Source organism: Clarias gariepinus, chromosome 11, assembly GCF_024256425.1.
Source record: "Clarias gariepinus isolate MV-2021 ecotype Netherlands chromosome 11, CGAR_prim_01v2, whole genome shotgun sequence".
Lineage (NCBI taxonomy): Eukaryota > Metazoa > Chordata > Actinopteri > Siluriformes > Clariidae > Clarias > Clarias gariepinus.
This window is the reverse complement of record NC_071110.1, coordinates 27,639,310-27,702,500: the sequence shown is the minus strand read 5'-3', so window position 1 is coordinate 27,702,500 and position 63,191 is coordinate 27,639,310. Positions and strand designations below refer to the sequence as shown.

The following is a 63,191-nucleotide window of genomic DNA, read 5'->3' as shown; positions in this document are numbered from 1 at the left end:
ACCGTTATAGTCACTAGTTATAAATTAAATAAAATTTTGTTGCATAGCAGGAAATATGCAGCATGAAGGTGCACCTAAAAAATTTTTTGGGATGCAATCGGGTCAGCATAGAATTTTAAATTAATAGGAGCAAAGGGAGGCCCTTCCCACTATGAGATATGGGCATAGATATGAGTGTATCATAGTATAATAAAGTGTTCAATAAATCCAAAGTAAATACCATGCATATTTGTGCTTTCGTGTGTGTCACATGAAGTACAGTATCATTTACTTGTTTATAAAATGCATGTTTTTTTTTATAATCCATGCTCTCCTTTACAACCTTTAATTTGTAATTAATAATATTTTTTTTCTTTCTGAATGGTACAGTACTGTCCTTCTACACTGAGTTGCTGGTTTATTAATTACTAGATTAGTATGTCTAGTAAACTAGCAACATTGTGTATTCTTTATATGTATCGGCCAAAACATGGTGTTGGTAATGAAAAAATCTCGTCTAGGTGTAGTGTTTTTAATAAAAAAAAAATATATGTTATTCAAATCTTTTAATGACCTTAATTGTGATTCGAATGAAACTTGGCGAATTTAGATTTCACATGAAAAGACATAAACCTGAAAAAGTTTATTAATCTAAAATACTAAATTGTTAAGATATATTGCGACATAAATTAGAAAAGGGTACGAACACTACAGATTTTTTTTTTTTTTTTTTTTTTTTTGGGGGGGGTCTCCTAATTTTACCTGGAACACTTTAATTTAAACAACAACTTTTTACAGACCATACACTTTTGGAATCAATTTTAGTATCTTGTTTAAAGCAAGACAGTATAACGCTAAAAAATAGCCATTTTTGGGGCACATATAAATTTATCTCTCCAAAACGGCAACAAAAACTTGAAAATCTTTTTAGAGAAGCAAGATTGGTCAATTTCATGTTGCATAAACTTCAGAAGTGGCTTTTTTGGCAGAAACATTTTCTGTATTATACAGTATGTATTACATACAAAAATAAATTCAGCACCAATACTGAGTTTTTTTTTTGCCAGTTTGCCAGTTTATGTAGTAAAGTCTTAAAAGACAATTGTCTTTTAATGGTCTTTGGATGAATAAGGTCTCTTAGCTTCCTAAATAAGTTTCAATTCTACAAATAACCTTTATGAGGTACTAAAGAGGAACAAACTAAAAAAAATCTTTTATAGTTCTAGATTTCATTTCTTTCTCTCTCTCTTCTATCTCTTTTACACTTAGCTCCTGCTAAGATTCTATCTTTTGGAGGTACAGTTACCACTCCGTGGATGAAGGAGGTACGGCTGCCATGTAGTTCAGTTGGAGAGCCAACTCCTACAATTAAATGGACCAAGGACAGGTCAGTTACAGTTAGTTCTAGTGTTTTCATTAGCAATATGGTTTTTTTTTTTTTATACATAGTAATGGTGTGCCTATAATAATGGTATTTATATAAATATATACATATATTGTATATGTTTATGAATTTATTCTAATTTCGACTTTGACCCCCACAGCGAGAACACTGCTATTCCTGTATCTCAGGATGGCCAGCGGAACATTTTGGCAAATGGGACGCTGGTGTTGCGCTCAGTGAAAGCAGAGGATTCTGGGTACTACACCTGCACAGCCACCAATACACTAGGATTTGATACCATAATCGTGAATCTACTTGTGCAAGGTAAGGTGCTCTCTCTCTCTCTCTCTATATATATATATATATATATATATATATATAGCATAAACAGAAGGTGAAAGATTATTAAAGATTATAATATTTGACTATTATGTGTGGGTGTGTCAGTCCCTCCAGATCAGCCGCGTTTAACAGTCTCCACCACCTCAACCTCCTCTATTACTCTAGCCTGGATCCCTGGAGATAACGGAGGAAGCTCCATCAGAGGTACAACTCCTTTTTTTAGTTGTTTTCTCAATCCAGTGATTTTTTTTCTTTTTCTTCTTCTTTCTTGATCACTGCTCTCTCACACACCCCTTTCCCTTATCTCTCTCTCTTTTTTTTTTGTCTATTCCCTTAGTGTTCCATATTTGGTCCACTTGGCTTGCTTTGTCCAGCTGTCACTGCTCACTGAGTCTATTTACATGTTTATATACTGCCTTCCCCACTTTCTTTTGTCTAAGCAAGTGAGCATGTGAGTGTACATGCCCCACCTTTTTCTACTCATCCTGTCGGGGGTTTTGTAGCTTATGCTTTTATGTTCTCGTGTTCACTTAATAAGGGGCTTTCTTTCTGATTAACCATGCTTTACACTAAATAAGGCATATACAAGGCCCCTTGTATATGCATTTCTCTGAAGGACTTAATTAATCTTTGTTCTGGTTTGTCTGTCTACAGTCATGTCGCTAATAGAAATAGTGCTGTTGATGTGTCATTTAAAAAGGTGTTTAATTAGATGCTTTGTCGTCTGTGTGTGTGTGTGTGCATGTTGTGTGAGATTGAAATTTTCGATATCTAAGATAGAAATATAGATAGATAGATAGATAGATAGATAGATAGATAGATAGATAGATAGATGCATACATACATCCATACATCCATACAAATTGTCAACCAAAACTGTGTCTCTATGCATGAAAGTGTCCTGAGAGCAGCAGTTTTCCTCCTCCTCCTGTTTTTCGAATAGAAAACTATGATTTTTGAATTATCTGCACCCTCTTGTGGTGAGAAGGGATCTCTACCACAACTACTAGGCTTTATACAAAGCTACTGTATGACTGGGGAAATCCTCCCAGGGTGCAAAATGCTGGCTAATACCCATTTTTCTTGATTTAAGTATTTTAATTTTAGGACAATTCTAGAACAATACTGGAAATTTTTCAAACTATGAAATAACTCATGTGGCATTAGGTAATTAAACAACAACAACAACAACAACAACAACAGTCAGTTGTTATTTAAATTCAAATAATGTTTTTTTATTAAAATAAAAATTTTATTTGTCGCATACACAGTAATACACAGTATGATATGCAGTAAAATGCTTATACGACCTTATACGAAATTATGGAATAAAATAAGAATTAATTATATAGAAAACTTTAGCTGCAGAAAATATAGCTATAGAAAATTAAAGTAAAATGTATAAGATATATAAAAAAAGACATGAAGGTCAGATGTTCTGAAAAAGTCTCAAAAATAACCAATTAACAAAGAACACCTCAAATTAGAGCCATTATAAAGGCTTTACAGAGCAGAAGTAGCAAACACGTCTCAATACAGTGGTACCTCCGCATAGAAACGCCCCACCTCACCATTTTTTGCCTTAAGAACTGATCTTTTTAAAGAAATTTGAACCGAATGCCGGCTAAGTCGCGTGGAGTTGTTCAAAACTTGTTTGCAACAGTGGAAAGCCAAGAAAAATCAGTTTACATATTTTTTTGTTTACATATCACTTTGTGCAAGATTTTGTAAAAACATAGCATAACCTTGCTAAGGGTGGTAGCAAGAAGATAAGAGAGCTGCTTTCAGTTTTGTTTTTAAAGCAGCCAGTGCCAAGAGGAGTTGGAAATTGGTGATATTGGTAATATTTTGGGGGGGCAGAACGGATTATCTGCATTTCCATTATTTCCTCTGGGAAAATGCGTTTCACAATACGGAATTCCGCCTTAAGAACTTGCCTCCAGAATCATTTGAATGTCTTGAGCATTGTTTTACAATGTAAAAAGAAATTTAAAAAATCAGCAAAGGTCATGGAGTTACAAGGTTTGTCCAAACTTGTAACTGATAGTATCTATAAAGGTTGTGTGAGTAAGTAACCTTTTGAGGGACTTTATAAACTCCCTTAAACCTGTATGTGTTTGTGTGTTTGTAGGCTTCGTGCTGCAGTACTCTGTGGATAATACAGAAGAGTGGAGAGATGTGTTCATTACTTCCACTGAACGCTCTTTCAAGCTGGATAACCTACGGTGTGGCACGTGGTATAAGGTCAAACTAGCTGCCAAGAACAGTGTGGGAGCTGGGCGGATAAGTGAAATTATTGAGGCAAAGACTCATGGCAGAGGTAAGAATGCACAATTGTATATATATGTTTTGATATATTATCTAGAAACGTATGTGATGTCTAGACTGTATAGAGCACCTAGCGAAGAGGTTTCTTCTTATGCAGATGTTTCCACATAATAGGGAGGACTTATTAAGTAGCATTTTCCTCTGTCCCCCCACAGAACCGCAGTTCAACAAGGACCAGCCCCTTCTCACCCACATCAACTCCACTCATGCTCGGCTCAATCTGCAGGGATGGAGCAGTGGTGGCTGCCCCATCAATGCTGTGCTGCTTGACTTCCGCCCCAAAGGCACTTATGCCTGGCAAAGTGTACGGACCAATGGCACGACCGATGTTTTCCTGGCAGAGTTGCGTGAAGCCACCTGGTACGAGCTGAAGATGAAGGCCTGCAACAGTGCTGGCTGTGGGAACCAGACCTCACAGTTTGCCACACTAGACTACGATGGCAGTGAGTTGGCCTACCACGTCTCATTACAATTGCACTATATTGCCAAAAGTATTTGCTCGCCTGCCTTCACATGCATATGAACTGGGCCCACCCTTTGCAGCTATAAAAGCTTCAACTTTTCTGGGCAGTTCTTTTACAACAAACTCGCTCATTTATATCTTTATGGACCTTGCTTTGGGCACTGGTGTGCTGTGATGTTGGAACTGGTGTTGCCAACAACATGCGTACCAGTGCACAAAGCAAGGTCCATAAACATTTACATTTACGCATTTGGCAGACACTCTTATTCAGAGCGACTTACATCTTATTACACATCTGAGCAGTTGAGGGTTAAGGGCCTTGCTCAAGGGCCCAACAGTGGCAACTTGGTGGTTGTGGGGTTTGAACCTGGGATCTTCTGAACCGTAGTCCAATGCCTTAACCACTGAGCTACCCCTGGCCCCATAAAGACATGGATGAGCGAGTTTGGTGTGGAAGAACTTGACTGGCCTGCATAGAGTCCTGACCTCAACCTGATAGAACACCTTAGAGCGGAGACTGAAAGCCAGGCCCTCTAATCCAACATCAGTGTCTGATCTTACAAATGCGCTTTTGAAAGAATGGTCAAAAATTCTCATGAACACACTCCTAAACCTTGTGGAAAGCCTTCCCAGAAGAGTTGAAGCTGTTATAGCTGCAAAGGGGGTGGGGCAAACATCATATTAAACCCTATAAATTAAGAATTCGATGTTACTCAAGTTCATGTGCATATGAAGGCAGGCGAGTGGATACTTTTAGCAAGATAGTGTATGTGGAAAAATGTTGCATGGGTGTCAGAGGGCATAGTGGCTCAGCATTTAGCACTGTTGCTTGGCATGTCCAGGGTTGGGGGGTTGAATTTTGCCTCTGGATTTTGTGTATAGAGTTTGTGTTCTTGCTGTGCTTTATGGGGTCCCTCAAGGCACTCTAGTTCCCCTTACAGTCCTAAGACTTGCATGGCCTAGTGTGCACTTTGGTAAGTGAGGGCCTGTGCCCTGTGATGGGATGCTACCATTCCCCAATGGTACCATTGTACAGTATATTCCCAATTCGCCAAGCTTCCTTTTAACACCATTGAAAGAATTTATGAGAAAATAATGCTGGCATAGAATCTGATTCTAATTTTCTCTTATAAAGAATCAGAACTAATTTCATTTTTGTGCTGTTCGTAAAAAGGTACCATTCCCCCGATCAAGTCTGCACGTGGGGAAGGTGATGATGTGAAGAAGCTGTTCTCCATTGGCTCCCCTGTCATTTTAGTTACTTTGGGCATGGCCCTTCTCTTCATCATTCGAAAGAAACGCAAAGAGAAGAGGCTGAAAAGACTTCGAGGTAAGAAAGAGGTTGATAAAAATCTTTGTATAGCCATATGGACGTAAATGAGAGCAGCACATAAAGCACCATTTGGGATTAAATAGAAAAGGGGTTTGATATCCAGAATGAAAAAGTTCTAAAATATGTATTTTTTTTTTTTTTCTACTGTACTTCTTTAGATGCTAAGAGTTTGGCGGAAATGTTAATCAGGTAAGAACACAGTGCTTCGGTATAATCACAATCTGGCCTGGCCATATTTATTTATTTATTTTTATTTATTTATTTGTGTGTGTGTGTGTGTGTGTGTGTGTGTGTGTGTGTGTGTGTGTGTGTTTGCGTGCACGTTTAATACCTGGAGCAGTAAGAACAATCGCAGTTTTGACACCCCAGTGAAGGGCCCACCCCAGGGGCCACGGCTGCACATAGATATACCACGTGTACAACTGCTTATTGAAGATAAGGAAGGCATCAAGCAGATCGGTCTGTTATTTCACCCTTTAATGTATGTGTGTATATTATCTCAAATGTGTGTAATAATCTCTTAACTAAAGTTTTATCATCATGTATATTTAGGTGAAGACAAAGCCACCATTCCTGTTACGGACACAGAGTTCAGCCAGTCAGTAAACCCCCAGAGCTTCTGCACAGGCGTGTCTGTGCATCATCCTGCACTTATTCAGAACACCGGCCCCTTAATTGACATGTCTGATATTAGACCAGGAACCAGTAAGTTTCTTGTATTGCTTAATATATTGTTGAAAGCGATTTAAATTGGCCTTATTATGATTGCACGAAATATTACACACATTAGAATTTTGCCACTTTTCCATATTATTGTTTTATTCCCAGATCCAGTGTCAAGGAAGAGTGTTAAGTCAGCTCACAGTACAAGAAATCGTTACTCAAGCCAGTGGACCCTGACAAAGTGCCAGGCATCCACGCCTGCCCGCACTCTAACCTCTGACTGGCGTACCGTCGGCTCGCAGCATGGTATCACTGTAACAGAGAGTGACAGTTATAGTGCCAGTCTGTCCCAGGACACAGGTAAACAAACGTTTATACACTGTGCATCTAGGCAATGAGGAATGATTCTAACAACTCAGCCTTATTCTGTTTTCATGAAAATTGTCTGTCAAAATCTTTATAAACTTCTCTCAATTCTTTGATACAGTCAGTAGTAATATTTCAATAATAATTATAATAATAATAATAATAATAATATGCTCATTTTTAAAGGTTCTTCTTATTTGTAATGTTCAATGTACCATATTCCGGTAGTGGTAACATTTACATATTATTAAAAGTAATGATAACTTTTATTCTACCTCACATATCCGAAAACACAGTTTGAAGTCTATTATCTATTTTTTATGTTACATTTTTTAATCATTATTGACCTAACTCTGCTGTGTTGCTTGACGTTTAAGGATTAAAACTTCGCTTCATGAGTGTCTGCTCTTACACTTATGAGCCAGTTGCTCGGGTCAGTCTGGATTCATCAGACATTACACTTTTTAGTTGCTCCAAAGTCCAATCTTTATACCTTTACTGTATATCTTATATTTTAGGAAATTATCGGCTTTTTCTGGTTAACCATACAACAAGTGGTTTTGTTATGGCCACACATTTTTTTTTTTAATGATTTAAATTTCCAGAGGGTCTATGTGATCTCAATGCATGACATCTTTCCACATTTTTCCCACAAATTTGATGGTTCAGTAATATTGTTCTCGGTTTTGTTAATGTGTCGGAGCTTTCTTAACCCAATTACAGTAATAAAAAAAATTCTTAGTTATTTGTTTTGCTTGACAAAGGCCAATAATTTAATCTTCTTTTTTTTCGGCCAGGCAGTGTGCAATGGTACCTCTGCATAGGAATTCAATTTGTTCTTAGGATGAAACTTTGTATTGCGGAACACATTTTCTCATGGAAAATAATGTAAATGCAGATAATCCGTTCCAGCCAACCAAAAATATTACCAGTATTACCAATTTCCAACATTATAATCATATATTTACATATAAAAACAATCAAAACGTTTAGAAAAGTAAATGTAAATGAAGTAAAATATAAAATAAATAGACAATAAACCTATGATTCCTCTTGGCACCGGCTGCTTTAAAAACAAAACAGATTTTTTTTCTTCTTGCTACTGTGCTTGCTAATATTCTATGTCTTTACTTTATATATGTTATTATACTTTTTAATATACCTAGGAAGTAAAATTGGTCCAGCCCTAGGGCTGGGAGGGATAGCATACGCTGACCTGTCAATCACTCTCCAGACATACTGTACTGTAGGTGTCTCTGAGCTCATGTATGTGGATGATGAGCTCATTTCCCATGTGTTACACTGACACAGTGTTAAGCAGCAGTTTATATGGACGTGGCTCACTGGACCTCACATGTATCAGATGAAGCATGTGTTAGCCGTCATCCGTCATGTTTGATGGTTGTTGTATAAAATAAGTGTGTGTGTGTGTGCGTTTGTGTGTACTACTGTATATGTGTGAGAAAGTGTTTTTTGTGGTAGTTAGATGCTTAAAAACAAAAAACATGATGCATAGTATTTTGTTGAATAGAACTACATTTTAAAGGTATTTAAAATGCATTTACATTTATTTTAAAAAAGCAGATTAGCTAAAAAAAAATAAGGTTTTGAGGGTAGGGTCTGAAATTAATATGCAGTTTTCTTCATGTTAATTGGTAAGTTATAGGCTTCATTGATAGTTTTATTAGCAAACCTGAAGAACCTAAATTTCGACAATAAAATAGCATAAAGACTAACCATTTAAAATATTTGTGGATATTTAACATTTTAAGCTTTATGGCAGACTCGAATTGGGCTCCATCTCTTTACCTCCAGCATCTTTAAACCGTCCAATAATTATTTTGTTTTCCCTTTTCGAACCCGGCCTAATGTCTCAGACAAGGGCCGTAACAGCATGGTTTCGACGGAGAGTGCTTCTTCTACATATGAGGAACTGGCTCGTGCTTACGAGCATGCCAAACTGGAGGAGCATCTACAGCATGCTAAGTTCGAGATCACGGAGTGCTTCATTTCCGACAGTTCTTCAGACCAGATGACCACAGGTACCAATGAAAATGCCGACAGCATGACATCAATGAGCACACCGTCCGAGCCGGGCATCTGCCGCTTCACGGCATCTCCACCAAAACCACAGGACTATGACCGTGGCAAGAATGTAGCAGTGCCAATACCACACCGTGCCAACAAGAGTGAGTTCCTACCAACGTTTTTTTTGCATTTTCTATGTAAGCATGGATAAAACCCAATGGGGTCATAAATGAAAGGTTGGTTAATAAATATATTGTACACGGAAACCTGACTGTGTTTTCTCTCTCTGCCCAGGTGAGTACTGTAATCTCCCCCTTTATATGAAGACAGAGCCATTCTTCCGCAAACAAGCAGAGCTGCATGATCCATGCCCAGTGGTGCCGCCACGTGAAGCTTCCATTCGAAGTTTAGCGGCTCGTGCTTACCACACGCAGGGCCGCCACATGACATTAGACCCATCCAAGCAACAGGCCCTGACACTCAGCCATGGTGGGTTAAGTAGTCTAACCAGCTCAGGAGCATCAGGACCAGCCTCCAGCACCACTACAGGTGGCTCCAGCATTAGCTCGGGCACATCCACATTGCCCCAGAGGACTCTTACTATGCCCAGCTCCTCCTCCACCTCTTCAGCCGGCCAAAGCACTGGAGCCGCTGGAGCTGCAGCTGGCGCCGTGGCCAGTTCTTGCTCCACGGGAGGAGGTGGTGTGAGCAGCAGCTCTAAGGTTGGTGGTTCAAGAGACTCTCTGCTGGAGAGCAGCTCATCCGGATTGGGCAGACTGCAGAAGCAGAGTGCTGGGGCATATTCAAAGTCCTACACACTGGTGTAGGTACAGGTCTCCCTCCTCGACACACATAAAAACATATATAATTGGATACGTTGAGATACATTTAATGTTTGCCTGGCACAAGGTGGTGAATGAATTGTGCAATGACTGGACTTAGCAACCACAGGGGTCTCTATCGTACTGTCCCTTTCGTACTGTCCTTTCTTTCTTTCTTTCTTTCTCACCTTTGCTCCCATTTTCACCCTAACCTATACTTTCTCTACTTGCATCCCCGTCCCCCCCGTCCCCTCCGCCCCTTGCCTTTTTTTCTTTAAAAATATATATATAGTTCTTCTTTGGCCATCTGTCTTCAATTTTACTATGCCAAACATTTTTTTGTTTGTTTTACTTTTCTTCTTTTTGTTGATTTCTTTTTCCACTGAAGACACCTTGGACCTTATGCACAAATTACATTTGATGTGCACTTGTTAATTTGACTACCTGAGAGTAGGAAAATTCAACAGTTTAAAAATATATATTGTTTCACACTAATATGTCTAGATGTTTTTAAGGAGATAAATATGTTTTGGGGTTTTTTTTATGTCTCTTGCAAAAGAATAAGCAGATTGTGAAGCATTGCCTCGGAGAGTGCTTTTGCATAAAAGAAAAGCAGGCTTGGTGTATTTTTTCCCCTTCCTAGTCAGGATGGTCTGGACAAGTCTGTGATTGTGGCGTATACTTATAAAGTTAAGTATTTGGATTTATTTTTCCTTTTTTTTTTTTCTTCCAAACAACTGACAGACACAGTACCAAGTTTTAATGACTATTAAAAAAAAAAAAAAAAAAACGAAACTGGAAAAGAAAAACTTCAGCCATTTTGACGGAGAATGGATTTTCCCCATTATTTATGTATGTATTTATTTATTTATTTATTTTTTAAACTTCTAAACTTTTCTCAGGCCTTCGCATGTGGGTCTGTCTGAGTGTGCATGTGTGTTTATATATGTAAGTATATATGTACACATGTTATAGGCACACATCATCAGAAGGCCCAGACATTCGGGTTGGATCTTTGGGGACAGAAGAAAAAAACAAACAGGGGTGTAAAGCTTTTCCCTGCATTTTACTTTGCTCCAATAATAAAAAAAAAAAGTTATAGCATTTACTGTCAGGCGATTTAAAAAAAAAATGGAAAACTAATAAAATAAAAAGTTCATGAGGTGGACAGACCTACCATACGGCAAAATTAACACTTTCAGTGCTCTTTTGTGTCCAGAGTTAATACAATTATAATTCCCACTTGTCCCCCAACCCGCTATCTCCCTTAACGATGAATATGTCAGGATGGCTTCTTTTTTTTTTTTTTTCTTTTTTTTTATGTGTGTGTGTGTGTGTGTGTGTGCACAAACTGTCATTATTTTTGTGCTCAACCTTCATCACCCTCACCACCTTCTTTCTCATGTAAACATTTCACAGCATTTATGGATGACCAGAGTATATGTGTGTAAAGAATTGAAGAATGAGGGATCGATAATATATAAAAGGAAAATATATAGAGAAGTGCATGTTATGGTAAGATACCCGCTGATGCCGGATAGCTTTTCTGCAGTCAGTGCTTGTCGGTGGCTCCACCAGAGGGCTGCAGTGATTTCGACATTCGCGTTTGTTAGTGTAGGGATAAAGGCAGTGAAGGGTGGATGCAGACTGCGAGGAAAGAAGCGATAATGCTCTCATGTCCTTTACAAAACTGTCAACCCATGTGCAAGACAGGTTTTACACTGCATAAAATCAAATGAACCAAAAAATTTAAATTTTAAAGAGGTGAAAAAAAAAAATCATCAGCATGGAGAGCTTGAAATTTACTGGTAAAATCCTTTCATCCACTGGTTTGCCACGTGCATGTACGAAGCATATAAGTCACCTGAGAATGGAAAACGTGATGCGGGTGCTGAATAAATGATTAGATAATTATATAAATAACTTGTTCTAAAACATTTTGTGTATCCATTATTATCATTTCTAAAAACATTGGATAAATATCCAGAACTTACTTTTTTTTTCTTCTCTTTTTTGCAGCTCTACAGCGCTGCCCTATTGCAGAGTTTGCACCTCGCAGCTCAGTTAGCAGCTCAGATCCACACAAACAATTATAAAATTTTAAATGTTGCTCGCAACCCAAAATACTGAGCATGCTCAGTTCTCTTCCTGCAGTTGGGTTGGTTCAGGTTCAGACTGAAATTCGACTGTGAGCACCCCTCACAGAAATGCCCTGACTTGGTCCAGTTGTGACTGCTGTGTTCATTTCGAATGGGCTAAACACTCTATATGTGAAATTAATCATCTGGTCTCCCTCCGCTTTACCTACATGAGTCCCAAAGCCAAGCCCAACTCAATGTTAAAAAAAATTCTGTTCTAAAAATCATTCAAAACGGTACACCAGGGCTCCTGCAATACACAAAAGAAAAAGAGAAAATATATTATGTTTCTTCACAAAATATCTATATATATATAGACATATATATAGATATAGATATATATTTCTATTTAAAGTTAAAATGAATATATAATTGATTAGAACAGAAAAATGTCATATCTAATTGAATAAAAATTAATAAATTAATAAATAAATAGGTAGATAGATAGATAAATACCTAAAGGATGTGTGTGTGTGTGTATATACTGTATGAAGATTTGAAGACAATCGCTCAGTGGGAGGAGCAGCAGAACAAAAGGAAAGGTCAATCATAATAAGGGGAGATAAATGGGTGACAAACGTTACCCCAAACGGAAATACGTGTGTGTGGTGTGTAACGAATGGTGGAATTTGGACTCACTTGTGATTAGAAGCTCCACTGCTGCTCAGAGAGTTTGATAGGAATTCAGGAATCGGAATGAAAGGAGACGGTATTTATCGAGAATGATTTATCATCGAAATCAAATCTACAGTCCAAACCTTTATCAGGTGCATTGATCACATCGACCATGTGTCATTTATTATCACGGTGGTGTCTCAAATGCCAGTGATAGTATTACAAATAGACATGATTGCACACAGTTGAAATACTTACGGAATGACCACCACTTAAACCAGTTTGGTGAGTACTTCTATATTATAGCCACAGGATGAAAAACATCTTTAACTCGCTGCCTTTCAACACTTGTTTAATGTGTAGCTTATTAGAAATAAGTGATCTATTAGATTATGGACTAATAAAATTCACCCTGTTACTGTCATGGCACAGAGCCTTTTTTGATAGCCACAAAAACTTTAAATAGTTTTCATTATTCAAAGTGTAATTCAGATCTGATATATGATGTAATGTTTTACACGATTAAGTCATCATTAGTTTCAATTAAGTCATCAACACTGGTAAACTTATACCAAACCTCAACAGACAATGCATGCAAGGCCCTAACTTCTGTAAACACACACACACACACACACACACACACACACACACACACACAGGCTAATAAAATAAGGCAAAATATTAGGCTAATAGAATTCATTTTAATCAAAAGAAATTAGAAATAATCTACTATTATACTACTATTAATATAGTACACAGAATAAAAGGTTAGCAGGCTGAGAAAACCTAACATTTAAAAAATTAAAATTGTGTTTTCTGCCAGTACCTTTGACATATTACCTTTAATAGGATATTAATATAGTTTATAAAAATAAATAATAAAAAAAACATTTTCTCTCCCAGATCCAGTTAAACAAACACAGTAGAAAAAACAACCTTGCTATAGTAGTTAAACACGGTTAACTGTCACACAACGACTCTCACACTTCGATCAATGTAGTGGATATTTACCATTTGCTTCATAGCAAAAATGGCCATTATAGTAACTAAATAGGTTATATTTCTAATAAGATACTGTCAAATTGTCTTGCACTTGCACCTACGCATCATTAGCAAAACAGAGAAGTGTGCTCACACACTATGTACGAATGCCAAAGGACAAAGTTTAAAAATGTTTAAATGAACAAATAAAAATCTATTAGTAAAAAAGAAAATTTGACAACGTATAAGAAGTGTTTGAATTCATCAGTGCTTTAGTGTGACCAGAGATCAGTTGCGTGAAGTGATGGCAATGAGGCTTGTTTTTAATTGCAGTGAGTGGACCCCAGGTGATAAGATGGAGGATGCTGGAACATATGTGAATTTCATAGTAGTATTTCACATTTCGTAGGTAACTTATGATTTATTTATTTTTTTACTTTTTTTTTTTAGATTTTTTTTTTTTTTTGGATGTAGATAAGGTTATAAATGTAGAGGTCAGGCATCATTCACTGGAATGTGGAATTATATCCTTAAATACAATCCCCACCCCACCCCACCCCCTCCTGTTTTGTTTTTGTTACTTTTGAGAATAACCAGACATAAAATGCTAGAACTTCATTTGTGGTTGAGATTTGTTCAATGCCATGCACATTTAAATTTAGGTAAGCCTTTTCACATGTCTATATATCTATATATCTGTGTGTGTGTGTGTGTGTGTGTGTGTGTGTGTGTGTGTGTGTGTGTGTGTGTGTGTTGAGAGAGAGAGTTGTGAAAAGTAAGTGTGTAAAATATTTTAATTAAAAAAGTTCAACTCATATTCTAGATTCATTACCTGTAAAGTGAAATATTTCAAGCCTTTTTGTTTTTTGATGATACTGTTTGTGCTTATAGCTCATAAACATCAAAAACCCATTATGTCAAAATAGTTGAATATTTTCTGGAATTCTTTTTTTTCAATGATTACAATATAGAAATTCAGAAAAAAATGTTAATTTATTCATTTAGTACTTGGTCAGGGCTAATTTAGCACAATTTTCTGCATGGCATGGAGACGACCAGCCTGCGGCGCTGCTGCTGCATTATTATTAAAGACCAGGATGCTTTGATAGCAGCCTCATCTGTATTGTTGGGCCAGGTGTTTCTCATCTTCCTCTTGACAACTTGACAATAGCCAATGGATTTTCTAAGGGGTTCAGGTCAGGCGAGTTGGCTGGCCAGTTAAGCACAGTGACGTCATGGTCAGCAAACTAGTTAGTGGTAGTGGAAGCATGAAACCAGCAGATGACATGGTACTGCAAATCATCACCAACCGTACTGGACTTGAATTGAAGCATCACTCTACTTTGTGAAGTTCTTGAATCAGCATGGCTTGACAATCTTTGTAAGGCTTTTGCTTGTGCACCTTGTCCTACCACACTTTTCTCTCTTTCCATGAATGCTTCGATACAGCACTCTGCAAGGAGCCTTTACAGTGACGTTTAGCCCACTGTGGCCTAATTTCCTTCTGGAGGGTGTTGATCGCCTTCGTCCATGAATGGCTTGAAATGTTTTACTTTCTGTTTGATCAATCTACAATATAAGTTTCACTTTTTAAATTAAATAATTAAAAAAGGCAAAATATTCAATATTAAATTTTTTAAGATGCACTATATGTCAAAATTTGACGATTAGAAGGTTTTTTTTTCCAGGCTGCCACAAAATTAATAAAATACTGCTCAAAGTTTTTCTCCCATTGTTTCCCATTAAACTGCAAAGGTATTTCATATGAAGGTCTCATTAAGACTGTACCCATCTTCCTGTGGACATACAGTATTCATACTTGTTCAGACATTCCATGCACTTTAAAAATAAAAATAAAAAATAACTCTAACAGCTTTGGTAATACTCAAATTTAACTGATATGGCTTTCAGCTTTTCATTTTAATCTCCATGGTCTCCTGTATGATTTGTCTTATTTACCTAAATGTGATTGCTTCTGTTAAGAAATGCAGTTGTTATGCAGTGGGGCAGGCCAGTTTAGCCAGTTGAAATCAGGGATCCTGTAGTTCCCAGTAATCACAGGAAAAGCTGTGTTGATATTGGGTGGAGTCAGGAATCAATCCCCATCCACCCTGTTTGGTCAATTTCCTAAACTGATCAGATTTCCTGCTTTACCCAGGCCCCTCCTGCCAGGAGAATTTCTGCAAATGTTGACTTGTATATAAGAAAGTGTTTTGTATAAATAACTACTATTTTCAACATCTCCAGAGGGAAAAAAAGAACACAGGGCACAATTAAAAAGAAAAAAAAAAACCTTTATGTGTTAGGGGATTCAAAATGAAAAAAATATATAAAATGTAATAAAAATAGCTTACACATTATTTTATGTTTTAAAGGATATATATATATATATATATATATATATATATATATATATATATATATATATATATATGTAAAATATATATATAATTTGTGTGTGTATACACATGCACACACACAAACACACTGTCTTTTTATAAGGCTTTAATAGTTTTATTAATGTTTTAACATTTTTATTCATTTAAATAGGTTTTGTTTATTTCTTTCTTTAATGTTTGGCTACCTAGAAGAAAATGGTATTGCATGCACTGAACAGTTTGCTAAATATAAAAAGATAGGGGAAAAGGAAGTGAAATAATTTAAAGAAATTTTTTTGGATATTTTTTTTATTTGTTTGTTTGTTTGTTTGTTTGTTTGTTTGCTTGGTTGGTTGGTTTTTAACTGCAGATAGGATTCCTAAAACTTTATGGGAAAAAAAATATGCTTCGATTTCCAATTGCTTGTGTTTCACTGTACAGTTTTTTTTTCTATAAATCAAAACAAAACAGAAAAGTACTCCAACACCTGGGCAATAAAACTATCTTTCTATGACTTGGTTTGTGGTTTGGCCTTCTGTTTGGTATGTTCACTGCAATCAAGAAAAGTCTAGTTATGAATGTGTATGGACTTGCTAAACCTTAGATTAATGAGTTGAGCACTGTAAATGTTCCATATGCAAAAGCCTTTGCCAGTACAGTTGTAGGCCATTCAGCAAAAGAAAGCACGGTATGTGCTTATTCATGCAAATAAAGAAACTGTAAGATAAGTGATAGAGGAATATGATGAAATATTTATGTGTATAGTGATTTTAAACTTGTAAAAAATTTTGAAAAGATTTTGGCAATGAGTAAAAAAAAAAGTTTAAAAGTTTGTATAAAATAAAAAACAGGACAGGGAATGCTTTTAAAGGAAAATCGTCAATGATACCGTGGTGTGATGTAGGCGGAGTCGACTTTAACCCTAAAGTTTGTTACATTATTTGTACAAATTTGTATTTATATACATTTATGCCATTTGGCCAACTTATATTTCTTGTTACCTCAAGCATACATCTGAGCAGTTCAGAGTTGAGGGCCTTGCTCAAGGGCCAAACAGTAGGAGCTTGGTGGTTTTGAGTTATAGACTTTTAGAAGTTTATAATCAGTATCCTAAAGTCTTAACCACTGAGCTACCGCTGCTGCTTATGACTGCCCTGAAGCAGGTCTGAAGTGTTTGATTCCTCCTCTACCACAGCAATTTGCCAATAAACAACCTTTCATATATGAAACAGTACATTACCCATTTTTCAGTTAACGTTGTGGAACTTCCGTGGGCCAAATTACGGGATAATTTTATAAATTTAGAAATACATATTTTTTACATATTTCTTTAAAGCTGCTTTGTGTCAGTTGTTAAAAGTGCTTTACCAATAAAAATGAATTCAAATTTCATTAAAGATTAGTTTGTTATTACTTATTGTATGGTACCTATGAACGGGCATTTACTCACGGGACACTTTTTTTGCACCCATCTTGAATTTAATAAAATAAAGAACAATTATATAATAATAAATAACACCAAAATACAATGGGTATAAAGGATTCTACACTATCTTGTTAAATTAGCAGGTTTTCTCATGTCATGATCCAAAACACAATACATCTGACACATTGGTGCCAAAACCCAGGAGATCAGCACATACCGTAACAAGCAACTGGAACCAGATCCCCTACAACAAATTGTCCATTTGCTAGACTGAATGCAGGACCAGCAGCATCAGGAAGTCTACTGTAATAAAATCAGCAAATCTTCACAAATAATGTAAAGCACCAAGCTGCAAAGATATGTACAGCACGATAGATTATCAATGTGCGAATTACTGTCCAAGGTTTTCAGTGATGTTCACAGTTAAGACTGGATTGGAACAAAACTATAGCCATAAAAATGTCTTAGAATGTTCATCACTGGTTCTTACTAATAATTCGAAGGAAACTGCACTGATACTCACGACACGATCCATTCAGCAAACAAAACCATGGCCAACTCAAATAGCTTTAAGTGTAAGCTAAAATGAAAGTAAAATACAATCTTCAGTACACCCTTAAATCAGGGTGTACATTCAAATATTTACATGTTTTAAAAAACATTATAAAGTCTACAAATAAAATATTTATATTAAAATGTATAGCTTAGCATGTATCAGTACATGCACGGAACAGCTTTGTAGCACATTTCAATATGTAGCATGATTTGACCAAACACCAGTCATGGTGATGTCACAGTGGTGTCCAATTTTCTCCACTTCTCTACCTGATGGTCTTCATAGTGTTCCATGATGCATCTAATGCAGGGGTGTCAAACTGGGGCCAGAAAAGCAGGTGCAGGTTTTCATTCCAATCAAGCAAGTTGTACCTAATTCACTTTTTTAATTACTCATTCTTGGCTTTTAATATACTATCAGGTGTGGAATCTGCTTGGTTGGAGTGAAAGCTTGCATGCACACCAGCCCTTTCTAGATCCAATTTGGCACCCCTAATCTAATCTAATGTTTTGGGAAATCTTTTCATATCCTCTCTTGATCAATACCTTCTGACAACATGTAGACCATGGCATCAGCAATTGCACAAAAAAAAATGAATGTTATGTCAAAAACATCCTAATGAAGCAGCCAATATTATTTATTTGTGGTTTATCGAAATCCCTCCATTCATGACAGGTGTATAATAAATTTGGCATGGTTCTCCCTAGACATGTGCCTCCAGACTGTTATATTTTTATTGAGACTTATGTTTTTATTTGTGGGCTCCATGTTTTCAGTGCTCACAATTTCTGTTTAAAAATTAAATTAAGGTGTTTTTGATGTTACTCAGTTGGCTTTTTTATGGGGTGGGGGGTGGGGTTATGGTTATAGACAATGCCTTGTCACTGTTTGTTTTCACCTTCATGTCACACTACCACCGCAGTTGCTAGACCATTGTCCTTAGACTTAGTCTTATGTTGTTTTTTTTGTTTGTTTGTTTGTTTTACACTGTATAAAAATAAAAATGTCTGCATTTACTGTATGTTCTACCTCCGACACATCCCTGGCAACAGTAATTTCTTTAGGACATGAGCTTGAAAATGACTCTTCAATTTAGAGGTTAATCAAATGCGGACTTATTATAGGGTGCGCACACACCCAGGTTAACCCTGCGAACAATGTTTTTCAGTAAAATTTTGTTGATTGCTATATCTCAATAAAAGTGAGAAAACTGAGAAATGATTTATCTTGGTTTGATTTTTTTACTTCACAAATAACCTGAAAACTTGGCTCAATAGTTAAGGGGTTGGACTGCTGATCAAGAGGTCCCCGGTTCGAGCCCCAACACCAATGGGCTGCCACTGTTGGACCCTGCCTTGTTGGAGCAAACAAGTGTTCAGATACTATCAGACGTTGAGCTGGTAGCCTAATCCCATAAAGGAACTGCCACAGAAATGACGTATATATCTTCAGAGTGGGAAGTATCTGTTGCCAGTTGTGCCGTGTGGCACATGGATGAGAAATAAATGTACAGTATGGTGCATTGCATGTTTTCAAACCCTCTAATAGTGCTTGAATATTTAAACACCAATACATGACCAAAAATATTGAAAACATCACAGGTAAGAGGACTAATGTTTAATATTAAAGAGGCACAGAATGCATTGCCACAAATACAGCAGTTATGAGAGGATGTGCAGAAGCCCTAGATTGTAATGTTGAGTGCCATCTGCATAACACCTGCATGTTTATTGTTCAAGTTTCTCAAGCTTAACATATTTAATCAATATATAAGGAATGTTCTTTTTTACACATGCTTTCCTTTATAGTGTCTATTGTCATTGCCTTTCAGATATTGTAAAGGTAGAAGATCATGCTGTGTGAAATTCAGCAGTCCATAGAGGAGCATTATAAACATTATCCAGGGCATTTGTTTCTTTGTTCTTTGGTCTAAATTCTTTTCCAAAATACAACATTAAAATAAACCTCAGTTTGGATATTATATCTTGGTTCTGGTGGCACAGTGGCACTCTATGATTGGGTTCAATTCCCGCCTCAGGTCTGTGTGCATGGAATTTGCATGTTCTCCCTGTGCTTGGTGGGTTTCCTCCGGTTACTCTGGTTTCCTCCCACAGCCCAAAGACCTGCAGATTAGGTTAATTGGTGTTCACAAATTGCACATAGTGTGTCGGGCATTGACCTGGCAAGGTGATCCCATAAGTAATTACGAATATACCTCCAGTGTGGGGAGAATCCATCGACCATTGACATGGATGGACCAAAATACCAAAAATAAACTTCACGTATTCCAGTCACATTAGTGTGCTACAGTATATTTATATAAATTTTTGTCTCTACATCGGTCAGAACTCGCTTTTTCAATGATATCTTTTCATTTCATACATTGCATGACCCAGAGGTTTAACCTGCACCATAAGTGAAATAAAAATGTGGAGTAATAGCGAAGTTATGAACAATTATGTGCCGGATTTCATCATCTACTTTAAAAATAATTTACTAATAAGCTTCTTGCTCAATGTAAACAACCAACTGCACCAATAGATGTTAATAGGAAAAGCTAACTGAATATTTTTTACTGTGTAAAAACATAATAGAAATTATCTGATTATAGCAGGTTTTAGGATAAGGCAACATATAAAATTTTTACTTCCCATTACAGTATGTCCCTGCCCTATTAACTAGTTCCGTTCTGGGAGAACGTTCGTAAATCGGTTTTGTTCGTAAGTCGAATTTATTCCTAAGTCCAACAAAGTAAGCCTTATACGCCTTTGACACAAATATACAATGTAAAGCATTAAAAAAAACACACACAGGTTTGGTGTTTTGGTTCCGCATTATACTCCAGTCGGACTGCGCCCCAAACCGCGAGAGGAATCCTGGTGATGCAGCAGGGTCAGCTGGCCTTGTTTAAAGGGGTCCTTGAAAGAAGTCAGGAGGGAAGGAGAACGCTACATTTTTACTGCGTGCTTAAACAAATGCCATTTTGTCTCAAAGCTGTTTCAGGCAGTGAACTCTCCTAAATTAAGATTACTCACCATCGGGACAGCTTTACAGGAGTGCCATTTTCTATCATCGTGCTCCCAGACTGATTTATTGAAAGCGGTAAGGCAGACTCATTTTCCCTATACTGTAAGTCTGCAACTTATTAAATAAATACATTGTCAAAAGGGCATCAGAATACCAACAATTCATGAGTAACTAGTGACTCAGCACCACCCAGTCAATGGAACATTAATGCACTATTCCATCAACGCATATTTGAAAATGATTTAGGAGTAAACAGAAACCAACTGATGAGTGCAAAAGTTGGTATGAAGCTACAAAAATGAAGCAAAGTGAAGTGGTTCTGAAAAAAGTTCGACACAGGAGGAGAGTAGAAAGTTTCCAGCAACATTGCCGAAGGTAATAACCTTTTTCACTGAGTTGGCGGGTCCTCACAACATCTACTGTTATAACATTTTTAAAGAGCAACAAAGGGCTGCTGCTTGCATGTACAAGCAGTACTAATGTTACCAATGAGGAGCTAATGTTACATTTCACTACAGTGTTTGGGTCCGGATGCACATTGGGTTCTGCCTATTGAGTAACATTACCCCTCCAACATACATATGACATATCCCACTTAGGAAGCTAGGGTCAGATCACAGGGTCAGCCAGGGTACAGCACCCCTGAAGCAGGTACTGTAGGGTTAAGGGTCTTGGGCTTGAACCCCCAACCTTTTGATCAGCAACCCAGTCTTAACCGTTTTAGCCAATGATGGGTGCCATTTGAGTTTAATTGAGTCTTGAGATTAAATTTGTCTTAATATTAAAATGTACTCTTAATTAGAATTTACCTACCCCCTTTTATATATAACGTTTATTTCTGAAATGCTAATGATTTTTATTTTAGGAATGCCAATTATTTTCTTACATTCATACAGGTAAAGTTAAATCCTACAGAGCAATATCTTTAAAAGCAAATAGTCAAAGGAGCTTGAATTGTTGATGCGTCACTGTGGACATCCCAAGTAAGCGTGGGCTTCTCAGATGACCATCCGAGCATGAAAATCAGAGAGCATCGATGAGGATGAATCAGCCAGGGATGACTTTGGGGACAGTACGCATCACCTTGCCCGGTCCTAGAGGAATTCTTTTTTTCCATGCTGGTCGCTCAGGCAGTTAAGGCTCTGGGTCTCTAATCGGAGAGTCAGCAGTTTGAACCCCTCCAATGGCTAATTGACCTGTTGGGTCTTCGGGCCTCATCCATACAGTATAAAATGCTGGGCATCCTCCAGTGCCTGGGGAAATGGTTGGGTTGGTGCATGAAGGGCATCGGTGACAGTGACTGGACAGATATACTGTATGTACTTGTAGCTGAATAAAGGCAGCCAGATTATCCTCATTTGTATTGCTATTTCTCCTCCAATGCAGGTACTTGAATTTTATCATGAATTTCATTTTTTATGACATTACTTTTAGAAACAACACTATGATGGGAATATTTCCCCCCTTATTTTAAGGTAATCTTAAATGTTATTTTTCCATATTGTAGTCTATAATATTTATTAGTTAATTTGTTTGTTTGTTTACTTACTTAATAAATTTTTGTTTGTTCATTTGTTTGTGATTTCCATAAGCAGGATATTTAATGAGACAAATTTAAAATTTGATTAAGATACCACATACCAGATGGAAAATATGAACAACCATGCTATTGTTTGACAAGTCTGTCTTTATTGTACGGAATATGTACACAGATCCAAATTGCAATATATATTGACAACCTATATCAGTGAAAAACTGATTAAAATCAAATCCACTAATGCTTTTTGCATATTGTAATATTAAAATACTTACTACCAATGTAAACTGAATCAGGGGCTAAAGAAGCAAATAATAGAAATATGTTACAATAATATCTTTGCACTGTACACTCTTATGTTTATATCTTCCACTACCTTTGTGTATTGTCAAGAAAGAAAATGTTTGTCGTGAAGGAACCTCTACCTGTCTGAAAAGATAGCTACACCTGTTGTATCTTCATCAATAGAGCAACGAGTTGATTGATTAAAACAGAAAGAGGAGAAGAGTTCCAAAAAAAAGTCTATTTGGAAAATAGCTGATTACCCCCTCCAACTGACATTCGGCTGCCTTTTCCGCTGTTCTCAGAGGATGCTGACACGCTCAGTCAGTCCCTGCATGGAAGCATCATCAGTGCCTTCTTGCTCATCATCAGAGACAGACGATACAGGTACCAGGTGAGCTGGGTACGGCAGTGTGTGCTCCTGAGCAAACCTCTGCCAGCGGGCATCATCACTTTCATGGGTTATATAACGTTCCCCAAGCTTTGATTCCAGTTCTCGCAGATCCAGCCACGTCTGATAGTCCTGTAAAAGGTGAAATAAGAACAAAAAAATAGCTTGAGATGCAGATAAAGTGGGGAAAAAAAAAGAGATGGGTTCGGAAGGAAATAGTAAACTGTAAATAGAAAGAGTAGTTAGAAATAGGAGTTTTCTGCATCACTGTCATCTAATATGTATATAAAATATATAGAGTATAATATATACTGTATATAATATATAATATATACTGTATATACTGAAATTTCCACTGTAAATGTCTTTATTTAGTTATTGATTCCAGTAATCTTGCGCCTTCTTGGCATGTGTGTAGTGTTACCTGTAAATAGACATGACTTAGGCTCTTGTCCACACTGTAGCGTTTTCTCAACTTCACTTGAAGCAAGTTATTGATGAGATCAATAGCTATGGGGGGAAAAAAGATTTTATATTTTTCCATTGGTTCTAATTCTCCTCCTATTGCTCTTCTATTGGCAGTTCCCATTCAGGGTCCCCAAATTTGTATTTTAAATTGGCGCACGCTTAACATAGAATGCCCACCACCCTGACACACCCCTCCCCATTTTATCTAGGCATGAAACAGACTCCTGCACCACCATGGCCTGGGTTTACTGCCAAAGAATCAATCCCCGGTCACACTCCACTGTATTAAAAGACGTAAGTTTTCATTTTCTACAATTATACAATTTTAGCAATCGTTGTTGGCTTTCAATTATGTTTTATTAGTCTAATTCTTATCATTCCAATTCTAAGCAGAATGAAATGCAGACAACATGTAGGAATAGTAATCACTGAAATGCATTGATGTTCTCTTCTCATTTATCTTTAAAAAAAAATCAAGAACTGGTACTAATATATATAAAAAAATAATATATCTCTACCTTGTGGAGAGATTTGTTTCCAGGGGTTTGGTGGGTACATAAAAGCAGCATTGTGAATCTGGTCATTGATATCTTCATCCTCATTAAAGGGAAAAGTCCCACTCAAGCTGACGTACATAATGACTCCAACAGACCACATATCTAGAGAGCGGTTGTACCCCTGGTTCAACAGCACCTCTGGAGCTAAATAAGCAGGTGTTCCTACTACAGAGCGCCGAAAAGACTTCTCACCGATGATCCGGGCAAAACCAAAATCACACAGCTTCACCTGCAAAGAAAGTGTGAAAGTATAATGAAACATTGATATACTAATTTTAAAAAATAAAGTCTCAATCTCATACTGTAAGAAAATTTACTATAAATTAAGTATAAGAGAAAAAAAAAGACCCAAAACCACAAGAGTACTAGAAATCCATGACAATATATAATCCCTATTGTTAAATATCAACGATTCTTCTGTGTTGGAGAAGTTTAGTGTCTTGTTCACATGAGTGTAGAGTTATGCAGTAAGTGTAAGTGTATATCAGCAAGAGTAGATGGCAAAAATTCAAAATAGCACTCGGTAGCAGACTGGGCATTAATTAATGGTGGCTTAATGTAGATACTATAATTGTAGGTGTTTTATGTGCAATCAGTTGTGGTTTAATAGTACAATGACTAAGAGGGACCAATATGCAGGGGTTAAAATGCAGAAGACGTTTGCAGATACAGAAAACATGCAAATCCAGAAATTATATGCAAATGATAAAAGTGAGCAATAAGCCAAAAACACATTGTTTATAACAAAGCTGGAACATTTACATAAGATAAGTGACAGAAATACATGCTGGACCATAAAATTGAGGACTGGTCTTTTTAAAGCTGTGGCTAGGACAAGCGTATTCCATTTACAATAAAAGGCCTCATTTAAAATATAAGGAATCTGCTAATACTTTTTTTTTTTTTAGTTTTTTTTTTTTTTGACAAAATGTGCTAGATATAATTTTTACTTAATATGCTTCCTGAAATGTCGGACTTTAACTTGAAATTTTTAAATAGACATAAGTCAAACTCTTCTATAAATCTTTTAAATCTATATAAATATACTATTCTATATACACAATATATTAGACTACTATAACTATACATAGGCCTGTGTGTGAAAATGCAAGTAGATCAGCAATTTCTTTTATATTCAGATGAAGCCTGTCTGGTCCCACCAACCATACTGCATTCAAAGTTAATTAAATTATCTTTCTTGCTTATTAAGATGCTTGGTTTAAAATTTAGCAGATTGTCCATATGACACAGGACTAATTGTGGCGCTCACCTTCATTACTGTACATTTCAAGAAGGGCAGCTCAGAAGTCACCTTTCTCCATGAAAAACATCAGGGACTGACTGATATTCTGCAAAAGTTAAAGGTATTGGGCTGTTGAGAGCTGGGGTATTTTCTAGGTCATTTTTTCTGATAAATTTCTTTTCCGATTATTTGGGGTGTCTGGGGGAAAAATATTGTCCCAAGAAGAAAAGGTGAGCGCTACCATCTGCCCTGTGTCATACCAACAGTAAACCAGCCTGAGACCATTCATGTGTATGTGTTGCTTCTCAGCCAAGATAGAGGACTCACTCAAAATTGTGCCTAAGATTGCAGCCATGAATAAAAAAATGGTACAACATTTTGCCTTTGGGACGAACAATGCGTTTTTTAGCATGATGGAAAAGGTGATAACTTTTAATAACTAAGTGGCTTGTTGAATGAAGCATTAAAATTTTGGGCACATGGCCAGGAAACTCCCAGACCATAATAATAATATTGAGAACATCCTCAGATGGTGAACAAAAACCCAAACCCAAACCCACAAATTTTGATAAACTCTAAGCATTGATTATGCAAGAATGGGCTGCCATCAGTCAGAAGGTGGCCCAGAAGTTGATTGACAGTATGCCAGGGCGACTTGCAGAGGTAACTTGCTTGATTAGGTGCTTTGCTAGTGATGCTGTTGTTAAGAGTCAAAATTGAGGGTACCCTTAACCAGCATGGCTACCACACAGTATTGCAGCAACATGCCATCCCATTTGGTTTGCACTTAATGGGTCCATTATTTGATTTTCAATAGAACAATTATCCCAAAAAACTTATAAAACTTCCAGATTTTGTAAGAGCTTTTTGTTCAAGAAAAATCGTGATGGGGTGCTGCATCAGATGACCTCGCCTCCACAATCACCAAATCTAAATGAAATTGAGATCGTTTGGGATAAGTTGAATCCAAGCAGGCAACAAGTACTCAACACCTCTGGAAACTCTCTCAAGATTGTTGGAAAACCATTCCAGGTGACTGAGAGAATGCCAAGAGTAACCATTAAAGCTAAAGGTGGTTGCTTTGAAGAATCAAACATCTAAAATATATGAATGGTATGTTAACTATATAAGTCCATACCTGTAGATGTTCTAGTACCAGTCTAAGGTTTTACCTGTGGGAAAGGGTCAGCTGAGGACAGCAGCACATTCTCAGGTTTCAGGTCACAATGCACAATATTCTTGAAGTGAAGGTGTCTTAGGGCAGCCAGTATCTGCAGTATGATGAACAGAACAAAAAAGAGAGACAGAAGCCACATGAGAAAAGTATATGGTTATGTAGTGTCCTATCAATGATGCATATCAACACCTAGATACATTTAGATTCAAATGTATTGTAGTATTTTGTATGACATCCATTTTGACCCACAGACAATTACATTTTGGAAGATGAATCTTAATCATTTAAATATTGTATTAAATAGACCGTCGTAATGTTTTGTATATACTACTGCTGTCAATCAATAAAAAAATTGAATCTAGCTAAGCTCAATCATAGTCTGTTATTAATCACGATTAACCACAATTTAAAAATATTCAGATTTTCTTGTATTATAAACATGCAATGTTGGAATAAAGAAATGCATGACAACCGGTTAAATGGAAACAGATTATGCAGTTTTATAATATCTCAAACATTAACATTTAACAAATGTTAAATTAAAGTCTTTTAAATGGGATAGTCACTGTAAACAGTGTCTGGGTAGTATATGAAGAGGTAACCCACCGACGGCATGGTTCGAACCCTGATCCTCAAATGCAAAAACCAACAACCTAGATCCTTAGCTGTCTGAGCCACCACTCCCACATCTTATGTTTAATGTATACTTGTAAAAATAGTTCCCCTTTAAGGTAGCCCAGGCACACAACTTTGGCTTCCATCTAGAAGCTTTTTATAATAAAACTTGTTATTTAGCAGACTTTAATGCTTGGTCATCTTATTACGTATCTGCGTTAAACATGCTGTTATCACACACAGCTGGGTAACCGTGCTGCGATTATGGAAAGCTATTAGGGTCAACCCTGGTCATATGATTAATTTGCGTTAAAAAAAAAAACAGTAATTTGTTTAAAAATGTCTAGATTGATCACATGTTAATATTAACATTCCTACAGTAAGTATATACTCAACTTCATAAAACATTGTCCAGTCAATACATAAAGAATTTCTAACCTGTGTGGTCAGAAACTTTGTGATCCTCTCAGGTAGTCGTCCATTCTCACTTGAGAGGATCATTTCCAGCATGTCTCCATGAAGCTTCTCCATTACAACAAACACTTTTTCAGGAGTTTCAAACATACACTCCAGATTTACTATTCCCAAATGACGTAGACTCTAAAAAAGAAACAAGAGGACATAAGAGACAGGAGTCAGACAGAATGAGGACATAAACAAATAAAGGCCCATCTCATATGGCACTGTAAATGGTGGACATACAGTACTCAAAGCCTGCTTGTACATTTCAGACATGAATTGTCAGCCAGAAAACTTACAAATGGTCTAAAATGGCGGTAATGCAACTGCAATTCATGACGAAAGTGAGCAAAATATACCACTGTGTTACTGGAATTTCAAACCTGCACCCACTTCCACCTTCTGCTTGATGCTTACCTGGAGTATGGCCACCTCGTTCCTCAACTGGCTCTCCTGTTTTGTTGGAAAGCGAAGTTTGTCAATCACTTTGACAGCCACATCCCTTCCAGATTTTCTGTGCTTCCCTGTTTAGTAAACAATGACAATGATAAACAATGGTTATGAGATTCGGTATAGTCTGTCATATTTTGCTAAACTTTTCTTTACAATTCAATGTAAACATACCCCCATATACCACTCCAAACTGGCCAGAACCCAGAACCTCGTCAGCGAAAATCTGATAAATCATTCCAATATCCTGAAGGAAAAAAAAGAAAATATTATTTTCAATATAATAATCCATAATAATCATAATCCTTTATATTCTTAATCATTAAATTGTTCTTAAATGTTACAGATAGAGAACGCATACTTACTACATTCTCCTGAATCTGACTGTTGGAAACTGAAATACTGACTGATGCCTGTCCTGAGAATGAAAAAAATAAATAAAAAATCAACTGAGTGAAGCATTCACCCTCAAGAAACTGATTTATTCATTGATATTTTCCTTACTGTGAGGGGCGCTGCCTTCAGATGGAGGGTTGTCTTGGAAGATGACAGGCATAAGAGCCTGACGTATGGCATTTTCCCAGGATTTGGCCATTTCCAGTCCCACTCCACTACTTGGTACTGCACTATTTGTTGAGGTGGGTACTGTCATGCTGGGTAACTGGGTGGGGTTTAAGTTCTCACCCACAAAGTAACGTATGGTGCCAGTCACAATCTCAAAGCAGTGTGGGTTGGCTCCACTGGGCACTAGACTGAAGTCACTTGCTGGGCATACTTCAAGAATTTCAGAAAGAGGTATTTCCTGAGCAGACAAAAGACATGAATTGTCGGTGAACTCATACTGCATTTCATATCAATAAACAATCATGTGCAAAACTCGATGGATTTCTGAAAATCAATCAGTGCAAATCAATATACAAAGAAATGTTCAAGGAATAAATTCTCTACTTTACAGCAAAAATTGTACAATTCATTTACAGTGTAATAATGACTGACTGCATAATGAATTACTGTTGAAAGTCTTCATGATGGTACTCTAACTAACTTTCAGTAATCGCTTTCTTCTTTCTCAGGGTTAGAGAGGATCCGGAGAACATACAGTAGTACAGAAGGTTTATTTACAGTAAGCATTTTATCTTAATACTGCAGGATGATGTCTATTACCAGTTGAGACCTAAGGCTTACAGACACCGACTCTTAGGATGTGGATAAATCTTCTGTATCTCTCCTGATATTAGCAAAACAGTGGACAAATGTAGCAGATTCATTCATCAAATTAAACGATTTGGGGGCTTAATCCAGTAAGTGTTTCTTTTCCCCTTTTTATTTTCCTTGGCCATGAAAGTTGTATATATATTCTGTATTTTCTTTACACATGTATGACCTCCCCTTATTTTAAACCTAACAATCTGGGGGCTCATCATTTTAAAACTTTAAGTAAAATGTTAGCAAAGTGCAAATGCCAAACACTAACATACAGTATGTCTATGACTTTAAATGAAAATCTATGGCAATGTGTGGAGTTTGAATGTCTTTAGCCTACAGTAGGTACAGTATGTGTAAAGTTTTGACTTCATCTCATTGCAGGTGTATATTTAACTGCAAAGAAAATCTTTATACACTTACTGGCCAAATGGTTTATGCAATCATAACTTAATCTTCTGCATGAATAATCCAAGGATAAATAAGAAAATACAATATTATCTAAATAGTGAATTTTGTACATATACTGTATCAAAGTCAGGACTGGTGTTCTGTAGGGTTCCTGTTTAGGCTGGCTGCTTTTTCTTTATGTATCTTTGGATAATAAATTATTTTTTTTATTCATAAATGTGGTATTAGTTTATACTATTACGTTTCAGCAAAACCAGATGAGACGCAACAGTTCAGTAAAATTAAGGAAAGGACTTTAGACACTTGATGTGACAAAACAGAAGTACTGGTACCAAATGCAGCTAGAAGTAAACTGGTCACAGAAATTGCGTTTCTGATTCATTTCTAACCATCTGGCTTTTAAGAATTATTACTAAACCAGGATAAGAAAAATAAAATGTTAAAAATTCACAGCAGGACATAAAAGTTATCAATTTTCTGACTTTTTATGATACTTCAAACATTTTTCGTTCTTTTCTATGTTCTTTTTATGGACGCTTTTATAAAATATATAAGGACATATATTGGACACTTCTCACACAAACACTGAATGAATTTTATGAAATCTGTACGGGTTTATAAAAATCATACCTTGTAGTATTTATTGGTGGTGTCATTATGGAAGAGGATGATGCATTTGCAATCCAGGCGCCAGTAGTGTCGCTTCCTCTGTTGGAGGTGAGAGGTCACGAATCAGAGGTCAACAAGGAGTCAATATATCAGTTAGTGATGAAGAGAGCTGCACCACCTCACAGAGAGGAGGAGAGATGCACCAAGGAAAAGATAAGCTGGAAATAAATGTGAGGAGGAAAGAAAGCAAGAAGCATCGATTCATGGAGAATTTTAAAGAGCAAACGCTAAGATGGTTGTGACTTTTAAGGCAGAAAAAGGATCTCTCTCACTCACCCATCATTTATACTGCTTTAATTTATATATACAGGGTGATGGGGGGAGGGGCTTGAGCCTATCCCAGGAGACTTAGGGCACGAGGCGGAGTGCGCAGGGGACACACACTCATATGCTCATTAACAAACACACACATTGGGAACTCCAATTAGCCTTATGTGCATGTCTTTGGACTGTGGGAGGAAACCGGAGCACCAGGAGGAAACCCACCAAACACAGGGAGAACATGTAAACTCCAATTCCCTCAAATCAAATCAACATCTATTTATGTAGCACTTTACAGCAAACTAAGTTGAACCAAAGTGCTTCACAGCACAAAAAATGACAATAAAGTGGCAATAAAAAAACATAAATAAAAAATACAAAAACAAAATGAAACATAATTATAAATAAATAAAGGAAAATATAATAATAATAATAATAATAATAATAATAGTTATAATAGTAATAATAGTAATAATAATATAAATAATAATAATAATAATAATAATAATAATAATAATAATAATAAATATAACAAATAATAAAATTATTTTAAAAATCATAAAATTCTAAATAATACTTTTGCTTTAAATGTAGGGAGGTCCGAAATGTTATGTAACTCAGGTGGAATGCTGTTTAAAGCTCAGCAAAATTCCATACCGCTTTATCCTGTGTACAGGGTCGCGGGGGGCCTGGAGCCTATCCCAGGAGACTTAGGGCATGAGGCAGGGTACACCCTGAACAGGGTGCCAATCCATCGCATGGCACACACACATAGACACACACTCATTCACACACTACAACTAATCTAACCTGCATGTCTTTGGACTTTGGGAGCAAACCTGAGTACCTGGAGGAAATCCAAAAAGTACAAGGAGAACATGCAAACTCCTCGCATACCGAGGCGGGAATCGAACCCAAGCCCTAGAGGTGCAAGCAGACAGTGCTAACCACTACCTCCCTTACTTCATTTTTAGTTATTGCAGGGCAGAGGAAATTATGGTTTAAAACTAGGAGCAGAGTGTAGTTAAGTAGTGTAAAAGCAAAGTGAAGCAGTGTACCAGAGTATCCTTGTTGCTGTAGTGCACCATCCAGCCTTCCTTAATAGCTGTACTGGAACGGCGTGTTGTGTGTCTCACTGACTGTACCACTCTCATGAGGGGAATATTAGTACTGAGGAGAGGAGAAAACATACGTATTTAATCCATGTTTTTAAGAAATAAAAGGAGAGTGAGTAAGAGAGATAGCGTGTGTCTGACCTCTGATCTCCACTCACTCCATCCTGATTGTTGTCAGGTGAAAAGGAGCCAGGGATGCTGCAGGAGTCATCAGATTCATCCATCAGTGAAGTTCTTTCCGAGTCCAAATAGTCACTGCTGTAGTCCATCGGTACTTCTGTGTCTGGAGCTGGACTTAACATATCTGTGATAAAGAGAAATAAAAAAAAGCAACAAAAACAAAAGAAAAAGGTAAAGGTATGCTCTCTCTTTATAATATTATGTACTTGGTAAAATATAGACGAGTATAACTTATGTTTAATCTGTCTTGCTGTGTCGCGAGCTTTCATAACACTGGGTTTAATTTCATATGTAGTGTTTCATTCCATAATGTTAGCAAGGTTAAGGGAGGTTTTTTGCTGAAAGGGAAGATCGCCCGGGGCGCCATACACACTAGAGTCACTAGACAAGGGGTTCAAGTGGTACAGCACCAGAGCAGAAATGACAGCAAAAGTCAAAAAATGCTGCGTAATCAGGAAAAACAAGCTGCAGTTACTGATAGATAGACTGTGATTATTTTTATACAGAAATAATATAAAGTATTTTACCCATAATGTTATATTCTTACAAATGTCAAGTTTTAAACAACTTATATACATACTAAAGAATAAGAAAATAATATACGAGGGATGGTGTTCAAGTCAAAACGGGACTTTCGGTTCGATTTCTTTAAGGAATTTTGAAGATTCTTGCTGCCTGGTGTGTTTACTTCCTCAACTTTAAGTTTCCTCTTTTTGCTTTTTCCTTTGGTCCCCTTCTCCTTTAACCTTTATGTGTTGTTGGACTTTTTGCTATTACAAAGGTGAGCAATGTGCAATAATGACACAACTGTTCTCTGAAGTAACAGTCATGTTCAGGGAAGTTGGCTTCACCACTTCGAGAGCATTTGTCACCTCCTTGTGGACACTGTTGTGTACCTTCACTAAACATTTTAGGGTCTGGGACTCGGGGCACCCTCTTCGTTTATATATGTTTCAAACATGTGAGTGTTTCCTCAGTCACTAGTTTCCTTTGTATAGAAATTTCCTTTGCAGCAGTCCATACATGGCCCATTACACTCAAAAATACCATGACACTCGTTTCGATGTAGGAATATCATTACCATTGACAAAGTGCTCAAACCTTTTAGCATATGTGAACCATTGTTTTGTGGATTGTTCAGTGTGTCCAAACAACACTGCCATCATTAGCATTGTTCCCTCACTTGACGCCGATGAGTCCAAAGCCTCTGATACCTCGCTTGCCCCCTTCCCACTTCCCAACTCTCTATTGTTTTCACCACCAGTTTATTTCTATCTCAAAGGAACTACATCCTTCAGACATCCAGTAATTACTTGTGACACATACCATATAACCACACTGTTGGGTACGGTCTCACATACTGTACGTTCTTTTATTGCAGTGCTTGCATCAACAGACATCAAAAGCAACAAAAGCTCAATGGCACCCCTACAGTTCCATTATACTCCCAAGATATGATGTAAATGAATTAATGTCTAACAATGGTACAGAGGCAGATAGTGTATGGTGAAATGGCCAAGGGTTTAATCACATCTTTTTGGATCACTACTTTATTTGTAGAATGTGAAATGTCAGAATAATAAAACAGAGACAGATTCAGGATTGTAGGCCTCCTTCCCCTTTGATGTTCAAATAGCCTTTTTGTCAAGCATAGTTTTTGTTTGTTTGTTTTTATTTCTCAGATACATAATAAATAAATAAGCTGTAGCTTCACTTGCTTGTACTGTAAGTGGAGTTCTCAGCGTTATTAGTTGGGCATTGTTTGGTGTATTTTACATACACATAAAGTATATTTACTTTAATGGTACAGTTGTGCAGCTCAAGCCTGAGCGACTTGTAACGGGTGCCTTGTTTCAGTAGTTTAAACCTATTTGTGTCATTAACAGTAACTGTATTTTTATTGTTGGATGTATAGTATAGTTAGTACAATTATCATGCTATTAATAAAATAAATGTTTCATGATTACAGGATGTAAGAAGAGGAGATTTCTAAAAAAAAATTTTTAAAGGCACAGTGTGAGGCTGATGATCACATGGGTTAGAAGAAGGACAACAGGTCAGAATAACATATATACAAGTTGTTTGTACATATGTACAAGTAGCATTAATAAACACCAGTCAATTTTGCAACCAACAGTATTAATTGTTTATTATTTTCTAAGTTTACTTGGGGTGATTATTATTGATTAGGTGTGAGAGATATTAATCATGGTTAATAGAAAACAATCGATTAGAATAGTAAATTGTGCCTCGTTTCTAAATGAAGTGGAAAGTGTTAGGTCAGTTAAGGCACGGGAAACTAGCCGTATGGAATTCGTGTTTTTATATAACAAGGGTTGTGGAATTTGACCTTGATGACTTACATTGTACTGGAGTTCTGGGTTACAAACTTGAGCAGGAAAACTTATGATGAACAACATCTATGGTAATGTATTAATATATTAACCCTTAATTTTTCTTTGTTTTTGACTGGCAGAGTTCTTTACCTACAGTATTTGGGGAGTATGACTGAGAAACATAGAGGTGAAGACTTCTTAACAATAAAAAGAAAGGCAAGGACATCAACTTAGATTATGCATTCTGGCATAATCTGTTCCACTTATTTTTAAAATCTTTAAGAAAACAGAAGTGAGAGATGGTGGTTGAAGGAATAAGTAATTTTAGTAGCAAACGATCTATCGTGCATGGATGTAAGAGTGTTTATTTACAATGATATCCTCAATGATATGCCATTAGCATAACTCTTTGTAACATTGATTCAACAAGGTGCTTTAAACATTTCTTAAAGATTTTGGTCCATATTGACATGATAGCGAAACTTAATTTCTGCAGATTTATCAGCTGCACATCCATGATGCGAATCTCCCGTTCCACCAAAGGTACTGTATTAGATTGAAATCTGGTGACTGTTGAGGCCACTTGAGTACAGTGAACTCATTGCCACATTCAATAAAACCAGTTGGAGATGATTTGAGCTTTGTGTCATGGCCTGTTATTCTTCGGTCATAAAGGGGTGAACGTGGTGGGTAATAATACTAAAAAATAATAAAAAAAATAACTAATAAAAATCAGGTAGGCGGTGACATGTACACGATGTTCAATTGGTGCTAATGTGCTCAAAGTGTGCCAATAGAGTACCACCATAATGGTCACTTCACCACCATCCTGAATTGTTGATACAAGGCAAGATGAATCCATGTGGTTTATGCCAAATTTTGACCCTACCATCTGAATGTCGCAGCAGAAATAAGACTTATCAGACCAGGCAATGTTTTTCCACTCTTCTATTGTCCAATTTTGATAAATTCATGCTAATTGTAGCTTCAGTTTCCCGTTCTCAGCTGAACCGGTGTGGTCGTCTGCTGCTGTAGCCCATCTGTTTTAAGGTCCGACGTTGTGTACATTCAGAGATGCTCTTTGCATTACCTCAGTTGTAATGAGATGTATTTTTTGAAACCGTTCTCTGTAAACCCTACATATGTGCATGAAAATGATCAACAGTTTCAGAAATACTCAGACCAGCCTGTCTGACATCATCCACCGTGCCACATTTAAAGTCACTTAAAATCATCCGTCTTCACCATTCGGCTGCTTCAGCAAAATATCTCGGCATAAGATCTTGTCCATACCTACATGCCTAAATGCATTGATTGCTGCCATGAGATTAGATGTTTAGACATTTGCGTTAACAAGCAGTTACACAGAACAGGTGTTATATACACATTTAACTTCGTTTTTTCCAACATTTCAAAACCTTCTGTTTCTTGAAGGTAACAGACCAAATAATGTGGCTGTTGTTGTCAAATGTTGCATAGGTACTTTTAAAGTTTCTAATAGAAAAACTTCTAATATACAGTTCTGTATGTTGTCCCCTTTATAAACTTTAAAGGTTAAAGCTTTATTTCAAGCTTTCAATTTTTTTGCATACCTTGATACTGTACCTGCCAAACTCTGACACAAGCATCTTTCACATCTTTTAATCCACAGGCCTGAAACTAAATTCTTTTTTTTTTTTTTTTTTTGCAACTTTGATAAAGAGTCAATGTGCAGTAATGTTTTATTACCTCCAATAGTTTCCCCAAGACAGTCATTAGGCACTTTATATGCACACCTCTTGTGGCAGTTGAATTTGCAGTCTGAAAGAAGGAGAAATACAAAACATGTTATTTATAAAAATCCATTATTTTAGCAGTGATAAAATAATTGATAAATAAATACAATAAAAAAGCTGACCAAAGACACTTTCATGAACATTTGCACACACACACCCCCAGTCATTTTTCTCTATTTACACAAAAGTTCTATATTTTCTATGTTTCTATATTGTACAGAATATTTTTATTTGTACAGAATATATATATTGTCCTAGCTAAATTAAAGTTAAATTTTTATTGTATTTCTTTTTAATTCATATTTATTCCTTATTAATAAGCTTTTATTTTTTTAAGGTCACGGCCGGTCGTATAAGCATTTCACTGCATAAATTTGAATTTAAATTTTAATGTCATAGCCAGTAGTCTTTGTGCAAGCAAAGTTAACATCAGACTTTAATATTTTTTTTATTTAATTTTTAGAATGATATGTTTTCCTGCTGAGATCCAGAATGGAGTTTTTAAATGAAGAAGCAGGAGCAGGAAATGCTTTCGATCTTAGCCACACAAGCTTGTATTGCTTAAAGATTTAAAGACGCCAAAGCTGACAAAGTCGTGGTTAACTGGACTAAAACCTTCTAGATCTCCACCCTGCATGTGCAAATCTTGTGGATTTGTCCAAGTCGCAGTGAAGTCCATATTTACATACATCTGATGTAGAATACTAATGTGTGCAATTTTGTTATTAACTCAGCTTTGAATATTGCTCATTTAACCCTCACCGAACACTTTCTTAGAAATACTTATTTATAGTGAGAAGTAAATCTGTTGCTCTCAAAATAGACTTAATTCTTTATGACCTGTTTTAACAACAAGTTGGAAAAATTGCTTTGAGATTTTGATCCATGTTGACCTGATCTTTTTGCATGCGGATAATTAGGTGCACCTTCATGCTGCAACTCTCCTACCACATCCCAATGTAGTATATTGGATTCAGGTCTTATGACTGGGAAGACCACTGAAGAAGACTAAGCTCCCTGGCATGTTCATGGACCCTGAAATGATAGTTGCTTTGTGCGGTGGTGCATTATTTCGCTGGGAGTAGCCATTAGAAGATAGCTAATCGTAGCCATGAAGCGATACATGGGCCCCAGCAACAATACTTAAATAGTCTGGTATTAACAAGCCCAATGTATGTCAAGGAAAACATTGCCCACACCATACCATTATCTCCACCATCCTCGACTGTTGACAAATTCCAGGTTGGGTCCATGGATTCATGCTGTTGGGGTCAAATTCTAGTCTTATAATCCATGTGCTTCAGGAGTAATTATGACTTTTCAGACATGGCAACATTTTACCACCTTTCAGCTGTCCAGTTTTGGTCCAGGATCCAAAGTTTATGAACAGGACCCAAGGTTTTTCAGCAGAATATTTACTCAGAGCATTAGATTGTGCAATAAAAGTGGTTTGCCTTTTTCCCATAGTGCATCCTGGTGCCATCTCTCCTCAGGTATGCCACGCACAAACACCTGGCTGGCCATTTGATCTGATTCATATATATATATGATTCATCATCTAAGATAGAGAGCCTTCTTAACTATGGAAGGGCTCTTACACTGGCTAATGCAATTTTTTACACATTAATGAAAGCAAAAAAAAAACAAACTACTTTTTATGGTTTAGGAAACCACATGACTGACACAACCTTAATACAACTGGGAAATGTATAAAGGACATTAGACACTAGATGTTAAGTAACTTCCCTCCTATTTAATTTTGAGTGAAATTAGCGCAGAACTTACACAATGCTTTTTACACATCTGTGCAACCCACACTGCATTCGTTCCACATGGGTACTGGCATAACATCCCACTTAAATTTTTAGCCAAAATTTTTTTTTTCAAAAGCCCAAATATAAAACCTTGCCAGTGAAACATGGTGGGTAAGGAAATTTAAAGTTGGACTAGCTGTAAAAATATCATAGGGGGCTGTGAATATTAAATGAGGTTGTATGATTTCACTGTATTCCAATAAAGTTTACATTTCACCCAAACAGTGTATACAGTGTATATAAACACTTTGTATAATGAAGAGATGTTTTGTTTGCCCCTAAAACAGGTTTTTGCTTAGTATTTTGGTGTCATGCATAAAAAGAAAAAAAGCTTTTAAAGTCAGACTCTCAAACCTTTGCACTGCAGTCCTTGGCGGAAAAGGCCCCGGAGCAGTCTTTTGCAGTACTGGCAGACAGTGGGCCTCGTGTAGGAGTGCACTTCAAATGTGTGTGGCACCTTTACTTTACTCATTAACATCTTGTCCAGGTGGACAGGCCGTCCTGTGTAGAACCGTCGCGCTTCACTGGGAGTTCGAGCCTGTGAAACAGTTACAGAGAAACAGGAAAAAATAAAAGAGGCTTACTGCATGATATTATAAAATGACCTAATAAATATATAAGGATGACATTTAAGAACAGAAGATTGATAATGCTCAGGAATACACAGTGGTATCAAAAAGTTTCAAGATTAGCATGCCACGGTCTGGTCACTGGGGACAAGTTCCTAATGCACACTGCCATGAATGTCAAAAAAAAGACAATGAACATTGCACCTAGGTGGTGGAATGAACTTCCTCCAGATGTCCCTACAGCTGAGTCTTTGGCAACCTTTAAACGACGACTCAAAACATATTTGTTTCTTCAGTGCATGGACTAATCCCCCATCCCCCATTTATTAAAACAAAAACAAAAACCCTGCCCAATTGTGTTTGACTGATTAGTAGCGTTAGAGTGTCTGCCAAATGCCTAAATGTAAATGTACTGTAAATGAGCATGCACTTGGTCGAGCTGCAGACCTGCCTCGCCTTTTTCAGTTGTAGAAGACTCTTGCTTTATCTCAGGGTTGTACTCATACACCCAAGTTTCATCACCGGTTATGCTTCTTGACATGAAAAACGGGTCATCTACTGCACGGTGACAGAAATCTTGGCAAAAACAATGTTCCTTCTGTTCCTGGGGGTGAACTTGGCAGCAACATAGCGCATGTTCAAATCACTCATGAGGATTGCCTGGACTGTTCTATATGACACACCGACAATAGCAGCAATGTTATGGAATGTTTTCCAGCAATCATCATGCACAAGTTGCCAAATGGTCTCAACATTTTCGGGGGTTGGGCTCATCGAAGGTCTTCCTGATCTCTTGCCATCTTCCAGTGATGTCCTTCCACTCTTAAAGCGTGCACACCACTCAAAACAACTCGACCAACTCATTGCAGCATCGCTGTAAACCTTCCAAATCTTGTCAAACGTCTCTGAGACGGATTAGCCCAGTTTCACACAGAATTTCACTCTTTGTTTAAACTTATGATATGATAGATATGGTAACGCACGAGGTCAGATTAGCACCAGCAGCACAGCCCCCAATTTAGACAAGATATTGTCTTTTGGCACACTGACTTATGAGGGTTGGTGCTCTCTATAACTGTGCGTCCAGTCTTGTGCTGCTATTTGCTGATGACAAACAAAACTAGTCTTGACATTTTTTAATACCACCCCATAATAGGTTTTATTATAATTTATTATAATTATAGGTGTTTAAAAGCCATATCATATAGAACATTTACTACTAAAATCAGAAAAAATAATCATTACTTTTTTATGTATTCTTGGCCATCTATTTCCATCCAACAGTGTTCTTTTTTTTTAATAGACTGTAGATCCAAATAGGTTTAAGGTAACGTTAGCTAACATACATTAGATTGTCTAGAGTAGCCTTTTGAAATATGGCCTGAAATATGACAATGAACAAGTATGATGAGAAGATGCTTGTGTTTCCATCTTCTGTTCAAACCCTAGATTCTTTTACTTAGAGAATTTTTTTTTATTAGCTGAACAATGCGTTTCAGTATTATAGTTTTTCAAGACTGACACGGTCGAAGGCCTTGCTGTAGTCCAGAAAGCAAAGATAAATAGGTTTCTGATATTCCTTAGTCTTTTCTAGTATCCATCATGCATTATCAAAAATATGTCTCGTTTTTCCTCCTTTCTTGAATCCTGCTTAAGATTCCTGCAATTCTCTGTCTATGTATGCCTGCAAGGGCCAGTGGATTATCTTTAAAAAGTTGAACAATTGCCCGGTAGTTGCTGCAATTCCATTCTTTCCAAACCTATTGAAACGATTTGGTCAATGCAGCAATGGCTCCATCTGACTCCTTCATAAGTTTTATCATTTTTTCCATCAGCCTGACAAGCTTATATTTTAAATAGATGATGAATTCCTGAAGGCTGCAGCCTCGTCTCTTAAAATGTCCGACTCTTCTTCCATCGCGTCCTAATCTTTATGTTCCTCATCTGAGTAGACATTCTCAATATTCTCAATGGAGACTCCTCACAGACAGCTTTTTCCACAGACACATTCAGTTCATCATCACATTTGAGCATTCCCATTCTTGTTATTGCCTTGTCCTTTAGATGCACTTAAAAGTTAGTCTGTCTTCCCACGTACATGTTCAGATAGAATCTGCTGACAGATTGTACTGAAATATTCTTGTTTCTTCTGATTTTCGATAGAAATAGCTGATTTAGATCTTTTTTTTATCGCAGATATTTTGGTTTTTCTGCTTTCTTATTCAGGGTTGCTTCTTCTTTTTTGACTCACTTTGAAAGTGTTCTCTTCCTCAGTTATTGTTGTCTTTTATGTCAAACTAAAATGTTCAAAATCTTCGAGGTTTGGCACTTCAAATTAGTTGTTTTGTCTAGTATTTCCCAGGGATGTTGAAATTTGTTAAAAAAAAAGCGTTCATCCTAATTATGTCTGTAATGAGTAAGTTCATGAACATTTATTCTTGTTTAAAAACCTTGCGGTATAATTCTGCACAATGCCGCTAAAGGGTCAAAACTAGTGCAAAATGGCGGAATTGATTGAAAAAATTGAAATGTGCCTTCTTCATGACAATGTATGAGCACATTCAGCTCACGAAAAATGGTAAAATTTGCAATCAACTTGTGTATGATTAATGATAGTACGCTTTATCACCCCTACTATCCCGACCCCACACCCAGTGACTTCTTCCTCTTCCATCACTGGAAGAAACCAGTTTGTGGCAGGCGTGGTGGTTACCAAGGTGGAACTTTTCCTCTAAAGACAAAAAAAAGGCTTCTTTAAAGATGGTCTCCACCAGTTATCTCCATTTTCATTTGGTGAAGTGTGTCGATTTAGGTGGAGGATATGTGAAGAAGGACTAAGCTTAAGTCCAATGTTTATTTTCATTATATTATTTTTTCTTAGCAATAATAACAATTTTATGACCGCCCCTCATATATTGTTAATATAGAAAGAATCTTTGGGCAGTTAGTTTTTATTAATTATGCGAAATGAATCAATCTTTTGTAGGTTATTAAGAAAAACAATCATGAGGCATGACATTTAAACAATAAACTATACACTTCATACACCATTTTATATCCGGATTGGATACTTGTAATAGTTTATAATACTCCAAAACCTGTATATAGCTTCCACAGCCAAATAAATCAGACAATAAATATTAGTGGAATTGAATTGAGTTAATCCAAAAATCTAAATTGATTGATGGATTTTTCCCCCTTTGACATATAAATGATCATTTTAAAACAATATTTTGCTTTTAATTTTATTTGAAGAAATAAAATGAAAAAATTGTGAAAAAATATGCAAAAAAAAAAAGGTGTGTGAGCTTTACCATCTGTGTTTGTGAGCGGATCAGATTTGTTTCTTCAGAGGTTGTGCTGGTGCTAAGACTACTGAGAGATTCAGAAGCGGACAAACGAAGAGACTGGCTGCTGGTGAGAGATGTGGTCGACAGGCGTCTCTTCCTCGCCCCGCTGCAGTTATTTGGAATGCTAAAAGCACATCGTTTATGATAGTTCAACCCACAGCCTGAAGGGGAGATATAAGAGAAATGAAAAGACTATTAACAAACACCAAATAACTGTGTCATATTGCTCAAAATCTTGAGTTGGAATGCTGTGTGAAAGCTCAAAGGTTTTATAATGTTTTTACATGTGAGTAGCTCTTACCATCACATTTGAGCCCTTGTCTCACTAGGCCAAAAAGCATCTCTCCACAGTGGTCACAGAAGGCAGGGGCACGGTACGAGTGCACATTCAGAGCATGTGGACGAATCTGAAAATCCTCAAATGTAGCGGCCGCTGCAAACGAAAAAAAAATACATACAATAGAAGTGTTTATATTTATGTACAGTAGTATTTGCCCCCTACCTGTTTCTTTATTTTTTTGCATATTTGTCACATTTAAATGATTGAGATCATCAAACTAATTTTTATAAATAGTAAGTAAATACAATATCCGGTTTTTAAATGCCAATTTCATTTATAAATGGAAAAAGCTGTCCAAACTTGCGAAAAAGTAATTGTCTCCTAAACCTAAAAACTGATTGTGCCACCCTTGGCGGCAACAAATGCAACCAAACGTTTGCGAATCTTTCACATCGGAGGAATTTTGGCCCACACGTCTTTGCGGAATTGTTTTAATCTAGCCATATTGGAGGGTTTAACCTGTTCAAGGTCAGGCCACAGCATCTCAATTGGATTTAAGTCAAGATTTTGTCTAGGCCAAAACATTTATTTTGCTTTCTTTAAGGCATTCACAGGTGGACTTGCTGGTGTTTTCAGATAATTGTCCTGCTGCAAGACCCAGGAGATTGAGGTCATGATCTAATGGCCAGACATTCTCCTTTAGGATTTTTTGGTAGAGCACAGAATTCATGATTTGATCAATTAAGTTCTTTTTATGACACGGTGTGTTAGTTTTACGCCAGATGTTACAAATATTGTATTTTTACATCTTTTAGAGCGTTTCACTTAGTCAGACAGGTTCTATTTAAGTGCTTTCTTGATTCAACATGTCCGGCAGTAATCAGGATCAGGTCTGGGTGTTTATTTAACTCTTTCCAGCCTTAAACCCTTTAATCAGCTTTTCAAAAAGTACAGTTCATTCATGATTTAGCAGGGGGGGCGGGCAATGACTTTTTCACATAGGGAAAGGCTGTTCTGGACTTTCTTTTTCTTAATAAATGTAATCATCATTTAAAAACTGGGTATTTACCCAGGTTACTGTATCTTCGTGTAACATAAAAAAAATGTTTGATAATTTCAATCATTTAGGTGTGACAAAATATGTAAAAAACATCAGGAAGTGGGCAAATAGAAAAAAAAACATCAGGAAGTGGGCAAATAGTTTTTCATGACACTATAGTCACCCTGTTACTGTTTGTTTTCTGCCTGTCAACATGACTTTACTCTGGGTTCTCTGGTCTCCTCCCAACTCCCAGAGATCAACAGGTGTAATAGCTATGGCTATTTGTCTTAGATGTGAGTGTGTGAATGTTTGTGCATGGGGTCGTGCAAAGTACTAGCATCCCCTCCCGGGTGTGTCAACACCTCATATCCTGTGTCAAACTTGAGCAACTCCAAAATGTCAAGTTTTGAGATATTGTATCTTGTGTATCTACCAAAAAAGGTGGTCCAAAGAAGCACAATTGGGTTATGGACGACCATGGAGGCCTCACCTCAATCTAGGTGAGGGACCTACACAATATTAGGCAGGTGGTTTTCGTTTTATGTCTGATCATTGCATTTCTTAGAACAGAAGGTGATGAAACAAAACAAATTAATCAATTGCCCAGATGTGTAATGAGATAAAAATGTAAGTCGCTTTGAATAAGGGTTTCTACCAAATGCCATAACGGAAATGCATAAAAGGTCAAAAAACGGTCAACTTCATGAAGGAAATGTGTTTAAAAAAGATAATGATTAGGGATCATTTCAATGCTTGTAAATAAACAACAGCAGAAATCATAACTATTTTTTTATTATTATTATTTAAAGAACACTTCGTTATCCACAATGTGGAAGGGAACACATTGAGAAGGGGAACACATTGAGATTGGGATTGCATGGCCATAAGAAAACAACTTGTTAGTGGGACTAATCAAAAAAAGGTTTTACACTTCCCCTGCTTTAGGCAGCCATTTCTACATAATATATTCTGCTCGCACTCCTTTTAGTCAGAACATAGCATGTGACTATAATATAATCGTCTCATCTGACTTCATGCAAATCAGATAAGACTATTGTAAAGTAAAGTTGTTGTTTGGAAATGCAAAACAAAACAAAAATAGCAGCAAGTAAAAAAAAAGTTAAATACAGTGTAAGTGTATAAATAAAGATTTTTAACAAATATAAAAACTGTACATTTTCATTGCTTTTTGTATTTTTTAAGTAATTTTTTAGGTTAAATGATCGTTCCTTTAGATTTAAAATGCTTTTTAATGGTGGAATAAAACTGGCAAACCACAAAGAAACAGTGATAATTCAACAACCAGTTCAAAAACAAGGGTCATTAATGCACAACTGAACCCCAGGACTCATGAAAAGCAACTCAGGTTATGCTTAATAGGCTGATATATTAAAATTATTAATATTATTAATAAATTATATATAATATGTAATTATATATAATATGTATATATATATATATATATATATATATATATATATATATATATATATATATATATATATTAAAATAAATAAATAAAACTTTTTTTAAAGGGGGGGGGTGAAGGTAAAGCTAAAAGTGAAAAATACAGTTACTCACCAGACAGCACCACTTCCACAAGATCACCTTCCTGGATATCAGCTGCACCATTGACCAACTGAAGGATGTTGTTAGTGCTCGTGTCATGCTTGAAAAGAAGGATTTTGTCATACATCCCATAGAAACCACACTCAGGGAACTGCGAAAAAGAGAGGGGTGTTTCAATTAGTCTCTTGGTCTAAGAAATATTTTAACAATTAATCTACTAATTATTTTCTGGTTGGTTGATAATCACTTGGTTAACTTGACAACATTTTCATAAACTGATATTTTAGGGTTTTATTCAAGCATTTTCTCACACGAATATTTCTGTTACAAATTAAATAAGATACATCGTCTATTAGATAAGATTAGAACATAGAAAGATATATTATATATATATATTTTTTTTTATATATATACATGGGAATTATGTCACAAAAATGTATCATAATGTCCTTTGCTATTTCTTTGCCTATGTGATCCATTTTATTATTTTTTTTCTCAGTCATGTTTAGGTAGTTGGTTAAAATGAAATAAAATTTAGTTTAACATATATTATTCAATTCATTATTTGTGCTAAAAAACAGAACAAACAGGTCACTCTATACTGCACAATCCTAAGCCCTATATATATATATATATATATATATATATATATATAAATATATATATATATATATATATATATATATATATATGAGACTCAAAAAGACACAAAACAAAATCATTAGTATTCTATCATAAAATCTATAAATAAAATCAACTATAATTCTCTTAGTAAAGCTTATGCATTTATTATTTGTTGCTAGTACTGACTGTATTTCTGTCAGAAATGCTAGTGCAAACTATTCATCACAAAAAATTGATTCACTGCTGGCCTAATTGAGCATAATATTGTTTATTATATTATCTATGAATTAGTGTAGTGTTTTGGAGTGCGCTTTACTTCAGTGGGTATTGTCAATAATAAACTGTCACTGCATTTGTATTATTTATCTACAAATGGTTGAATGAACAAACTTACAGAGTGACGTTAATGGAAATGTACCTGTATGTTTCTTAGTTTAAATAATATATGCCTAAAAACAAATTGCTGAAAAAGTGCTGAAAAGCAACACTGCCCTACCCATCTTGTCTGAAACACAACTAATAACAATGCAGTGACTTCCAGGCAATGATATCAACCAACAGTCAGACTAAACTCACTGTAATACATATTTATGCTGCCGTCTCTGCTGTCGTTTTTAGGCTGGAGAGCACAGGGGTGTTGAGATGCTCATATACAGTATATCAGGTGTGCAGCTGTGGTGGGCCACTTTACTTTTACACAATGTGCAGAACAGCTCTTTATTAGATCTTTGTTTAAAAAATTAATACACGTCTGATAATCAGGTTTGGATTTGTCCGAAAATTCAAATAAAAATTTTCAACCTGTGCTGCCATAATAGGGGAGAAACAAAATGATGACGGCTTGATTCCCTTCACGCATGACAACATGTTGACAAAATCGATTATATAAATGTGCCGTTCCAGCACTAGTCTGATCTGTTCAAAATCTTTTGTTAAATGCAGTTAAATTGTATATAGGCAGTTTAGTGGTTCGATTCTTACATCGGGTCCGTGTGCATGAAGTTTGCATGTTCCCCCCGTGCTGGGTGGGTTTTCTCTGGGTATTCCAATTTTCTCCAACAGTACAAAGCCATGTAAATTAGGTTAACTGGCGTTCCCAAATTTCCCATAGTGTGTAAATGTTGACCGGAGGTCCTACCACGGTCATAGAAAATAGGATTAAATACAATGGGGACTGTTGGTCTTTACGGTCCCTAGTTGGACTCCAGAGGTTCATTCATGCATGGAAATTGTATATTATTTTTACTAAAAAGTGAAATAAAAATACACACTTTTCAAAAATGTATAGTGTTTTAATTTGCTGTTTAGAAACATGTGTTTTAAAGGTTATTTTATTGCCAGTTCATTAGATTAGCCTTTTGGCCTTAACCAAATTTCAAAAAGAACCTTTACTTAGCCACAAGGTTAGCAGAATACGTCTTAGATAATTAATCTTATATTATTTGTGTGAGAAAAAAGCCAGTTTCTTTAAAGAAGTAGGCTGGATGGTGATAGTTTGTCATATTTATTATGCATTGTTATAAAAAAAAAAAAAGCATGACGAAAACCTCACAGATGTTATCACAAACAGGCATGGGGAAGTAGCGCATTTGCATTTAAAGCTACAGACATTGAAACCGCTCATTTGGAGCAGAAATTTGATTAGCAGGAAGCATGTTCTCAGTGCATTTTCAACTGAAAAAAATAAAACACATTCTGCGGATTTCTGAGATCTATAGTACGTTAACCTAAAAAGGTAGCATACAAGACCTTTAAACGAAGCTTTTTAAATAAAGCCAAGTCATGTCCCAAAGGTTATGTGAGGGAGTAAGAGCTCAGAGAGGTACGAGGGCGCAAACCCAGTGAGTAAGTGACTTAAGAACAATTCTAGACCAAACTGTGAACCAGTGAAAAGACTTTAAAATTTAAAGAAATGTGATTGTGCTTATGTGTGACAGTCAACAACCTAGCAGCAGTTTTATGGACCAGCTGAAAACAAAAGAGGGAGGACTGGCAGATTCCAGGATATAACACACTGCAGTAATCTAGATGAGAGGAACAGCTAATCTAGCCAGTCAATAAACTTGTCCAACACATCAGACGTGTTTTACCCTCAAAACTATAAATGTTCTTCTCTTTATGAATACATTTTCTCTATATATTTTTTCTCTATATATTCTCTCTTCGTTTATTTATCTAAAGGCAAAATTAAAAAACTTCCTAAAAAAAAATTCATGAAATAAAAAAATTAAAATATTTTGAGACGGATTTTGGATTTCCAACTTTAATCAACTTAGACAAGGCTGCAGTCCAGGATGTACCCTGCCTCATGCCCTGAGTCTCTTGGGATCGGCTTCAGGCCCCCATGTCCCTGTATTCAGGATAAAGTAGTATAGATGATGAGTGAGATTGTGAGTGTTAGACAAATTGTGTAAAGACAAACTTACAAGCTCCTCTTTTGTTTTTTTGTCACATATACATTACAGCACCATGAAATTCCTTCTTCGCATATCTCAGCGTAACTGGGGTCAGAGCGCAGGGTCAGCCATGATACAGCGCCCCTGGAGCAGTTAGGGTTAAGGGCCTTGCTCAAGGGTCCAACAGTGGCAACCTAGTGGAGCTGCGGGTCGAATCGCCGATCTTCTGATCAGTAACTCAGTGCCTTAGTCCTCTGAGCCACCACGTACCCCAACCACATAGTGCTGAACCACTTTATCCTGTAGACTCGCAGGGGACCTGGAGCCTAACCCAGGAGGATTAGGGGGACTTCCTAATCTGCATGTCTATAGATGGGAGCGAATTAATTAACATTGATTAGCAATTATATACTAATAAACTGGTGGCAGGATCATGGGCACCCAAGGCTCATCGATGCCTGTGAACACCAAAGGCCAGCGTGTCTGTTGCAGCTCCACAGAAAAGCCCACGTAACACAAATTTCTGAAAAAAATGTAATTGTTGGCCAGAATAGAAAGATATCTGAGTCATAACAGCCTGCCGCGACCGAAACAAAACAAACAGTTAAAGGTTGTTGATCTGGCCTCCAAATTCCTCAGACCTCAATCTGTCCGAGCATCCATGGAATGCAGTGGCCAAACAGGTCTGATCCATGGAGGCCCCACCTTGCAACCCACAGCATCCAAAGGGTCCACCACTGGCTCCTGGAGCGAGACGCCACTGCACCGCCAGATCCCAGAGGTCTTAAGGAGTCATGCCCCATGGGGGCGGAGCTACTGCAGTGGCACAAGGGAAAGAAGCCACAGAATTGTCAAGTGTCCAGTGTCAGTGGGACAGTGCTTCACACTCCTGTTCTTTGCTGACAGGACTAAACCCTAATGTGGTCTTCTGTCATTGTAGTCCTTATGCTGGGACTGGATATGCTATCTAGTCACTTAGCCTGATTGCACATGTATTGTATTCTCATGCCAATGTTCCTATGCATGTTTGCACAGTAGGCGAACAATAGACTTTGTTGTTATCATATCTGTGTCTCCAGGGGATTTGCCTGGAAATAGAAAAGCATCATTTCTAAGGGTTTATTGTGTCAGTGAGCATTGGATTTCCCATCGCTCTTTCTCAGGAGGCTGCACCTGGTAAAATTGTGATGAATTATAAAAGACCTCCCCTTTTTGTTCTCTTATGTTCTGTTCTTTTGTCTGACATTTGGCCTAGAGTTTACTCAGCTAATTCTCCGACCCTGTGTTGCTTGCTTAATTTGGAAATTTGAACTGATATAACAGTGCTTGGTTAAAATATTCATGTCAATAAAGCTGTCATTTTAGCTGCTGGGAGTCCCAAGAAAGTGAAAAGTACAGCTTTTTTGACATGAGTGTTTTTATATTTTTGCATGTCTTTCTTAAAATCTAGAAACTTAGGTTTGCTTTAAAATGATCTCTTACAGAATTTCATAGAATCTGTTTTAATTTCATTACTTATGTGAAGAACAAATATGAAATCTCTTGACTGCTTACTTCTGCCATTTATAAACTTTTATTATTAACACCAATGTAGCATTTTACTGTGTTCAGGTTCCTTTACATGGTGTCTTAGTTGTACCTCTTATATCCTAAATTCAGAAATGTGTGTACCCCCTACTGTAGGTGTGCAGATACATATTAATATACAGGTTACAGTTTAATATGAAAGGCGTACATAGGATTCGATTCACCACTTTATTGTCTATTAAAATGTGATGGTGATGTTATTGTTGTTCTTATTGTTGCTATTATGATATTATGTTGTTGTTGTTGTTGTTGTTATTATTATAAATATTATGTTGGCACAGCACATTGCGTTGCCAGCTCCAGTTTCTTCTGCGTGGAGTTTTGCATGTTCTCTCTGCTGTGTCTATGTGAGTTTTTGTTTTTTGGTTCCCCAGTTTCCTCCTACTAGCCAAAAACATGATGGTAAATGGATTGGCAACTCTAAATTGCTCCTAAGTGGTAATCCTTAGGATTTTTGAATATGTCTGGTGCCTTGCGATATAAACAATTATATTATAACAATTATATTAAAAAAAATGTGGTTATATAAGACTATTTTTGTGTATTACAACAAATGCTATTTATTTTACACCCACTTTGGTGACACGTGGTGGAGTCACATGATAGTCTTTGGCCCCCCTGACTGAGTGGTAGCCTTAATGTGGGAGCCCCCTAGTGACGGGGAGGAATTGGAATTGGGGAAAAATCCAACCTCCCCCAAAAAAGTAAGAAAACCACCTATTTACATTGCAAGCGTGGGCAGATGTCACGCGTTTTGCATTATGCCTGAAATGTCACTCGTTTTGCATTATGCCTAAAGTGAAAGATCTAATCAAACTCTACTATTTCCTTGATAGAAAAACTTGGAAATTTCTATTTTCTTCCTAAAAATTTGTACGTTTTTTCTCATGATCTTTAAGTTTTAAAGTTAAAAATTGAATGTTTTTTCTCATAAAAAAATTTAACTTACAGCTAAAAATACAGAGTTTTATACTCAGAAATTCCTTGCCCCTCCACTTTCAACTCTTTTTTCTTTTCCATATTGACCCTAATACACCGCCGTAATTAAGGGTGCCTTGGTTTTAAATAATGAATAAAAACAAGTATTATTATTATTGATAATAATAATTTTATTTCTTTTACAAATTCTAACGAAAAGTAATGTTTTTAAAACAATTCTCTTTATTTAAATAATTGAAATATCTTAATTTATTAATGCCCACTAAAGATACGTGAATTATGTTATTAACAGAACAGAATGAGGATTTAAAATCGTATAAATAGGTGTTAATAACTTTATAAAAAATTTTTATTTCATTTATTATTTTTGAAACCAAAATATCCTCAACTGAAAAACACACATACAGCAGCAAAAACTGTCAATTTGGAAACATTACGACTAATTTCAAGCTAAATGAAACAAGAGATGAGATGTGCGTAATGTTTGTGTGATATTATAACATGCTTTTAATTAATAGGAAAATAAGATGTTTTTGAAGAATATATTTAGAATAAGTACAACTATCATTAGTGGACATGAAATGTACATTCCTGACAAACCTGAGAAAGAAACACAGCTTCTCCAAAGAACCTCAAGGTGCAGACATAACAGGGCAATTACTGCATGTCATTTTCACTGACCTGACTTCTTATATGTTTAATATAAATTCTTTGACCGCTGCAGTACAGATAGATCGGCACCTGATTATCAGCCATGTGAAAGATATGTTCAATGAAAGATAATCAACAGTGCGGCGAAGCAGCAGAGCTTCTATGCAACTCAATTCAGGAAGCAGAGAGAAGCAAAGCACAAGCTCAGATCAAAAGGAAAGTAGACACAGAAATGAGTGAGGGAAACAAACAAACAAACAAAACAAATAAACAAAAGGGTCCTCTTGGAGGAAATTACAGCAAGGAAAGAATATTCCTGGCAAAGTATGGAGATCATTGTTTGTCTACCATGACCTTATTGTCAACTGTTACACCTTATTATTATTATTTTTTTTTATTATTTAAAATAACTACAGTTTTGCTTTTGATACCGTTTGGATTTAAATTCAAATTCAAATTGTATTTGTCACATACGCAGCCATATACAGCATGATATGCAAAGCGAAATGGTTTGAGATTTGCAAGACATCTCTTAATCTTATTATTTAATATCCTTTTGGGGAAAATTATAACGTTTAAGCATTGTAATTACTGTAGCAGTTACTGTGAGTTACACCAAAGGAATTTACTAACCTGAACTACTGTTTGTTCTATTAAAAAGGAAAACTGTTTATTGATGTGAAACGTACTGTAGAGTGACTCATAAAGGGCTGGTAGGAATTGTTCCATCAGGTTTGCCGTGTATTGAATCAAGAGGAATGTGTTGCACCTGGATATGTTACTAAAGAACATTAACCCTGTAGTGATTTGTTTGGCTAATTAAAATAAGCCTGGATGCCATAACAACTGAACAATGTTCAAAGTCTTATTTGTGCCAAACTTATATATCATATATATTCGTGATTCTTTTGTTTGATGATTCATGTATTGCCACACTGACTTAAAAATAATAATAATAATAAATAAAAAAAACTATATTTGTACGTTTATAATATAGAAGAGCCAGTCGATCGCCCAGTGACCAGAGTCTACCCTTTTCTCCAAACTCTGGGTGAAATTAGTCTAAAACCCACTCATTACACACTCTTACACCATCCTCAAAACATTGCAAGTGCTAATTTGAATGCATTAGGATGTGGGGCGCATGTCCGCGTTAGAAGCCACACACCCCTGCATGCTCACATGTGCTCACTGTCAAGTTGAGTTTTGAGATATTGAAGGCATAAAACATTACTGTTTCTTTATAATCTTACAGTTGGTACAATCTGAACTATTTACACATTTTCATCTCATGGGGTGGGAGTGAATTATTTGCCAAGTTTGTTTAGAAATAATAATTATGGCGGAGGACAGAGATACATGCTGCTCAAGTAAATGTTAAACCTTTGTTTTTTAAGTAAGAAAACTAAAATTTCTAATTAGTTTCTACTATTATTATTATTATGATTATTATTATTATTATTACTAATACTGATGTCATCATATCGGGTGGTGTCTCATGACTTTCCTCCCTTATGTGCATTGCCGTCAGTCCCATCCTTGCATGTTTTAATTATGTGTTGAACAGTTTTTAATTCAAATTGCAGTAATTTGGGCAGGATCGCTAGCTGTTTTTTTCTTGTTAAAGGCCAGTAATTTAACCCTTTTGAAACACAACAACTTATTTTCCATGACAAGGAAGCTGATAGTATCAAGCTGTGCTCCAAAACACGACCCTCAGCACACTATGGAGGTCAACCTGGTAATCCACAGCTTTACTCAAAGCTCCATTTCCTGCACACCACCCTGTGGATGTCCTTGCAATCTCCATAGCTCAGCACCTTGCAGAAGTCAACAAGTTCACCTCTCATGCCAGGATGTCATGCTGCTGCCAAGATCAATGTTCCAGAGTGTCCTTGTGGCCCACCTCCATGTTTCAAGAATGTCATGTTTACCCTGCACTCTAGCTTCAATGATGTTGGACTTGCTCGGAAAGCTGGCTTTAAAGATGTGCCTGCTCTTCACCCAAGATTTGAGGACATCACTCTCGATTCTGGTTTCAATTAACTTTTTTTCACTGTGGTTGACGCAATTTCCAAACCTCATGGTGCAGGTCAATCCTCCTTGGAGGAGCCTCATGTTTGTGAAGACTGACACCACATCTCTCAAAGACTTCTCCAGTGCATCAGTTACCAACAGACATGTGTTGGGGGGATTCTGTCACAGGCTGCAATCGGTGTCCTGAACATTGCACGCTGTGATGCTCAACAGGCATTACACTTGACTGCACACTGTCTTGAACTTCTGCATTCTGTCGTTTGTTTTGGTTCCTGCCTTGTCTCATCCCCTTCTGACTACTGGTTGTCTACCCAGTGTATCTGAGTTGTTCAGAGATGTTTCAGAGAGTTTTCCCTGTATATATATATTTCGCAGTACATATGCAGCTGTATTTTTTTTCTCTGTGGGTTTATAAATCGTTTCTACTGTATATATATCCTGTGGTTGCTTCCTGTTTCTCCATTTATGGATTTTTTTTTCATAGCCCAGTTTTGCCAGAAATATGGCTTTTACTTTTTAATGCCCTTGTACACTGGTTTGCACAACAAAAAAAAAACATTAGCAAATAAAAGTATGATTTCCATATTACAAAAACTTGTGTGTGTTGCACGATACAAAATGTGGAAGCAAAGATAATGGGTGTTAAGAGGTTTACAATCTGTCACTTACATCACCGTTAATGGAGTACATTTAAGTGTCACTTAACTTTTGCAGCGTGGTCTGTGAAATAGGGCGTTATTTTGCATGTTGTATGAACACCATATAATGTATTTATTAATGCTGTGTTGGCTAACATTGTGTAAGCACTATGCTAAAGTTGGTTTGTAACGCAACCTTTCGTTTCATTTTCGGTTCAATATTTCTCTTCTTTTCTTCCAGCTATCACTAGCAATAGTTTGGTGTAATAGGGAGGCATGATGCACTTAGGCTCATATTACCAAAAGTAACATTAAAGAGATTACTTCAAAGAAGACTTTGTGTCTGAAAAACATGAGATAAAAGGACTGTGTGCAAGAAAATTACGTTTTCATTTGACAGGCGAATTAGATTACATTAAGTCGCTTACATTTTTCCCAATCTCAATTATTACATCTGAGCAATTGAGGGTTAAGTGCTCAACAGTGGTGGTGCTGGGGTTTGAACCTGGGACCTTCTGATCAGTAGTCTCAAATGCTCTCAAATGTCTATGAATGAACATCAAAAGGTTTCAAGACTAGTTTTTTAACACACCAAGCAAGCTGCATGCACGGGTACAGGGAGCACCGATCTTCATAAGTGGGTGTGCCAAAATACATCTTCCTGTGTAGATCTACAGTAGAGCTGTGTAACTGGTGCTATTCTGACCATGTGCGTTACCACGTCTGCTGTTTCATCATGGACCGCAAGTTAGAAGAAAAAAACGAATCTGAAATTCCGTGTGAAACTGGGCAAATCTGTCTCGGAGATGTTTGACATTATTCGGCAAGTTTACAGTGATGCTGCAGTGAGTCGTTCTATGTGTTTTGAGTGGTACGCGCATTTCAAGACTGAAAAAAAACACCACGTCTGGAAGACGACGAGAGATCAGGAAGACCCTTCAACAAGCTTAACCCCCGGAAATGTCGAAACAATTGGGCAACTTGTGCATGATGATCGTCTGAGAACAATACACACCACTGCTGCCGTTATATGTGCGTCATACGGAACAGTCCAAGCAATCTTCACGTATAATTAGAACATGCGCCATGTTGCTGCCAAGTTCGTCCCCAGGCTGCTGACCCAGGAGCAGACGGATCATCGCATCCAAGTCTGCCAAGAACTCCTTTAGCGTGCCAAACCAAACTTAGCACTTTTTTTTAAACAAAACTTGCTTTAATTTGCTAATGACTCACTACAAAAACACAAAGTATGAGTACGATATATTGTTTATAAAGACTTAACCAAGATATTACTGAATCACAAAACTGATTTATCCATTGTGACAAAACTGTGGGAGGTGGAGTTATAGCTATTTTTGTTTTATGAAGTGTTACCCCAGTTTGCATTTTAGCTCAAACTGTTCTTATGCATGGACAGTATATTTTAAAAATGGTATTTCCTTTTCTAATATGGTTAAACATCATCATCAAAGGAGGTTGATCCTTTTTAATCCTTTTTAAATATCGCTATTCATTTACTAAAAATTTCCGTGTTAATGCATGGTTCAGTGAGTGACCAGGCATTAAACATATTATACCAAACCTCCAAATAGCTCACAGTCAGGAAATTTATGATGGATCAGAGAGGTGCTACATCAGAGAGCCTTTGTGTGCTGCTCAGGATTGACTTTCAATAACAAAGCAGCCCTTTCAGTTCATGGAACCGGTAACATACGGGGGTATGGAGGAAGGGGAATAAAGGGAATTCGTTTTTTAAAACGGGCTTCTGTCAATTAGTAATCTAAAGCAAGAGGTCTGATTACAGACTGATTGGAACGCTACAGTGATTGCATAGGACAATCACTTTACTGCCAAGCCTCTTTATATAAAGAAACAAGTAAAACTTGACACCGACTCAAAGGTTGGGGCTGGGGGTTCCTCTACAACAATGCAAGTTCCCTTTTCAAACACTGTTCCACTTCCTGTTGATAAGCTTGGGTGCATATTTCTTTGAATAGTTAAGTAGTTAATTATTCAGACTGACAGATGCAGCAACAAACATGCAAAGTCATGTGGCGCAAAGTTGGTGATTTTGCAAAGAAGAATGCATAGATCAAACGTAACTTATAAGCAAAAGTGTTAGAAATCAGCTAGGTCATTGCTAAAACAATCTGCCAGCTTCTCTCAGTTTACATGCTGTGGTTACTTCTAGGTTTAAATTTTGCTTCTCTATAAACCAATGTGCATTGTACATATTCTTAAAATACACTTTCTCTCTCTCTCTTTCTTTCTCTCTTTCTCTCTCTATAGTACGTATAATTTATACTGTACACACTTCAGGAAAAGAAGACCTTGTATAAATATTTTAATACTAAATTTATTGTTGGATGTTATATATTGGTATATATTATAATATCATGATAATAATATGGTAATATTCTTAATATTATATTAATATAATAAACCACACTATTTTTATTTTCCTAAATGGTTCCTGTGCTGATATTTTGTATGACAACTAGTATGCTATAGTTTGTTTGTTTTTTTTCTTTTTTGATCATGAAATGATTATCGAGTAACGTTTTGAAAACAGTATGACTTAAATAATCTTTATTCTTAATGTTTATATATATATATTGAACCACCAATCAGTAAGTCAGTGATTTAAAGTCAATGGTTTTAATGTTATGGCTGTTTGGTGTATTTTCAAAGTATTATGAATGAATTGCGATTTATTCAGTAACATTTTGTAGCATGATTGATGTTACTACAGTAATTGCATTGCTGTACAAAGGTATACTCTTGTACAAATTTAAGCTCTTTTTTCCCCTCTGCTCCCCTCCAGTCAGGAATGTCCATTTAGCCTCTCGTCTCCAAACGGCACGGCCAGACTTGGCAGCCAATAAGACTTATTAATGATCAGAGTGACATGAACAAGATGCAAATAAAAAACAAAAAATAATTATAATTTATTTCTTTATTTTGTGTGCTCTGTGCCACCCGCTGGTAAAACGCTGTCTTTCATATCTAACTCAGCCTCTGATCTGTGGCATTATCAATTCTGTTAAGTAGGATATTTTACCTAAAAATCTGATTGCTTTAGATATGGCTATTCCAAAAGATGGTGGAACAATCAGGAGATTACCATTTTCAAACAGTAGTTTGAGATCCCTTTATGAGTGCTATACAAAAGACAGGAATAGACAGTATTGTTATTCTACAGTACTTAGGATAGGTTTTTTTCCCGCTTCTATTTCAGGTTCATACAGTGGTTGATAATTAATAGCATAACTGTTTGTCACGTCAGCATCTCATAATTTTGTACATGTAGTATACAGCACATTTGATACTCATCAAAATATCAAAACGAGTCCCTCGTTCCCTGTAAACAGGGGCTGTTTCATCCTGTTATACAGTAGACCATTCCAATAAGAGTAAAGGTGATCACTCGAAGTAGTAGCTGTAGTGATTTAAAGTGACCATTCTTTTTAAGGGCACATTTTAGACATTTTTCTTGAACCCATGACATAACTATAGTACTGTATATGGTGTTTCGGCTGCTCATGTTACTTCTTTTACACATACTGTACCGTATCTGTAGACCAGAGCCAACCTTTTTTTTTTTTTTTGCAACACTGAACATTGCACCACATCCCCAACAGTCAACTTTTCCTAACACATCACACTAATGCACAAGCTTTACAATCACTGAATGTGTGATTCAGACCATTCCCAACCATATTCACTGACGGCTTTCCCACAGGTCTAAATGCAGCTGACTCCTTTAGCCACTGAAACAGTAGCCTGTTGAAAAGGCTTTGTGACTAAAGTTCCTGTCCTCTGAGCCCCAACAATAAGCCCGCTTTCAACCATATTGTTTATCTACTGATTTATTCAACCTTTTTTTCCCCTGTACAAATGCCAAAACAACAATTGTAGGTTTTTAATTATTCAACCCTATTTAAGCAAAGAAAGTTGTCCCTTAGTCGAACTTGGTTCTTCACTGCCTAATTCATAAGACTCTTTGCATAACTAAAAATAAATAAATTTTATTTCTGAACATGGATAACAATGAAATTTTAAATATGCGTATTCATTTTAGAGATTCTAAAGAATGTGAAATTTTAATGTTCGTGAACATTGTGTGATAATTAATAATAGGTTTTAATGAATACAGAGTCAGACAGAAATGTTTCTTTCTTTCACTTGTATAAATATTTGAATACAAAATTTATTGCTACATATTATATAGTAATATATATGATCATATTATGATAATAATAATAGTATGTTTTTACTATTATATTAATATAAAATACATCATACAGTTTTTTTCTTGGGTTTGGTTTTTTTTCTGGCTGACTCTGGATATACTATTCTATTTCTCCTATTATTCCTCCTCAAATATTAGGTTTGGTAAGGTGCAGCCAAATAATAATAGCACCTTGTTCTGTAAAGAGAAGTATGCGCCACATGTGTGTGCAGCCTAATGGAAAAAATCAGTGGAACAGGGAGCTGCTTGAATGAAAAGTCAGAAGGCCCTTTGTTTCAACTAATGTGCTGGAGTGAAGTCAAAACAAAAACAAATTTACCAAAACAAATCTAATTAGACCGATTACAATAGTGTTTGTTTATTTGGAATAAAGAATATAAACAATTTGGTTAATTAAAAATATCTTTCCTGCTACAAGGGCCATATCCTACGTTATATGTTCAGGAGCAAACAGCTGTAGATAAATTCATGTTCAGAATCACCAATATACAGCATAGAGAAACCAAAACAGCTCTTCTATTTTTTTTTTTTTAAACAAGAACCGCCATGAGGAACACATTGTAAAACTTGTGTGATGTTTTTCTCACCAATGTTAAAGCATTGTTTCATATTCTCACATGCATTCATATGAAAAAGTGAATTTCCTAAATTCTATAGCTGAAGAACAGAGCCTCACTTTAAAAGCAGCCTTAAAAAAAAAAAATCATACATGGAACAATATCTTGGGAACTCACCTTTTGGTCCACGATGGAGCAGGCAATCTGTTTGACGTATGTAAGATCTGCTGTTTGGGGCAGAAGCACTGATTCTCGTGTCAGACCTATCTGGATAATGAAAGACACTCCAGCTTGTGGGGGAGACATGATAGACGCATTGGTGCCACAGGACCCTTGGGAAAGCCCTGTGTCCACAGCATGGGAGCCTGCTGTATAGATAGCAGGCAATGAAACCGGCATGGCATGTTGTGGCTCCATTGACCCGTGGGGAGAAAAAACACCTGAAGGGAAGAATACCTGGGGTGTTGAGGGAATTACAGGGCTGCTATCAGCCATCCTGAAATGTTGAAGCCAATCAAAGCGTGGAGCAAGACCGAAGGGTGTAAGGAAGCAAAAAGTAAAATGTGACTTCTAGCTTCTGTTGTCTTCACAAAAAAATTTTCATTTAAAAAAAATAGATGAGGAAATAAATAACTAAACTTAGTTTCTAAACAGAGAGCCTGCCTCCTTCTCACCCTAAGGCTCCCCCTACCTCTTCCTGTCTTGCTCCTCTAAAGCTGCTTTGAGAATGAGAAAGTCCAAACTTCACCAGGAGACCCACAACAAGGGAAAAAAAGGGGAAAAAAACACAAGAAAGATAAAAATAAAAAAAGAAATGTCGCATAAACTTTCCAAACAAGATGGCTTCCTAATACAGGAAATAGTGAAGGCAAAAGAGAACGCCTGGTTAAGCTTGCTTTGCAAGTTGAACCGTTTCGGTTTCTTGTCGAGTTGAACTAAACAGTACAGCCTTGAGAATGTGTAGACACTCCCTCTCTTGTCTCCACCTCAAACTGTCTGTGTTTGCCTGAGGAGGAAGTGAAGTGATAGACAGAGCCCTCAGCCAATTGACTGGGGTGGGAGTTCCAAAGAGGCCTCTCTTCTTCCTTACAGCTGTATCAGTCCCTCCTTCTGTTTAAACTCATACACTGGAAAAGGCTTGCCCTTATTATCTCAGGGCCCTAAAACTATTTAATTGTCTATCCAAGAACAGTTGTATTGGTAATGTTTGTACCTCTGTCTTCATATGTATATTATTTGGTAATCCCTGTGCCGGTGTAAACACATATAAGCATTTGTATTTAGAATGTAGACAGTTAAGTCAGGTTACCTATAGAAGGGAAAACCACACCGCTGTTGGTTTAATGGGAATAATCTAGCAATCTAGGATACAGAGTAGATATCAAAAAGTTATCTAAAAAAAAAAAAAATCCTGTATGTTGTTTATATTGTATTTATACTGTTTATTTTATAGTATTGATTATTTATACATGATTATAAATAATTCACTTGTACAGGTCCTTCTCAAAAAATTAGCATACTGTGAAAAAGTTCATTATATTCTGTAATCTACTGATAAACATTAGACTTTCATACTGTATATTTTAGATTTATTACACACAACTGAAGTAGTTCAAGCCTTTTAATTATTTTAATATTGATGATTTTGGCATACAGCTCATGAAAACCCAAAATTCCTATCTCAAAAAATTAGCATATCATGAAAAGGTTCTCTAAACGAGCTATTAACCTAATCATCTAAATCAACTAATTAACTCTAAACACCGGCAAAAGATTCCTGAGGCTTTTAAAAACTCCCAGCCTGGTTCATTACTCAAAACCGCAATCATGGGTAAGACTGCCGACCTGACTGCTGTCCAGAAGGCCATCATTGACACCCTCAAGCAAGAGGGTAAGACACAGAAAGAAATTTCTGAACGAATAGGCTGTTCCCAGAGTGCTGTATCAAGGCACCTCAGTGGGATGTCTGTGGGAAGGAAAAAGTGTGGCAGAAAACGCTGCACAACGAGAAGAGGTGACCAGACCCTGAGGAAGATTGTGGAGAAGGACCGATTCCAGACCTTGGGGGACCTGCGGAAGCAGTGGACTGAGTATGGAGTAGAACCATCCAGAGCCACCGTGTACAGGCGTGTGCAGGAAATGGGCTACAGGTGCCGCATTCCCCAGGTCAAGCCACTTTTGAACCAGAAACAGCGGCAGAAGTGCCTGACCTGGGCTACAAAGAAGCAGCACTGGACTGTTGCTCAGTGGTCCAAAGTACTTTTTTCGGATGAAAGCAAATTTTGCATGTCATTCGGAAATCAAGGTGCCAGAGTCTGGAGAAAGACTGGGGAGAGGGAAATGCCAAAATGCCTGAAGTCCAGTGTCAAGTACCCACAGTCAGTGATGGTCTGGGGTGCTGCTGGTGTTGGTCCACTGTGTTTTATCAAGGGCAGGGTCAATGCAGCTAGCTATCAGGAGATTTTGGAGCACTTCATGCTTCCATCTGCTGAAAAGCTTTATGGAGATGAAGATTTAATTTTTCAGCACGACCTGGCACCTGCTCACAATGCCAAAACCACTGGTAAATGGTTTACTGACCATGGTATTACTGTGCTCAATTGGCCTGCCAACTCTCCCGACCTGAACCCCATAGAGAATCTGTGGGATATTGTGAAGAGAAAGTTAAGAGACGCAAGACCCAACACGCTGGATGAGCTTAAGGCCGCTATCGAAGCATCCTAGGCCTCTATAACACCTCAGCAGTGCCACAGGCTGATTGCCTCCATGCCACGCTGCATTGAAGCAGTCATTTCTGCAAAAGGATTCCCGACCAAGTATTGAGTGCATAACTAAACATAATTATTTGAAGGTTGACTTTTTTTTGTATTAAAAACACTTTTCTTTTATTGGTCGGATGAAATATGCTAATTTTTTTAGATAGGAATTTTGGGTTTTCATGAGCTGTATGCCAAAATCATCAATATTAAAACAATTAAAAGGCTTGTACTACTTCAGTTGTGTGTAATTAATCTGAAATATATATAAAAAGTCTAATGTTTATTAGTACATTACAGAATATAATGAACTTTTTCACAATATGCTAATTTTTTGAGAAGGACCTGTATAAACATATGCTACAACACCATGCACTGCTATGCATTTCATGCAAGTGTAAGGATAATTAAAGATTCTGTATTAAACTGAATTCATCAGCTGTTTAATAACGGAGCCGTAAATGTAAACTGTTCTTAGCAATTGCTGTCCTAAATGGCATTACCAGATACAAGACTTCAAAATGTGCAAAATGACAAGAAGATAAATTATCGGGGAGGCTTCAAAGAAACCCAGAGAAACATTAAAGGATGCAATGTGGTGGGCAGTTTATGTGTGAAAATGATTCCTCATACTCCTAAAACTAACACTTTTTCACAATTTAAGTATCAGAATATACCAGTGACATCGGTTTAAAAACTCCACTGATGGAACAACCTGATGTTTCAGTGCATTCACACAGACAGCTGACTTTTTATAGCAACATATCATTGCTAAGCTTAGACTTGACCAAGTAAAAACCTCAATAGCAAGTGATTTTCTCATGGCCACAGCTGTTTTTTTTTGGGTGGAAATGCTCTTTGACCTAACATACCCATGATTCTTATAATGCAACTTCACCAAGCATGTAAGCAATCTCCAATTATAGCCAATTATGATTATTTATTTTTTTTCATTTATATTTTTTTCTTATCACATTTCCCTTGCAAATTCGACAAGTCACCAGTAGAGGGACTATCGAGAGCATAATGAGCAGTTGCATTACTGTCTGGTTTGTGAAATGTACCAGCTCAGACCGCAAGACCGTACAGTGGTTAGTGAGGACAGCAGAGATCATCGGGGTCTCTCTTCTCTCTATCACAGTCATTTACACCACACCAATGCTACCAGTCACACACCTCACACACACTCTTTATTCTCCTGCCATCTGGAGAAAGGTACCGAAGCATCCGGGCCCTCACATCCAGCCTGCGCAACAGCTTCTTCCCACAAGCCATCCGTCTCCTCAATAAAAAGGAACTGGACTGACAAACACACGCAGAAACACTGATGTACAACCACAAAATGTATTACCTGTTATTCGCACGAAAAGTTTTTTCTATATTTGCTGCTACTTTAACAAGAAGAGTTTACTGTTTTTCATCCATCATCGCAAAGACAATTCACTGCACTACCTCAACTCATTACCAGAGTATTGCATTGTGTCGTGCTGTTGCTCTGTTTAGACATCGGCACATGCACTTAATGTTGTCTTCTGCTGATTTTGTATAGTACTTTGTTTTGTTACTTAATGGTGTTCATTTATTTTGTTTGATTTTAAGGCTGGTAACTCTAAATGAACTTCTCCTCTGCAGCAGAGGTATCAGAGGTTTTGGTCCTGCTTTTCCTGGAAAGCATTTCATTCTCAATGAAGCTTGATGGGTTTTGCAAACGCAGTTGACACAATAAACTGTTCTTGCAAGAACTATTCCAGAAAGACTGACCTTTAGGGTCTTAAAATAACAATTGCCTGCTGTTGTTACATAGTTACCCAATTCCATAGTTTTGGAATTCCCACTATTGTTATACAATGTTATAAAAAATAAATCATTAAACAAAAACAAAGAAATTGGAAAATGATCCCAAACTTTTGATAGATAGATAAATAGATAGATATATACAGTAGATAGATAGATAGATAGATTAAAAAAACGTTAAAAAACGTTACACACAAGCATCATGCATGTTATATTAATATAAAATTAATAATATTATCGTATTGTTATTATATTATTATTTATATCAACATATAGCAATACATTTAGTATTTAAATATTTTTCTTTAAGTCTTGGTTCTTGTGAAGTGTATATATTGTTTTGGCAGACACTATGGAGAGAGAGGGAGGTGGAGTCGCA

At 36.7% G+C, this 63,191-nt stretch overlaps 2 protein-coding genes across 4 annotated transcripts in view; one reads left to right on the top strand and one right to left on the bottom strand.

The window, feature by feature from the left end:
• LOC128533133 (cell adhesion molecule DSCAML1) overlaps positions 1-9,931 on the top strand; it is a 99,560-nt gene extending 89,629 nt beyond the window's left edge. Inside the window, exons 21-33 of one of the 3 annotated variants that reach the window (XM_053507359.1) lie at positions 1,249-1,366; positions 1,524-1,687; positions 1,811-1,909; positions 3,837-4,025; positions 4,189-4,476; positions 5,671-5,826; positions 5,988-6,018; positions 6,170-6,288; positions 6,382-6,534; positions 6,658-6,852; positions 8,736-9,047; positions 9,181-9,375; positions 9,436-9,931. In XM_053507359.1, coding sequence (XP_053363334.1) covers positions 1,249-1,366; positions 1,524-1,687; positions 1,811-1,909; positions 3,837-4,025; positions 4,189-4,476; positions 5,671-5,826; positions 5,988-6,018; positions 6,170-6,288; positions 6,382-6,534; positions 6,658-6,852; positions 8,736-9,047; positions 9,181-9,375; positions 9,436-9,713 — 2,297 coding nt within the window. In that variant the 3' untranslated portion in view covers positions 9,714-9,931. Of the gene's footprint in view, positions 1-1,248; positions 1,367-1,523; positions 1,688-1,810; positions 1,910-3,836; positions 4,026-4,188; positions 4,477-5,670; positions 5,827-5,987; positions 6,019-6,166; positions 6,289-6,381; positions 6,535-6,657; positions 6,853-8,735; positions 9,048-9,180 lie in introns of all 3 variants that reach the window. The other 2 variants (XM_053507360.1, XM_053507358.1) reach the window with 2 other exon arrangements.
• A 12,566-nt stretch (positions 9,932-22,497) lies between these two features.
• prkd2 (protein kinase D2) lies at positions 22,498-59,197 on the bottom strand. Its single transcript, XM_053507409.1, has 18 exons — positions 58,440-59,197; positions 44,594-44,732; positions 41,992-42,123; positions 41,655-41,851; positions 38,126-38,309; positions 35,911-35,982; positions 31,808-31,970; positions 31,610-31,721; positions 30,252-30,329; positions 28,512-28,809; positions 28,373-28,425; positions 28,182-28,254; positions 27,975-28,081; positions 27,537-27,698; positions 26,479-26,577; positions 24,025-24,292; positions 23,463-23,548; positions 22,498-23,170 (listed from the first exon to the last, which is right to left on the bottom strand). Exons 1-18 carry the CDS (start codon positions 58,755-58,757, stop codon positions 22,949-22,951), a joined length of 2,763 nt encoding a protein of 920 aa, XP_053363384.1. The 5' UTR covers positions 58,758-59,197; the 3' UTR covers positions 22,498-22,948.
• Positions 59,198-63,191: the final 3,994 nt, after the last annotated feature.

Coding starts and splice junctions, on each gene's coding strand:
- prkd2 (XM_053507409.1), bottom strand. CDS start 58,757: ATGGCTGATAGCAGCCCTGTAATTCCCTCAACACCCCAGGTATTCTTC. Junction 42,124..44,593: donor TGTGGAAGTGGTGCTGTCTG/GTGAGTAACTGT, acceptor TTTCGTTTGCAG/CGGCCGCTACATTTGAGGAT. Junction 31,722..31,807: donor GGAGTGAGTGGAGATCAGAG/GTCAGACACACG, acceptor TCCTCTCCTCAG/TACTAATATTCCCCTCATGA.